Genomic DNA, 61,495 nt, shown 5'->3' with positions numbered 1-61,495 from the left:
AGAAATGGAATATTGAAGAATTATTAGAAATTGTACGAATAATATTTAATATTATATTTAAAAGAAATTATGATATTCTCGATATATTAATTGTATGTGGTATAACTCATTATAGGATACAGGAGTGAAGTAAAAGGACTGACAATTAGCGATTGAGTAGAAAGAAACGTTGTAAGGTCGAGGTAAGTAAATAATTAGTATTATCTATATATGTCCCCTTTATTTGTGGTATTACTGTTATATGATTTTTAGTTCATGCTGACTTTAATTTATCTGAAAATATATGTGAGTGGTGAATGATGTAATTTGATTGACGATAAGGTGTACATAGAATGAGAAAGTACGTTGAAATATTATGTTTGTTGTTTGATGTTTGATGTGTTGTGAGTGTCTGAGAATGAGAATGTATTGATATATGGTTTTACGTTACTAGTTGCTTACATGAGAATGTATTGATATATGGTTTTACGTTACTAGTTGCTTACAAGAATGGTGATATGTGGAAATGAGGGTGTGGTGGAAATTGAATATAATTGTGGTGTGAATATCCCTTGATGTGTTGAAAAGCCTATAAAGCGATATGAAAAGTGCTATGTGCGAAAAGAAAGTGCTATGTGCGAAAAGAAAATGCTATGTGCGAAATGAAACAGCTATGTGCAAAAAGAAAATGCTATGTGCGAAATGAGATTGAGGAGCCGGCTGTCAAGGGGGTTCACTTAAATTTATATAACGGTGAGATTGAGTTGGCGGGAAAAAACACAATATCACCTTCTGGTAAGCAAACTAGGAAAAATGGAGTTTGATTGATTGTCTTGTTATGAGATAGTCATGTGGTGTAATAAAGCTGATTATGTTGGAATTAAATTGATTGTATTCCATGCATGTTGCCTGTTCCTCTTGTTTGGGCTGTGTTTGATATGCATATATAGATAGGGCTGGTTATTTACTTACTGAGTGGCAGGCTCATTTCCTTGCTGACATTTTCTTTTAGGAATAGACTTTGAGTGTCTGACTATTGAAGAATAGGTCCATGCGCTATACTCAGGCAGGTCGGGCCAGTATGCAGTTTTCTCCTCTTTGTCAATTAGAGTACAAAATACATTTTGTTGTATAGAGAGAACGTAAGCATGAAGATTACTTATGATGGACTACTTGTAGTGTTTGATGTGCAAATATGAAGATGTAGGTTCATTACGCTTGTTATGACGTTGGGGTTACGTATACATATGGGTTAAATTATTATGTGCATTTATATTTATAAACACAGGGATTACTATAAGTATGATGTTTAGCGTAGATATAGCCCTTGTAGCGAAGGGGGTGCTACAGCTCTTCTTTAGAAAGTAAACGATTCCTTTACTGAAAGGAGACACTAGCTTTAACTTTTTGGAAGAGAGGTAAGTTTCATGAATTAATCAAAATCCATTACAAGTTTTTATGCTAACTTTGTTAAAGGTTGAGGCGTCTTATGTGATTTATGTTTTCAAAATCCATTACAAGTTTTTATGCTAACTTTGTTAAAGGTTGAGGCGTCTTATGTGATTTATGTTTCTTATCGCTTGTGCTTTTGCTGAAATGCCTTAGTAAATACAAAGCTAACCCAGTGCTAATTGCTTTCGGTTAACCATCCCATGTATTCATAGCATTTTGGATTTTGGTTTACTTTTCGATGTCATGTTGCTTTTGAGCAGTATGGGTAGTTGGATTATCTTGAAGATACTTTTCTTTTTTTTTTTTTGTTTTTTCCTTTAAGGATTGAAGGTACATTACTGAATCAGGTAAATTGCAGCTATAAATTGCAGGAACTAAAGCGCATAAAAAGAAAGAGGAAGCGTAGGAAAGAGAGGAGGAAGAGTCACCATCATAGAGATGATGATTCTGCTGATCAGCTGCATAAGAGGAGGAGTAGGAAGGCATATTCAGACTCTGATTTCGATGTCAGTATTTCAGAGGATTCGCGAGTGGGTAGGGGCAAGAAGCGGTCTAAGAAGAAGAGCAGGAAACATCGCCATGACGAGGACTAGCTTCTACAGTAGGTGATATGTCTTGTGCTTTTAAGGTTCCTCTAAACTGCTGCTAAGTTTACTATTGAATCTTTAATCTGGTGGTTGATGAGTTTTTTTATCAAACCCACTTTAGCTTAGTGGACAATGCATTAGTTTGTTGTATTTGCTGTTTTTCAGTTTCATGTTAATGTATTATTTTAATTGCTTTATTCTTCTGGTTGTAAGAGTTTTGATATTTACGGAGTATGCTATGTATGATTCCGACGTGTGATTGGTCATGTTAGTTGAAATATTGCAGTAATGCTTTGAAATTTAATTAAGTTTAAAGTTGTGTTACTTATTGGTTGCTATTCGATGGTTTGGGAAAGCCTGCCTGTGGTCATCAAGAAGAGCTTAACTATTGCTGCTCTTTTGAACCCAGTGCTATTATTGGAGCAAAGAAGGTTGGAGCATTTCTCAATGTGTTTTATTTATATAATTGTATTAGGGCAATGATTTTGTGATTAATATTATCCATTTTCTGGATCAACCTCTCTGAAAATCATGATCTGGTGTAGCAGGTTTCTGTTGAGATCATGATATCAAGGATATAATTTTATATGTTCTAATTAGCTACTGCATTTTTTTTTATTTTTATCGACCACAAACTTGATAAGTTTTTTTGAATAATTACCCCTCCTTGTTCCGACTTTGCAATTTCCTTAGGGTGCATCTTTTTTTTTGTGTGTGTGTGTGGTGTGTGTGTGTGTGTGTTTGTGTGTGTGTGTGTATGTCTATGTGTGGGTATGGGGGTGTGTGTGTGTGTGTGTCTATGTGTGGGTGTGGGTGTGTGTGGGGTGGGTGTGGGTGTGTGAGTGTGTGTGTGTGTGTGGGTAGGTGGGGTGAGTGTGTGTGTGTGGGTGGGTGGGGTGAGTGTGTGTGTGTCACGGTATAACATGTTTTACTTCTATTTTGAACGTAGAAGAAGTGAGGTGTTGCTTTTATCTTCTGCGCCAACGAATGCCGTCAGCGTCTTGTTACATTTGTCATTCTCCTTCAATTTCTAAGTTTTCATTTCTACCTTCACAACTCTTTTTCTCGTGCAGGATGTCACCATAGTTTCGCAACATTTTATGCTCATTATCGGTATTGTTTGTCTTTGTGGTCTATTTATGTCCTCTATAATATTTTTGTGTGCTTGCATAGATTTGTATTCTCATTTTTGTTTACCTGATATAAAACAGCATTTATTGAAATGAAAAGCAATAACAAGACAGGAGAGAGTGCATTGTCCCTCTTTTTTTTTCCTTTCAATATATCTCGTTAGCAATAGTGATCTTGGATTGATTTACTTTACTAGAGGGGATATAGTGAGAGAAAATGAGTGGAGAATTGATAAAATCTGATAAATGACTTTGGTGGTTATGATCTGCTAACCAATTCTTGAATTGGTTGCCATCGACCACTACAAAATCTTATAGTTTTGAACCCTAACTTTGGTGTATTTAGCCATTTTGATTTTCTTTCTGCTAATAGCGGTCTCTATAATTTTCACCTTTGAATCACATGATAGTTTCTGTAGCATCACCTTGATCTTTAGGTACTCGCATGGAAGAGGGAGAATTAGTCCCTTTGCTCAGGAACAATTAATCAGTTATATATGATGTAGCTGATGCTTGACTCATGCTTGTGCCTACATGTGACTTACTGTTTATCAGGTAAAGAACTAATCATTCACATGTCCAAGTTTTTGTTATTTTTCTGCCTTCAGGTACTTATGGGCAGTTTCATACATATTTGGGTGGTAGCAGTTTCCTAGTAATGTGGTTTTGATATTGCAGAAATCAGGATATTAGGCCTATAAGTTGTTGAATCTGTGGTGTTGTTTGATAAATGGCACAGCTGTTCCTGTGGCTCTTCTTTAGAAAGTAAATGATACCTTTACTGGAAGGAGACACTATCTTTAACTTTTTGGAAGAGAGGTAAGTTTTGTGAAGTAATCAAAATCCATTACAAGTTTTTATACTAACTTTGTTAAAGGTTGAGGCGTCTTATGTGATTTATGTTTCTTATCGCTTGTGCTTTTACTGAAATGCCTTAGTAAATACAAAGCTAACACAATGCTAATTGCTTTCTGTTAACCATCCCATGTATTCATAGCATTTTGGATTTTGGTTTACTTTCTGATCTCATGTTGCTTTTGAGCAGTATGGGTAGTTGGATTATCTTGAAGGTACTTTTCTATTTTATTTTTTTTTGTTTTCTTTTTACGGATTGAAGGCACATTTCTGAATCAGGTAAATTGCAGCTATAAATTGCAGGAATTGAAGCGCATAGAAGAAAGAGGAAGTGTAGGAAGGAGAGGAGGAGGAGGAGGAAGAGTCACCATAATACAGATGATGATTCTGTTGATCTGTTGCATAAGAGGAGGAGCAGGAAGGCATATTCAGACTTTGATTCCGACGTCAGTGCTTTAGATGATTCGCGAGTGGGTAGGGGCAAGAAGAGGTCTAAGAAGAAGAGCAGGAAACATCGCCATGAAGAGGACTGGCTTCTACAGTAGGTGATATGTTTTGTGCTTTTAAGGTTCCTCTAAACCGCTGCTAAGTGTGCCCTATTGAATCTTTAATCTGATGGTTGATGAGCTTTTTGATGAAACCCACTTTAGCTTACTGGACAATGCATTAGTTTGTTGTATTTGTTGTTTTTCAGTTTGATGTTAATGTATCATTTTAATTGCTTTATTCTTCTGGTTGTAAGAATTTTGATATTTACAGAGTACGCTATGTGTGATTCCGACATTTATCGGTCTTTTTAGTTGAAATATTGCAGTAATGCTTTGGAACTTTATTGAGTTTAAAGGTTTGTTACTTATTGCTTGCTATTCAATGCAATGGGGGAAGTCTGCCTGTGGGCATCAAGAAGAGCTTAACTATTGCTGCTCTTTTGGACCCAGTACTATTATTGGAGCAAAGAAGGTTGCAGCATTTCCCAGTGTGTTTTATTTATGTTATTGTAATAGGGTAATGATTTTGTGATTAATATTATCCATTTTCCGGATCAACCTCTCTGAAAATCATGATATGGGGTAGCAGGTTTCTATTAAGATCATGATGCCAAGGACTATTATTTTATATGTTCTAATCAGCTACTGCATTTTTTTCAATTTATCGACCACAAACTTGATAAATTTTTCTGAATGATTCTCCCTCATTGTTCCGATTTTGCCATTTCCTTGTCTGTGCATCTTTTTTTTTTTTATATTTGTGTGGTGTATGTATGTGTGTGGGGGGGGGGGGGGGGGGGGGGGGGGTGTTTGTAGGTGGGTGTGGGGGTGTGTGTGTGCGTCTATGTGTGCGGGTGTCTGTGTCTACCGTTCTTTTCCCCATGCGACCATAATTAGTCTATTAAGTAAATATACATATATTGGATAAACATATTTTAATTTACTTAAAAAAGTACATAAGTAAATAATATGAGTTAGATTCTTCTGGATAAATACTAATATATTTTTTTATCTGAAAAATTATTAAACTTCATTTAACGGAATAGAGCTCATTGAGGCTATCCATCCATGTGCATATATGACGTTTAGGTGGATGATTTCAATCATTCTATTTTATTATATATAGAATGTCACTAATATGTTTCCTCCAAAAATTTAAATATTTAATTAGTTTACTTTTCTATGTCTCTAGTAAATTTATGTGAAAGATTTAATTGGTCACCAATATAGGCAATAGAATATATTTTCTTATCTTTTTACTGTGTTGGATTATTTTCCTATTCTTTTTCAATTATATATTTGAGCGCCAGTTTCCTCTTCTCTTCTGTGCCCTCTGTACATCAATAACTTTTTCTTCTCTTCTCTCGACCCTTGTGCAGAGAAGAAATCCGCCTCTCTCCAGTAAGGATTTGAAACCTCATTTTTATAATTTGATTGAAAGTAAAATTGATATCCTCCATCAAAATTGCACGATATAGTTACACGAATCCGTGATTTCTACGTGAAAAGGTGGGTTTTCTACTCCACACAAGCTGATTTTCCCGCGCTGGTGTGTGGACAATCTTGAAAGGTCCAGAGAGTTCAATCGATCGGAAGTAAGCCATGGCATCTACTTCAAATCCAGTTCATGAGAAGGACAAGGGAAAAGCACCAAGATCGCACTTTCAACCAACAGTAAGTTGCTTAATGTAGCACTGATATGTTTTATATGTTTCCTGTCTTTCATTGTTGAACTCTTCTCTGGGAAATTCAAGGTGTGTTTGGCGGATTGGTGGTTGGTTAAGGTTGAACATGACTTCCAAGGGTCGCGGCTCGGAGTTGCGGGGTTTACTTCTCGAGAGTAAGTTGCTTCTTTATGGTTTGTTAACAGCGGGTTGAATTTTGTATTTAGCCTTTGAAATGCCTTTAATTCGTAGCCAGGAAATAGTTGGGTTAAATTGGGAAATGTGCGAAGGCAAGAAGTACTCATTTCGGTAGAGTAAAAGAATTCTGCTTTGCTGTAGTTATTTTTTACCATCAATCTTCTAAAATATTTTCTGAACAACCCTTTTCCGAAACCTTTGGTTTGTTAAGTTGAGCTACTGGGGTTGATTTTTGGGGTATATATGGTCTTTCTATCTTCGTTCATCTCCATTACGGTTGTACCCTTGTAAACTTCATCACCCTGTGAAGAAATAGATCTGGGCAAAATATGAAGCTAGTAGTTTTGATTCTTGTAACAAATTGCGTATATGAAGTGGTCTTTTCAAGTCTAAACTTAGTTGCTTATGTCCTGGCAATGTATTTTTATTTATTTAATGTGAGAAAGGCAATCCCTTGGCTCATAATGGCTAAGATGCAAAACTGAGTTTATTCTCTGTACCTGTGTTTATGTTTGTGCATTTGTGTACGGGAGTATATTCATGTAGATTGGCTTTCTAGTTAATGGTGTAAATATCAAGATGGTTTTTGGATTGATAGTTCTATTAAAGCTTCTGTGATTATGAGTACATTGCGTAATCCATGTTTGATTAGTTTTGAGGCAATTGGCCATTTATCTGCAAATTCATCCTGTCTTTCCTTTTTTTGAGCTCAAAATTATAACAAATTGAGATGTAAATGTTTTTCTCTCACAAGGCTTCAATCTAATTTGTGCTGTAGGAAACAAGCCATGCGAGCCTTTTCATCTGCGCCGATCCTTAAGAGATATGGTTTCTCTACTCTTGAGACCACTGATGGAATATGTGTTATCCTCGATAGCCTCATAAACAAAGTCCGCACTCTAGAAAATGGGTTTTCATCTGATGTAAGTTCACAGACATGCTTCTCATGTCTTTTTAAGCGTTCTTATATCTCGTTGACTGATGGGATAAATAACTATGTTTCCTTGAGTTATTATTATTTCAATCTAAGTCTAGATTGTTTTCTTTCAATTGGCTAAAGAGTGAAGCTATTTTCCTCTTGAACTTGTGCTACTGTGATCATGCACCAGAGCTTTTATATGCTTCACAAGTGGGGAAGACCTATTCAACTGCAAATTTGCAGAAAAGTCCTATCATTGTGTTCGGATTATTTCTTGGTAGTTGGAATAGTTGTGTTTTAGATGGTTTGAGAGATGTCTTGTATATGTATTGTTGAATCTCATGAATGCTTGAATTGTTCAGATTTGTGTTGGGAACTAGTTTTAATTGGCTAGTGGTGTCACTCTAAGCTTTTATTGATTTGAAAATGTAAATATAAATATGTGTAATGATATTTATAAAAACATAATATTGGAATGTATAAATATGTGTACTACTACTGATAGAAGTTTTTATAATATTTTTGAGAAAGAGGTTTTGAATGGTGGAAGATGTTTGAAAAAATATAAGAAATGTTTTGTTTTATTTTGGATTATTTCCAAAACCAATTGAAAAGAAAGTGTCTAGCATGCAATTCCATAGAAATTATATTTGGAAAAGTGCTAATATGCAGTGGACCATAGAAATGATTTTTCATTCCATGAACATAATTGAACTTTGGTTTGGTCTTGGACTTTTGGTGAAAAATATAATAATTTCCAATCCAATAACTTTCAAAACTAAGTTATATTGTAACAGCTCTTTCTCCTACAAGATGTCATCATTGTCCTGTTTTTCTACTTCTTCACAGTTTTCTTGTAGGACGACCTCTAAGTCCTTTTTAGCATGCTATTACAAGTGCAAAATAGTATTTGATTCAAAGTTTTTGCTAATATGTCAGTTGTAACAACTTAGAATCAGAATCTCCCTGTAAGATTTTGCCATTTTACTAGGTTGCTCCTTGATTTTAACATTTAATGCTTGTTGAGTGTGTTTCAACCTTGTCAAGTTTATGAAACGATTGTATGCCATTACAATGGATCTAGTTTAAAAGGATTACTTGATGGAAAGGGTCTTGTTGGCTTTTCAAATTGAAGAAACTGGTTCGAGTTTTATTAGTATAAATAAGTAACTGAGACAATATTGTCTGAATGAGAAAAGCCTTTCATTAGGCTATGATTTGTGAGCCTTGAGCAGATTTAATACAAAATTATCAGGTCAGAAGTCTTTGCTGGATGTTTAATGCAAATTAATAAAGTAGAAATTGCTTCAAATCCTAATATTATAACTATGAAGTTGCCTAAGTTGACGAACTTAGATGTGGCAAAAGGATTACGAATAGGTTGGCTGCTATGCATAGAATAAGTTATCTTAATAGTTGAAGTAAGACATCTTTCCTTCTTCATGATAAACTTAAGCCCTAGTTCCTTCTAATAATTGTTCATTAAAGGAGATGCTTACACGACTAATATTAAGGTTGATAGCAAAACAAACAATTCGACACATAATGTTTCGTTAGATTCAGTTTGGAGAATCTACTGCACGCAGTAATCACCTCGCTCAGTAACTTGGTGATCTTTCCTTTTTTTTTTTTAAATGTTGTGTAGGCATAAGGAAGAATTTCAAATGCAAAGATGAATGTGAATTCAGGAATATTTTGCTACCACTGTAATGCTGCAGATATGTTAGATGCTAAAAGCTCAACATGGAATTAACAGTTGAAGCCCTTTCTCTCCATCTGTGAATGTTGAGTCATACTTCTCATTATGCTAATATTGGGACCAGGAACGCATTTCTAGCTTCTTAAACATTCTTATTCTGAATGACACTTCTTTTAACTAGTTGAGCATTGGTTGCATAATATTTATACGACGAGTTGTTATACTTCATTACTTGAACAGGTATGCAACCATTTCAATTGCGGGTTTCCAATATACTGGAAGGAGTATGATGAAATCTTCTTGCGTGAAGAATCTCCCTCTAGTGGAGTTAAACTTCTTAAGAAGAGCAAGAAAGCTAAATTTTTACCTGATCCATTGCCCCAAAAATCTGACAGTGAAATTAGTGGCTCTGTAGAGAATATAAATATGACCTGCATTGCCTCTAGGCTTCTTCAAAAGAAATCTTATTCTGCTGGACGCATTGTCGAAGAGCACATAGCCAGTGACATACCTCTGACCTGTGTGAAAAATGCCATGCAGTCAGTAACAGACTCATTTTCTGGACGAGATGTCAAAATTTCAGCTGTTAATGATAAGAATGATGATTTCCAAAGTCCTGATAACGGAGGAATCCTATCTGCATGTCATTTGTACAATAGGAGCAGGAGCAAACCAACGGCCAATAATTTGAGGAATGTGAAGGTGCACAGTAAAGACTCCACAAATGCCAATCCCGGCAAAAGTCTGAGCTTGTCAGAGGAAATTCTAACTCACACTGAGGGTAGAGTAACGACACGTTCAATGAGCAATTTGAAAATGAAAGAGAAGAACTATAAAGCATCAGCTAGAATATCAGGAGTTGAGAAGATCAGTTTAAATTCTGTTTCATCCACGGGTTCCGGAAAAGTAGATCTAGCGCCTGGATATTGTGAACCAGGAGGCAGAAGTAACATTTATTCTGAGGTCAGTGGACTCCATGGACATAAAGATCAAGCAAAATTGGGTAAGTTGGATGCTGGTTCTATAAAAGATGTGCTGGAGCAAATCTCTGAGACTTCAAGCCAAGATAAGGACCTGAGAAAGATTAAAACTAATGGCAAGTCACAGAAGGCAAAAAATAAAGCAACAACATCACCTAGTATGCTTGCTGCAGCAGATAACAAGAAGGAAAATGTAATTGCTGAAAATAAGCGTTTAGCTGAGATGAATAACTCGTCGGGTATGAAGACCAGAAGAAAATTGGTATGGTAATCTTTTCACCAGTGTCGTCTATATTGTAACATCCTCTTTGATTAGAGTGCTGACTATGTTCTAATTATTTATTCTGATCAATGACTTTTAGTCTATTCTATGCTTGAGTTTCCACCTACATTGAAATGGACACAGAGCTAGTTATTGAAGGAAAAAAGATGTTTTCATGTAGAGCTGCCACATTGTATAAAAAACAATATTGGGGAGACCTATATAGTTAGTTGCATAATACTTGATGGCATTGGGAAACCGTCTGTACTGTATGTAAAAACCAAACTACTTTTCATATACCACATTGTGGTGTTGCTTTCTGCCAGTGTGGAGCTGTAATGGGCCAAAAAATTATATAAGTAGTATATGAATCATTTGAATTCAACTTGTCAATTCAAGTGATGCTAATCACTTTGTTCACCTGCAGAGAGGGATGTCATTCGGGGAACAAGTTCAGATAATACTGATTTCAAGCTTCCACCTTTTTGCTGCTTTAAGTGGAAATGAGTTAGATTGTTTTACTGACTGCAAATGTGTGGAGTTATAGGTTTCACGTTTGAGAATTAGGGATAGAGGATATCATAATAAGGTGAAATTTAAGAAGATCAGGTAGTGAAGCTTAAAATGATGAAAGAAATGTAAAGATATCATGAGTAATTCACTTGACAGGTTTGGTTCTATTGTTTGTGGTCCAAATGACTTGTACATGCATGAATTATCTGCTAAAGTGAAGTGTTTTCATGGATATTTTATTCTACTCCTTGTGGCTTTCACCTTGAGTTTTAGTTCCATTATCTTTATATGCTCACTCCTGGAAGAAGGATACTAAATTGGGACCACTAGGCTATTAACCTTTTGTGTTCCGGATATATGATTTGGGCAATGATTGCTGACCTCTTTTCACGAGGCAACATGCTTGAAGTAGCTTTTTATTACTAAATAGATTTGGTTAGTTTCATTAGTTGAATCGCAGATTATCTATGCTTATATTCTGATTGTAACCCTTCTGTTTTTGGATTTCCACTGAATAATAGAACTCAGTTCATTTTATGCTGCTATAAATCACTGCCTTCCTCTGTCTGGTTTAGAGAACTCCTGATAAGGAAAAGGAGAAAGTTCCCAGTGCCTCTCCTCAATCTTTGAGTTGTAACAGATCTAGATCAGGTAAGTATGTTGCTTAAATCTTTAAGTTATCATTTGCCTCCAGTGCGAGTATGAGCAGTTTACTTGTTTCCCCAATATCTTACCCTTTCTTTTTATGAATTAGTTCATAATACTTTGTTCGTGCTTTCTCTATGCACGCTAAAAAAGCTGTTCCATCAACTAAACAAAATGGAATTCATAACATTATTCAGTTTTTTTTTTGCTGAAAATTTTTCAGGAAGATTGCTGATGCCTACCTTGGCATTTTGGTGCAATCAAAGGGCAATCTATGATGCGGTTTGTCCTGAACTTTTAATATTATGCTTTACAGTTTTGCTGATTTACCCTCTTTTACTATAAAGTGGTTAAATTGATTGTTCATGCAGTTGTATGTAACTGGAACATATTTACTATTTTCTTATGCATCAGCTCTCAGATATCTGAGCAATCCAGTAAAAATGTTATTTTTGTAGGTTCATAGAAAGAGTTGTCTTAAAATATTATAATAGAGGCTTCCTAGTACGAATTGCATTTTAATTTTTTGTTTTAGGAGATTTACATGCATGATCGAAGTGTACACATACCACTGTGATTACTTCACATAAGCAAGAGTTTGCATTACACTCTGTGAACAGTTTTTTCATTGAAGTAAACGTTTACATTCATGAACTCGGAAAACTTCTGACAACCAACATAGAACTGATAACTTTGCATCATCTTTTAATAGTCAGCTCCTTTTTCTTTCTTCTTCCGCCATTTGCTATTGTGCAATGGCTGCTGTGTGTTTCGCAAAGAATCATGTTGGTAGTTAGGATGTAGATACTGATCTAGAGCGGAGTTTCTTTCTTCTGGGGGTTTTTTACAAAACGCAACTTTGAAAGTGATAATTCAAAGTCACCTGCATTCAGGATCGAACGATTACTGGAATTGTGGATGGCATAAACATGGAGCAGCCAAGAAAAGGTATGTCAGGCAAAATCCATTTATATCGTCATGTATTATGAGCATTTCTAGCAATAATATTACAATCAACTATTCAAATTGAATATTCTCTTTACTTCTTTGGACATAGTTCTACAAATACTTTTTATCCTTGTACTCATATGACTTGAGAAACAAGTACTTCAAGTGTTCAATCTTTCAAATCCAAAAACTTAGCCTGTGGTACTTCAAATTAACTTCTTTTCTCCGGATACACAATTAAACTGTGATTAGTTCTCTGCCACTACTGTGTTTAAGTCCTTTCCGAACTTGAAACACAACTAATGGAGTATGATTCTGCCACTATTTTGTCGAAATCTCACAGTCGCTGCATTTTGTCAAGTTCCGCTAAATTTCTTAGCTTAATTTAGGGTCGCATTCAGCAACAATCATATCTATTTCAGCTCTTGATTTGAACTTTTGATAGGAAGTAGATCTACACCCCGAAAGAGAAGGCAACTGATGTGAAGAGTTTACAAGGACTTGCGGCTAAGTAGCAGTCACACGGTATGCAGTGCATGAACAGATGCTTATCAGCTGTAAAAGGAACTCAGGATTGCCATTCCCTTGGTGTTTGGAAGTTAGAATATTTCTTGATGGCAGAAATTTTTTGAGTAAAACCTGATACATCTTGGAAAAGAATAGTTAGTCATCTGTTTTTGGAATTTGGCATTTTGACGTTTCCGGCAATCTGCTCCAATGGGAATGCTTTGTGGATCCATCCGTAGGTTCTTATTGAATCTTGATACTTTTGATTACCTAGAAAGCATGACATGTGTGACATGCATCGTATTTAAAGTTAAATGTTGTGTTCCTAATTTTATTATGTACTAGGATGCATGACCAACAATGCACTTGTACAAATATATTTTTAAAGTTCAATATATTATTTATAGTTAGTTATAAAAAGTTCATGATATTATTTTTGTTTTTGTTGAAACATTAGTATTATACAATTATATTACCAAAACAAATTAATAATAATTATTTTAAGTGATACGGAAACTATTTACTTCTATTATTTGTAATTCACTTTCTAAATTTAATTGCTACTACTAAATAAAAAAAAAATTCAAAATTAAAATTTTGTATTTTGTATTTATTAATGATCATATTTTATTATCAAATCAATTAATATAAAAATAAAATAATAATATTTGAAAATTCAATAGTAAAATAAAAATAATTAGTCAAAGCTCTTTATTTTGGATTGTTTTAATAAGAAGTTTTATTTACTAAAAGATTAACAATATAACCGAGTAAAGGTACAATATGAAAATGTACTCAAGTACGGGTATGAATATTTTCTCATAATAGGGATAAACACTCAAGTAATTCTCATTGTTTTATATTTAATCATAAGTTACACTTATCAGTATTTTTAAAATAATATACTGATTATATTATGGAAAAAACTTACAATCTAAAAATAATTATCTAATATTAATATTAAAATAAAATTAATTAGTCGGAAGCCACTTGATTTAATTTTAACGATACTTTTAATTTAATAAAATTGAGGATATTTATTCTATATTATATTTTTATTTTTTGAAGTTTGGATTATTATATGTTACATATTATACTTGAGGGTAAAATGATAAGTTTAGATTTTTTTTATTCTCACTTTTGTCCCTAAATTTATAAGTTGTCGAAATGGAATTAGTGCCATTACAAATAGGAAAAATTAGATTTATAGAATAATTATTCATTCACATTTAAGAAATTCAAATTTGTATATATGTACATAAAAAAGGTTTTATTTAAATTAGGTTTGGTCAAAATATAATGAACCATACAATAAGCATGATATATTTGATAGGTTAATCTTCTTAAATTGTACGCCAATTACATGACGAATACATTATATTTGTTGTGTAATTAGTTCATGCTTGACCAAACTCAGCTAAAATTAAAATGTTTCTATGCACTACACTCCTCATGATACATTGTGATGAGGATATTCCTTGGAATGTATCTTCCAAGGGCAAAATAGTCAATTAATATTGTGCTTTTTTTCGTTGGCTGATTCTATTATATTTTTATTTTTGGGTTATTTAGTTTCTTGATAAAAAGTTAAAAATTAATATATCTTAATAATGAGTAAAATTTTGTAATGGTTGTAAATATATATTATGTGAAACGTTAATCTGACAAAATATTGATGCAGCTATGTGATCACTAATATATATATATATATATATATATATATATAATGAAAGTATCAAAATCCAAAGGAATATCCCATTAAGCGTAAAAAATGTTTTCTGGCAATTCATTTAAAGGTAAGTTGCACTTATTAGCATTATTTCTACCTTTAGTAATTATGATAAAAATCAAAAGTACAACCTCAAAATAAATTTCTACTATTCATATTAAAATAAAATCGAGGGAAAATTGTATTTTTTGGTCGCATATATTAGAGCTTTCTTCAATTTAATTCCACTTGTTAGATTTATGGAAAAATTGTATCTCTTAAGTTGAAAAATTCCTTAGTGTTAGTTCTCATGTGCAGTTTTTGTTCAATAATGTTAGTTTTTGTGACACCTCGTACGTAATTGCAATTCATCTTATAAGAAATAAGCATTTAACCTAATAAGATAATTCTTATTTTTACTAATATATTATATAACCCTCGTGCCAGGACATATGCCATCAAAATTTTATATTCAATCCTCAACCTTAATATGTATGAACATAAGAAAAAGAGAGAAGTGAAGTTTCTAGTTTTTTCAAAGTTTAAATATAAATTCACTGAAAATTTAAAACATAAATAATTATGTAGCTAAAGCTCCCAACTTTTTCATTGCGACCCACCTATTAATTCTGATAATTGTCTAGTCACTAGGGCCTATCCCCTGAAAAAAATATGTGGCAAGGGATAAGTTGTCAACTCAGTAAGTATAGTTAATTAATTTATATATATAGAGACACAGCAAGTAAAGTACAATACAAGCACACCAACCAATAAATATTTGTCATATCATAACAATGGATATAAGAGCAACATATACCTACTATCATATATTAGTCAACGACATCATTTTAGACGTTATCGTTTATATTCCCTGCTTACCTAATTCGGGGTACATCATTCAATGGTTTTACTGGCCATCAATATCTCAATCATCAGAATATCCATCAAACGTGATAGCCCATACCAGCCCAGTGTGTAGTAATATCAGCACAGAATATCACAATGAACATGACATCCCCACACCATCCTAGTGTGTATCTATCAGTACAGGATATTTCTCGCTATTGGATATACCCCGGTACCTTTGCGCCATGGTATCTAGCTTTATATCATCCTTTTCATATCACATATCATGTCATCAATCACATCGTCATTACAGCCACAGCTCGCCATCAATTAAATCATCATAAACCATTGAAAATGCTCCTAGTTAGGTAAGCTATCTTTTCATCTCAATTCACAATATTTCCATCATTTAATTCCATCCAACAATTATTTTTCCATATATAAGTTATCACCCAATATGTTCAACAATCAAATATAACATAATACAAGAATCCGTCACTCTTTATTTTACATATAATCGCAAATAATACATAATGACAACTTCAACTCAGCGTTAGGCCTGATCCATCAACCAAATAAATATCTCAACTGCCGCCCCCTACGACTTGTTAGACAGGGAAACAGGAGTATATTCCATTCTTTCACAATAATAGTGTAGCTTTATTCAATTCCAAAAGTGCCACGACTCGTGAGACCGCGAATGGGTAAAAGTAGCATCCACACCACATTGTTGTGGATGGAAGGCTTGGATTTAATCAAACAATTTGAATTTTAATCCATTATGGGCTTAATATTTAACTCGGGCCATCCAAGTGAGAATTAAGTTTGTTGTAAATGAGACCTCATCATTATAAAATTTTGTATGCATCAGTTTTAATCATTGAGCATAAACAGATGCATTCCAAACACATCATACACCAAATATTAACCACATGCAAAAAAAAGCCTAGCACGCCCCTATTGGATGATCACAAGCCCAATCCTATGTGACCCACTTTGACCGCAATGAGTCTATGGTCAATCTAAGGTGTGGCTTAACTATTACAAAATAGTAACCCATTATCATTCTAATGGGCCTTCCTCTTTGTTCTTCTTCTATCGTGAGCTCCGTCCAACGGGCTTAGGCCATCCTCTCCTTGGAAGCTTACATTTGTTCAAAATAAATGAACCTCACAATACTAACTGCACTCCTTACAACTGAAATTGGAAACCCCAATCAAAAGTTGGGGGAGTACAAAAGGAGGGAGAAAGCAAATCTTATTATTTCAAGGCTAAAAATGTAAGAAGGAATTAAAACAAAGAGGCATGCAAGCCTCACCCAACATAATATTAAACCATGCGTTCGGCTAATGGGCTTTGTGATCATCCTCATTGTTTATCCAATAAACAATAATTAACACATTTATATCAGATATAAACATATTATACAAATAAATCCATGTATTTAACAATAGTATCCAATATCTAATACAAAAATATAACTAAAATGGATATCAACTATACATTCAATGTACAATTTTGTTGTTTGTTTGGAAGCTATTTCCAAATTAATTTAAGGGACAATTTTAATTTTAGAAAAATTCAATTTAACTAAAACTAAAACTAAAACTAGTCAAAATTAATAATTTCAGAAAAATTACAGAAATCAGGAAAATCCAATTTTTTAAAAAAGGGGCACAAAACGGTCCAACCATTTGAAACAGTAGTAGGTCGCACGCGCCCCTTCCCGAATGTTGCGCGCTGCCGCTCTGCTGGCACGCACGGCTATTGCTTGCCCGCGCCCTGCTGGCCAATACCGGCCGACAGGTATTAACTGATCTAAATTAAAGGAATCTAAGCCCAAACTCGAATTAACTGATCCAATCAATTAATTAAGTCAAATCTAATAAATTAATCCAATTAATTTAAAGTTGTTTAAACTCAAAATTAATTAATCCAATTAATTAATTCTTCAACCATCCATCAAATGGATTATTAAATAAATGATCCAATCATTTATATATTCTCATTGAATTAATTTAATCCAATTAAATTATTTTATTTCTTGTCGAATTAATTCCAAATTAATTCCACCAATTCCATAGTGATTTGTGTGTGATTCTTTAGGTTCACCCTCATTTAGGTTTTGGCATTGTATCCAACACAAATAATCAACTAAATCTAATTTAATTAATCATTAATCGAAAACGCCCGTCACTATGGACGGTCGTCTTGCAATGGTACATGGCACTAGAGATTAGGTGAATTTTGGCGTGAACATTTAGGCTCTCGAGTTCCATACAGGTACGATCCTTCCATCGTCCATCTCTTGGCCTTAGTCTAGGACATGAAATTAGATGCCAGTTCCCATCCTGGACCAGACAACTATACTGAATACTTGAGATGCGTTTACTCTATTGATCAACAAAGGAAGGCATTTCCTATTCGACCAATCGCTATGGGCATAGACCTAGAAAGTCTAAATCATCTTAGAACGCATAGGAGATCTAATTTCACATTTTAAAAAAGGTCCAAGTATAATTAATCCTTTGATTAATTAGTTTTTTATTTTATATACATTTACTGTTAGTTCATTCTATTAGTTTTTGATCAATTATTCACTTTATCTTTCTTTTTTCTATTCAATTAGATAAATAAATCAAAATTTTAAATTATACACACTCAGTGCTTCAATTGCTAGCGAGAAGATTCATACAATATCTGTTCGTTGCAAGGAGTGGAAAATAAAAATCTTATGCCACCACAAAACCACTGGAAGCACCTGTAAAATGCTTAATTGACCCCAAAAGACTCTTTGCAGCGCCAAAATGCCTAATCCTGTATACACCTGAAGCAGCTGTTTGTGGTATTATCCATTGTATGGTTGCATGACTTCGGGTGCTAAGTTTAGCAGGTCTGGACCAAATGAAGCGGAGGCAGAAATCATCATCATCATATGCAGGCCGCCAAGAATCCTTGCCTTTGAGAATCTCCACCAGCGCAAATGTACCTTCAGTCATGAGGTCATTTCTGGGACATGCTGACCAGAAAACTACCGTTACATTGTCACCTCTCTTAAAGGTGGAGTTCTTGGGTACATCTAAGCTGACGTCCCCAAAATTTACACCAAGTGGAGTTGCATCCATCACAACAGGTGTAAGTAAGCTTATTTGCTTGTTTAGCAGATCTGGAGGTTGTGGCCCGGATTCCACTGATTGTCCACTGATAAGGGCTGCTGCAAGTTTCTTGAACTCCTGAATGTAGCCGCTAAGAGTGTGAGGTCCATACAGTGTTGAGGCACCCTGAAATGGATTAAGAGCGCTATGTTAGTTACAAACTTGAAGAGGAGATTTGGTTAGTTCCAGGTGGGACATTGTTAAGAATTACACCACCGATATGTAATTCCAGAGATTTGATTATACCAGTGATATGTATAAGGCTAACTGTTTTCAGAATACCACTGAAGCAGAAAAGGACTTTCTGCAGTCAAGAATTATGTACTAGATTAAGCATTGCCAATTTTATGAAGTCAAACATTTTCTGAAGCTTACCACCAGAAAACGTTAAGTGAACTAATATGGCAACTAAAGTAATCCTACGTAATATTGACTTAGAAGTGACTAACCTCATATCTCTGTATCTGGTATTCCTCAAATGTTGTCACATATTGTGAATATGTATTTGTCAAACCCGCTATCACTACATGGACATTGCTACCAAACTCTTTAGTATCTCCACTTGTCAGAACCGTTTTAACAGCATCACGGAGCCGTCTTCCAGCCATTGTGGTGAACTCTGGCAAATGAAGGTAGAAAACAATACTAGTAAAAAATGAGATCTATTCACAATGAAAAGTACTTGGTAATTTTTCTTAGTATAACTTAGTCAGCTCTTGGGTCCATAATGGCAGAGCTTGTACAGCAGTTCACAAGATCAAAACTTGGATTCTAAAGGCCAAAAGAAGGGTGCAGTTTTGACAAATATTCTATGATATGATATGTAGAGCAATTAAAAATACAACGCTCATTTGCTTCGAAGGAGCAGAATCCAATAAGTAGGTACATTTTGTGCAATACTGAACAGAAATAGGAACTAGTTTAAATTCTAGAAGAAATAACCACTTACATCCTATTTACAAAAATCAAAACAGAAAAGCCCAAGAAATTAGTGTTCAACAGTCCTCAACAAACACAAATTCCTTTGAGTCATACTGAAATCTGAATCAAGTCCAGGAACAGCCAACTGTAGCCAGTTCCTAGTTCACAGCAGTCTGCTTCAGCAAGCAATGAAAGAAAGGATGCTAAGAAGCATCGGCTGAAGCCAGAAGCCGATTTTATAAATCATTAGACTCAAAAGTGTTGCATTTTATTAATGCAATCATCTATACTAGTAATAGGCGTATCTGTGAGAAGTTAAACAGAAGGAAAAGAAGCCAAGCAGTACCTCCAGGCACACTAAGAATCACAAGCTGCCCTATCCTCAGAATCTGAACTGGAAGTATGGAAGGCTGCAATGGAGAGAAAAAGTTATCATAAATGAAATTTATAGGCTATATATAAGATAATGCTAACATATAATTCAAGCAAAAAGTAAGACAGTAGCACGTGGAACTGAGGGAGAACAATAAAACAGCATAAAGAAACATAACATTAAAACTAGAAGTTCAATTCATAAAAAGGTTAAAGAGTGTATCCACATGATTAATTAGAAATAAAGTCAACAAAAAAGTTAAGTGAGAAAACCGATGATGTTGTTTGAATAATGGAAAAAGCAACAAGAGGGGCTACTGTTGCTGTGCAACTGTCAATGTATCAATGAGCCTAGTCCTTTTACCATGCAAAATTAAATCCTCATTCAGTGCCTTGTGAACTAAGTTGAATGTGAACGTAAAAAGGAATTATATATTGCCACTTAATTTTAGAAATGACGTTGACTTAACAAAGTGGAGAAAAGGGTATAGCGAACCAGGCAAGCAGGATAATGCTTTGATCGGGGGAGCTAAAAATACATTCTTCAACTAAATTCGTTCAAACATTGAATGTAGCATCTGCCCTTCCTCCTATATTGATTCTTGACATGTATTATTTTGTCTAGTTAACAATGAACGCAATATAACAACATAAAAGAGAGATCCACATATAACCCTTGCATGCTCATGAATAACACTTGAGACAGTGACAATGGAATTTTAAACTTCAGAAGTGCATAATATATGTTCCCTGTAAATTCAGTTTGCTAAACTTCTCATAATATCAGGCAAGTACCAGGACCTAAATGGAAAACCATTCTAGTTTCTATCAAACAAGATAATTAGTTAAACTGGATTTTCTGAAGACTACTATTAAGGTCTGGAAGATATCAAGGTCCTTATGATACAAACTAACAAATTTTGGTAGGATTGCAACTGACCGCCCAATCGTAAGGCTGTTTCATTTCACCAGTATCAAGCAGAATGGGTTTAGGATGTTGACAGTCATTTTGTTCCTTGCCTGGAGTTTTAAGTACGTTGCGGACGAGTCTCCAAAATGCATTACCCTGAAGAAAGGGAGCATTAATATGTGGAACATGAAAGCACATACAAATATATACAATCTAACTGACATACACTGTCATCCCCTTGCTTAAAATCAAAAGCCCCAGGTCCATCAGTTGTACCAGCAGCAAATGCAAACCCCATTGCTGCAGGACAGGTTTTTACAACATTGGTACCTCCGCCTTCCTTTGGAATTGTCACATCAAGTTTGGAAAAATCAACAAAAGTATGACGATAATCGATCTTCCCATTTAATTGCTCAGATGCTGCATTAAAAAGTTCCACTGCTTTCCTGAATTGTCTCTCCCCGATAATACGTGTGCTTTCAAATTCATCAGGATACCTGCCAAGCAGTTCAGTTCAGAGATGGAATTTTTAACCTACAGTACACACAATCATTTTTATGTTTATCAAGTAAAAATCAGGGTTTTGTTACTTTTACTCAATGCAAGAATGTAGAAGTACACATACCCAGGTCCTCGGCCATAGCATAACTCATTCTTTCCACCACAGGTACTATGATTGAAATCACAAGGTAAGCCTGTATCTAAACAGAAGGCTCCAAGCACATTCGGACTGACATCACCGCAATTGGTTTGACAAAATGCAGATACAAATGCAGGCATTTCAGTCTGCCTGAGAGCACTTCTTACACGTTTTGCAAGGCTTGTAAACTTGATGGTTGATTTGCCTGATGAGGAATCAAAAGAAGCAGCAAGTTCTAGTAACTCATGATCTGCATTTGGACCACCAAAAAAATTGTTCATAACTAACAATTTCAGGACAGACAACGAGAAGACCCTCAATTTATCCCTCCTCTACATCCCTCCCTACATCTAATCAAGGTGTTCTCCTATAATTAATTGGCAAACAACATGTTCAAGCAGTGACCAAGCCGTATGCACTAGGAGGCACAAAAAGGAATAAAATCAATGGAATTTAGATAAATACAGGCTAAAATTCAACTAAACAAAAACAAACAACTTTCCTTCGAGAATCAGCATAATTTAGGAGGAAAGACAAAGTATCTAACATAATATACTGGAAAACATGAAAAAGCGCACTTGCAAGAAAACTGGTGATAGTGGATTTACACTTTTTTGTTAATTACAGATTAGTACGATTTATCAATTATACTAAACATAGAAAACAAGAGAAGATAACTAACATAACCTTTATAATCAAGCTCAGAATGTTTTATGCCTTACGTAAGCATCGTGAAGAAACTAATCCAATATAAAAATGACAAAACATTTTTTAACTCATAAGAGAACCTTCTTATGTAAAATTATTTAGTAGCCAACAGTACAATAAGCATATTTAAGAGTTTAAGGCCAAACAACTGGCGTGAAGCTCAAACATAGTTATCACGATTCCCTGTTGTTAAACTTCTACAACTGAAGCAAACATCCCCATGTAATTCAAAAGTGTTTCTATTTCCAACATTATGCTGAAAACTTAAATGGAGAAATACTCAAATACTTACGAGTGTCTTTAGCAAGAGGAATAATGCTTGAGATTCTTCTGGGGATTTTGTTAATCTTAGATACATCAGTTGATATGCTTCCACCATTAGTTTGCTCAAACCAGTCTTCCATAAAGCGAGCTGATGCTCCTTTATTGTCCCCACTTATCAATGAATTTGTCCGGCTCATAGAAGTTCCATGGGTTGCAAACCAATTGAAGCTGCCAACTGGGCCCCATTCATCATCAACAAACTTCAAGAGGGTCATGTCTTTATCAACATCATACTTATATTTACTGCGTTCAGCAGCTGGATTATTGAGATAAGCGCTTGGACTGCGATTAACACCAGCATCTAAAAGCTCCCCTATAATGAGGCCAAATTTGGTGAGAATAAATAAAGGTGCAGATTCCACTATAAACAATTTGCTTTAAAGCATTATCCATGAATTCTCAAGCACATTTCTCGTAGAAAGCAAAATATGGACAATGAAGCACAAAATTCAAAACAGGCACAACAAAGAGAGCTAAACCTCTCCGCTAGTGAGGAAACTAGATAGGTTTTAAGCAATCTAAGCAAATGTGAACTAGTTATTTAATATACGATCCCACAAAAAGAATCACGCATATTTTGTTAAACTAACTCCACTCCTAGCACCATAGACAGAGCCACCAAAACAAAAAACCAGGACATACGACAGAGAATTGGTTTTCTGAAAGGTATCAACCAGAGAAATACAGCTTTCTATTAGGAAAATGGAGTTCTAATACCTGAAATCTGTGGCCCCAGTAAGGAATACATATGGCAACATAAAACATCTAATACACAACCTATGATTATGTTGGGATACTGATTCTTTTCTCTGAGATGGCTTTTATCACTGGCAGGCTTCGACGCTACAGGAATTTTCAGCAATTGAAGTTTGTTCATTTGCTTCGAAATTTTTTCTTCCACAACAATAACTTGTACATTAAACATCAAAGGTGGCCTTTAGTAAAATTCTTCTTAAGCATGCGTAGAATTAAAGCCATGAACCCATTTCACCACTCCAATATAGTTGATACAGTCATACCCATATATCATAAGAAAATCTCTTTCAGTATACATGTCAACAGTATCTGCCAAACCGACTAGAAAGCTGAAATGCAGGTTCGAAAAGGTAAGCTTATATAAGAAGGGGGAAAACCTGAAAGACAGTTTGGAAGAAATAGTAGGCTGGTAAATGCAGTAGGAGCAAATGCACTGCTTCAACATACTTATGTAACTAATTGACATAGAACAACCATTCCATTCAGCCATACATTATTTTAGCATTGATAAACTCCAATGCTAATTATAACTCCATTACCTTTATTCACATATATTGATCCAGTTCGAAGGTTATCATGAGCTTGTATGATGCTCTGCTCAATTCCATCAACAAGGGCATCAAATGATTGGCGGACAAAACCAAGGGATGTTACAAGGTACACAACATATTGAAGATAACCTCCAGGGCCAGCATGGGTATGAATGCCACTAATGGCGACATTATTTTCTGTATAGAGATCACCATACCTGCAATAGCATCATGATGCCTCTCAAATGAAATTCTATAGCATCAAGCAAACAACTATAATTGCAGGTTTTAAAATCATCTTGGTTCAATTGTCTATGGAAAACTAAACTTCCATAAGAGTAGCACTTCTTATTAGGTAATAACTACCTTGCCTTCAATCTCTCAAGGACTTTTATCGTAACCAGTTGTGATGCCATACAAGCATCAAGATTTACAAACACAATCCGTTTGCCCTGAGGCTCTGCAACAACGAAGGCGCGAGCTCGCAACCTGAAGTGAATACCAGATGCCGTCTGATCCATGTTTGCATACCCCATCATGTTAACATCAGCTGCCGGCCCAGTGATGTCATAGCTTCCTAGCCCAATCAAGTAGTTGGAAGCTGATTTTACCCCTCTACCATTCTCTACTAAGAGTAACAAAAATATTGGTAACATTATTCTAATGGATCTTCCCATCATTCCTTTACCGGGTAGCCAGTTGAATTTGCTTAATGACTTCACTGCATTTCCATTCAGCAAAAGTGCAAAATTAGTGAATACTGTCAGAGAAGAACACAAGACAAACATATCAAGAAAGCCAAAACTAAGATAAGTACTATTCCCGACAACAAATTCTGTCGCAAATGCATAAACAAAAACTGAGTTTTACTAGAATTTTGTAATTACAATCTCTTTTAAGCAATATAAAGGTAAATACTACTATTTGACTGACAAGCTTTTCTATATAAGCTGATAATAAAACTATATAATTTGAGCTGAAAACCTTAAAACAGAAACGGCAATGGCAAAGAAATAGAAAAAGGAAAAGCATGTCGATCCGCTAACCATTTTAAGAGGTAAAACGGGAAAAAAGAGGAAAGAGATCGTTCAATTTCACCGTCACGATTAAGCAATTACCCAAATATCTCGGAGAAAAAAGATTAAGTTCGCAAATTCACTTTAACAAACACCAATTCAGAAATCATAAGAAGCCAAACAGCAACCATACGATGGATATCAGATACATAAAGTATCCTCTACACATATAAATACCGAAAGCTCAAAGATAACAGCATAGGCATACTGAAATTCAAGAAAAGATAGCTGAACCCATCACTTACAGAGAAAAGAAAATCAGAAAATCTGATTCAAGTTACTGCCAACAGGCAAGACCTTCTCCTTATAGAGAGAATAATGTGAAAGGAAAAGGAAAATGGCAACTTGGCGTAGCAGTCAAGATTGCGACTTCTATTTTGGGTTCAATTGTGTGCACAGTACTATACATTGCCACTACCATGTTGGCTCTTCCCAGCAATCAAAACAATGGTCCTCTACCATTTTCATTTTGTAGCGTTTATTAATTCTACATTTGATGGTAACTAGCATGATTGATAAAGGGTAGGGTTTATTAATTCTACATTTGATGGTAACTAGCATGATTAATAAAGGGTAAATTGCCTATAAGTACACTATGAAATACAAAATTTGTTAAAATTTAGCTGCGTCCGAGAAATAGTAAAAAAAAATTATGAAACTTAATACAGTAACAATGCAATAAACTCTCGAGTAATATTACAAATGAGCAAATTATGGTTTATAATATGCGTGGCGCAAGAACATTGGGCCCAAAAGAGATTATGAAACCCAAGCTAAGCCCATCAACCCAAAAGGAGGGTAGCCTACTAGAAGAACCAGACACGGCCCAAGAAGGAGGTCTGGTAAAATACTCTCCAAACCTTAGGCTCAGATGCAAGGGCGAACTAGGACAGTCTAGGAGAAGGGATGAGCCCTCAAGAACAGAAACTCCTAAACATAGAGGGATTCCCTGCAAAATAGAAGTCCTCGCACGAAACGAATCCTTCCCCAGGCAGAAACGTGCTGTTATGAGTTGATCAATTGAAGATAAGGTTGAGTCGGGTCTTATCCACATGCATTTTGACCTTTTTTCGAAGATAAATGAGCTGTGTAGAATCCCAGTGAAGGGCGACCCCCCCTCTATATATACAGGTCAGTCCCCAATGGAGACACCTTCCAAAATCTAAAAAATTGCTTTATACTCTTGCTTTGTCTATCAACTTACATTCTGATCATAATTCTCCTACGAATTTCTTATTTATATGTCAATTTCTGATTACAATTTATTTTTACAATAATTTATTCATAAATTCGAGACTAACTTGAACGTCAGAGTGCTAACGTGTTATTTTGTAAGTTTATTTTTCAAGTTCTTTTGCCTGATTAGCCCAAATCCATCATCGAAGTCCAAGTTCGTTAGATCGATGCTAAAATCGCACGCATCAAGTGGCGTCATCTGTGGAAACTTTGAGTTAAAGATGTGAGTTACCATGAAATCCCCTAGCAATCCTGCAAACAAACAAAAAGTTGTGGAGGCAATTGGCAACAATTAGACTTTACAGGTCGTTTCAAGAACTTCTCTAACCCCGATTGGTGGAGGATCCGCCCCAGCACTCCCTGCACCAATGCCACCCCCCAAAGTGGGTGATCCTATGGTTGACCCCCCCCCAAGGCAAAGTACCTCTTCGGATACACGGGAGAGATCTCTCCAGCTTTGCTAGGCGCAATCTGACAGATGGTTGCTGCAGCAATTCAGGAGTAGATGGCAGTATTTGTTCTGCCCGCACAGCTCCCGTAATGGAAGCAGGCATCCTTGAAGAAGGAGACGCCCCCGTATCCAGTGTCAACTGGTTGAGAGACAGGCGCCCCCTCTAGCGGGCCCTCAGGAGGTCTCCCGATAACGGCTGGCACAATTGGAATGCCTGCAGAAAAGTCTCTAAGACGTCCAATACCAGATTGTAGGGCCCCCCGAAACAGTAAGGTGTCCCTTTTTATAGAGGCAGTGATAACGAACTTCCAGCAAATTGCTGCACCCCGGCTATTGATGAATATGATAGGACGACCAATCCTCAAGAGCATCTCTCACATTTTGAGAATGTAGCTCTTTTACATAGGTAAGAGACAGGCGCCCCCTCTAGCGGCCCCTCAGGAGGTCTCCCGATAACGGCTGGCACAATTGGAATGCCTGCAGAAAAGTCTCTAAGACGTCCAATACCAGATTGTAGGGCCCCCCGAAACAGTAAGGTGTCCCTTTTTATAGAGGCAGTGATAACGAACTTCCAGCAAATTGCTGCACCCCGGCTATTGATGAATATGATAGGACGACCAATCCTCAAGAGCATCTCTCACATTTTGAGAATGTAGCTCTTTTACATAGGTACCCAAACGGAATCAAGTGTCGCATTTTTGTTACCACTTTCGCCAGGGCCACATAGCAATGGTTCAATCAGTTGCATGTGGGAGCAGCAGAAAGTTTCCAAGAATTCGGATCTCTCTTTTTACACCAATTCGCTAGCAACTAGAAGCTTTGAAAAATAGAGCTTAGCCTTTTTGTCGTATGCCACCAAGACAACAAACCATTGAATGTGTACTTGTAGAGATTCAATGTTGTAGCATTGGAGGTACCCTCCGCCTCTCAAGAAGTGAAGGACAGTGCTTTGTCACAAGGACTCTTGGACGGGGACTTCTTCAAGTCCCTGGCCAAGAAACCCGTCAGAAAATTCGATGCCCTCCTAGCTCGTGCAACAAAATATATCAACATGGAGGACGTGCAAGCTTCTAAGAAGGAGAGTCAAGAAGAAAAAAGGAAAGAAGCTAGGGAGGAGGCCCCCTCTAAGAAACCCTGAACTGATTTTCGGGATAAAAAACCACCCCTCCAGAGGGTTAATGCAGTATACACCCCCTTGACAGTACCTATCACTCACGCCCTTATGGCAGTTGAAGGGCTTTGCCTACTAACTCGTCCCAAGTCATGGAAAAAAGGCTCCCAATATCCTAAGTCCAACAAATTCTATCATTTCCCCAACGATTACAGTCATACCACTTAAGAGTGTCGGCATCTCAAGAATGAAATTGAAGACTTATACAAAATGGATATTTACGGGAATACGTTTGTTGGGAGAAAGCTCGAGCAATCGGGCCATACTGAAAGCAAGAAATTGACAAAGGAAAGAAAGTAAAAGTCCCTAGCCCCGGTCTCTCCCAAGTGAAGAGCATAAAAATGGATTTGGGGGAGGATTGAGGCTAATAATCCTCCCCGTAAAGGAGTTATCCGAATGATTACAAGAGGCCCAAGTGGAGACGACTCCCAATATGCTAGAAAGGTTCAAGTCAGAGAGGCGCACGGTATAACTATAAAAGAAATATGGGATGTCGGGGCGATGGAGGGCACCCCCCTCATCCAGTTCGAAAAAGCAGAACGGTCGGGTCCTAAAAGCTCTCGTAATGATGCTATAGTCATAACAACATTATTAGCCAACTATGAAGTATGACGCACCTTCATAGATTCGGGAAGTTCTGCGGACATATTGTGCGGAAAGGTATATGAGCAGATGTAGTTATGGGATACTCGCCTAGAAAAGGTGAACACCTCCCTGTACGGTTTCACAGGAGAAATGGTTCATCCTCGAGGCATGGTTTCGCTCCCATTAAGTCTAGATACTGGGATTACTCGAAATGCTTGCTTGTTAAAATTCTTAGTGGTGGATACACCCTCAGTATACAACATCATCTTGGGGAGGCCCACCCTCAACGCTTTTCAAGCGGTAATTTCCACTTATTAAGTTTCCCACATCTGGACACGTAGGAGAACTACAAAAAGACCTCCTCTAATCTCAAAAATATTACGTGGAAGTTGTATGCAAAGGGAAAAAAAGAAACAAGGATGAAATGGTTAAAGAGGCACCCCCAAACAAGCAAGGGCAAGGGACTGTAGAAGATAAAGAAAGTGTGGGGACGTCCCCCGAGGTTGTGCCAGCTGAGGAATTAATGAACGTTGAATTTTATACTCGGAGATCCGAAAAAATTTACGTGAATCAATTCTCAAATGGAGGATGCAGTACGTGAAGAAATAATTCAAGGTTTACTTTGCAATGTAGACATCTTTGCATAGACCTCTCAAGACTTAAAAGGGATTGATCCTAACATCAGAACCCACCATCTCAATATAGATCCCAGCATCAAGCTGGTAAAATAAAAGAAGAGACACTTTGGGCCTAAAAAAGATAAATAATCTAAGCTGATGCCGCCACACATCGAAGAAATACAATTCCAGAAATGGCTATCCAATGTCGTATTAGTAACTAAGCTAGGGGGAAAATGGAGATTGTGTATGACTTTAGTGATTTCAACCAGGTATGCCCTATCCTTTACCACGAATTGATCAACTGGTGTTCCACATCAGGATGTAGATTGTTAAGCATGATGGATACATCTAAAGGATACCACTAGATAATGTTGGTTGCAGAGGATCGTAAAAGAGTCAGTTTCATCACTTTCACTGGAACATTCTATTACGTAGCCATGCCATTTGGTCTAAAGAACGTAGGGGTTACCTACCAATATTTGGTAGATAAAATATTTTGCCTATAAATTGGAAAGAACATTGAAGTGTATGTGGACAATATGCTAGTAAAAAGTAAGGAGACCAAGGACCATGATGCAGACTTAGAAGAAACATTCTCTGTTCTGAGGAACTATAGACTAAAGCTCAACCCTGGAAAATGTGCCTTTAGAGTAAAAGGGGGATGCTTGTTGGATTTATGGTAACCCAAAGAGGAACCGAGGTTAACCTCCTCAAGATTAAAGCCATTCTAGAGATAAAGGCGCCCTCCAACATTAATAAAGAATAAAGACTAACTGGGAGGGTGGAAACACTCAGCCATTTTATCTCTAAGTCGGTAGAGAAATGCTTGCCCTTTTTCATAGTCCTATAGAAGGCGAAGAATTTTGAGTGGGACAGTGCGTGCCACCAAGCCTTTGAAGAATTCAAACGATATTTAGTGGGGCTCCCTCTACTGGTGAAACCATTCCCAAGGGATACCCTTTATGTGTATTTATCAGCCACCCCTCATTCGTGAAGATAACGGAAAACATATGTCGACTTATTACGTCAGTAAAGTACTCAAAGAGGCGGTAGATGTCAGAATAATGTAAAGTACTTAAAAAGTCAATTAGATTGGCTTAAATGTAATTTATTAAGACGATTAATTGATATCATATAATATTATTTTTAAGTGAATAAAATGAGTATTCGCTTATTTTGGCATCTACTTTGTTATGCTCATTATGTATGTTTGCATTTAATACAACACTACAACAAAGCTCACAAACCAATTGACAACCGTGCAGTTGGGCCGCGCATTGGATGGTGGTCATGAAACAACCGCCAAAAGGTTGGGTTTGAAACATTCTAAGTTAAGGACCTTGAGAATTTGCATCGAGAGTCCTATGGAGAATTCCACTAAGAGTTGCATTCAATTGGTGAATACTATGTTTCATCGGTGACAAACATGGGGCGTCTATGCGATCTTGGTGGGTTGATTGGTTAGGTGTCCAATCAACTAAACTAACTCGCGAGGATCGTCATATGGAAGCTTTGGACACTTGATCTATATGACTCGAGTCCCTGACTTCGATAGTACGAAAGTAGTCGTCGGACTTGAGGAATCACGGCAGTCATGTGCATACGATTATTGTATCTTGGTCTGCGCGAGAGGTGATTGTTTCATAGACACGATCATCATATACCTTATCCAATACAGTCGGAGTATGTAACAAGGACGATGAGTTTCCAGAAAGGATCCGTCCCCTATCAGTATGTGACAGAGGTATCTCCTATGTACTTGGAGATGCGTTCAAGCTCTATGTACCTGTGGGCTACAGTCGTTGATCGAATAGGAAAAAGTGGTTCCTATATGGAGAAACTTGGAGTAACGATCTCAAGTATTAAGCATAGACGCTTGGTCCAGGATGGGAACCGGCACTTAATTTCATGCCCTAGACTAAGGTTGGGAGATGGTAGATGGAAGGACCGTACCCGTATGGACTCGAGAACCTAAATGTTCACACAGAAATTCACCTAATCTCTAGTGCCATGAACCGTTGCTAGACGACCACCCATGGTGACGGGCTTTCTTGATTAAGGGTTAATCAAGAATTATTAATTAAATTAGATTTAATTAATAATAGCGTTATACACTGGCCAAAGTATAGCTGAAAGGTGAACCTAAAGAGTCACACATAAATCACAGGAAAGGGACAAGAAATTTTGGAATTAATTCCACAAGTGATTGGATTATTTAAAAAGAGAGATCCATTGGATGGCAAAGACCCAAAAATAAATTAATGGCATTAATTTATTTTAGGTTTGTCCTTATTATTTAATAAGTTGGATCTTATTTATTAATAAAGACAATTTGAGCTTATATATTTAATTAGATTAAATATAAGTTGGGCTCCATTAAATGGATTTTTATTAAAATTAAATTTAAATAAAAATTCATTGGGCTTGTATTTTTTTTTGTAAAAATTGGCCAACATGAATTATTTTGAGCCCATGAAAAATTCCATGGAAGGAAATGACTAGTGAATTGCAATTCTGAAAAGTGCAATTCTAGCCATTATTAGGGGTATCTTTTTATTTGGAATAGAGAGAAATATACCTTGGAGATAAAAAATGTCTTTAGAATTATCAATACAAGATATATATATATATATATATATTAAATTATTATTTGGAAATTAATTATGATCATTTACACAACAAAAAATTCCCCCTCTTCCAAGGAGCATTCTGCCACCCCTCTCTCTATCACGCTGATAGGATCGCATTTTGTGCTAATTTCATGTAATATTTTGACCTATTTTGTGATCAAATGCTTCTAATTAAATATTATTTTGCAGCATTAGGACAAATGAAATGGAAAATGAAGAAAAGCACCAAAATAGAAATTTGGACAAGACTCAAACTCAATTTTTGGCAAGAATTTGGAGCTGCTTGGACTACCTTTTGATGAATGAGAGTTTAACTAGGACTATAATTTTATTTCCATTAAGTCTTTTAGTTCAATTAGGAATCTACTCTTAATCCTAGTAGAATTATGTATCTAGTTATTATATATAGGGATGTAATTTACTTTATGGGACAACTTTTGAACTCTTCTATTTCTCTACTTTTTATAATATTTTCTTACTTTGCTTTTCATGCGTTCTTCCATCAGCATGTCTAGCTAGTTCTCTTATTCTGGTTGAAGATTTGGTGATTGCTTAAATCCAACGAGTTGTGAGATCTAATTTATGTTTTCTACTTTTATTCATATTGGTATCTGTGTTGTTCTCTGTGTTTTTATTACAAATACTCTGATTTATTGTCAAGAATATTTGCCTAGCCAATTGACTTACAAATCCGTAATTGTTTGTTTAGTTCAATAACTAGTGGTAACATAGCATAATTGATTATGTAGAATTTTTCGATTATGTTGTGGGGAATGCACAATCTAACTTAAATAAATCCTCGTATGAATTTATTGGTTAGAATTGGGCCTTTCTACTTCTTAATGTTGTCGGTAAATTAAATCTTGAGGACGTTCCCAAGGTTGTTTACTGATTAGGGATTTAGTAAACGGACGTTCCTTGACTATCCACAAGGTAAGGAAAGGTGAGGTCGTTAGGCCGTACCAATGGCCATAACTAATTTATCAATCATTAATAATTGTTATCTTTGCATCTATGATCGACCGTGGAATTCAGCATGATCCTATCTTTAACTGGAATACTTTTATCATATATTTATCTCTTCTTATTTTAGTTTTTTATTTTTATTCTTCACAATCATAAATCCCCCCCAATTATTTTTATTTTTATTTTTATTGAAGGAATTAATTTAAAATCAATCCCTGTGGATTCGACCCTACTAACACTTCTACAAAAATATTCGTAGGAATTATTTTTGGTGGATTCGACACCCATCACACGCTTGGTGTGTTTTCTTTCTCTTGTTCTCTTCTAGCAAAGAAGGCATAGAGATCCCTACTCCGGTGTGTTGTGGACAAATTAGAAGGTTCCTGCGTTGGACCGTCAAGTGAAGAGCATTTCAAGCGAACATTTGAAAAGAAGGTATTGTTTTCATCTCTTCTATTTCGGTTTTCTTGATTCTATATCAGCCCCATTTATACTTTATTTTATTATACATCAAATGCCCGAAAACTCCTAAATTACACCCCTTTGATTCGTTATTTATGCAATTTATTTTTATTATTATGCATTTTTACCTACCGCTTCTGCTAGCACGGTACCAGGCCATATCATGTGATCCCCTCCAGAAGGACGGTACACTCTTATGTGGAAAATGACCCTCACACTTGTCATCACAGCTAGGAGGTTGCATCCTTATTTTCTCTCACATTCTATTGGGGTAAAAACTACTTGGCTCTGCAGCAAACGTTGGCAAGCCAAATACATGAGGACGATTGCTAAAATGGGCGGTAGGGGTAAGTGAGTATGATATGCTAAGACTTTATTTCCGAGCCAGCAGGGGCGTCTAAAGAAAACACCCCCAAGCTGAAAAATCGCTATTACATGTAGATGGATCAGCTACAAGTCAGGATAGTGGTGTAGGCATAATCATTACTTCACCCCAAGGAGAGGATTTAGAATTTGCCGTCAAATTTGGGTTTAAAGACTCCAACAATGAGGTTGAATACGAATCACTTGTAATAGGTCTCAAAATGGCACAGAAGTGGAGTTAGACACTTGATAGCTTATTCAAATTCTCAGCTAATAGTCAAATAAGTGGAAGGCCCATACGAAGTTAAGGAAAAAAAAATGATACAATACCTAAAGTAGATAACAGAATTAAAGATAGAATTTGAGAGTTTCCAACTTATTCAAATCCTAAAGCATTGCGGGCTTGATACTTCTGGCCCTCCACGAAGCAAGACGCATGACAATTGGTGAGCAAATGTGAGAAGTGTCAAAAGCACTCCTCCCTCATACATCAATCTGCAGAACCCCTCACAACCATGCTGTTACCTTGTCATTTCGCACAATGGGGAATGGATATTGTGGGACCTTTCACCCTAGCACCCAGTCAATGAAAGTTTCTACAGTAGCCATCGACTACTTCACCAAATGGGTAGAGGCCGAGCCACTCGTCATTATCACATAACAGAGTTGATGAAATTTATGTGGAGGAATATCATCTGTCGTTTTGGACTCTCTCAAGAAATAATCTCAGACAATGGTCGATAATTTCAAAGCAATAGAATATATAAGATTGGTGTAAAAAACTACATATCAAGCAAAGATTCACATCAGTGGTACACCACCAGTCAAATGGGCAAGTCTAGGTCACTAACCGAACCCTAATACAAAAAATCAAAAGGAGACTAGAACCAGTTGGTGAAAACTAAACGGAAGAATTAACTAGTGTCCTATAAGCATACCGCACAACCTCCCCAGGGTCAACGGGAGAAAGCCCCTTTACAATGGTACTGAGGTGATCATCCCTGCAGAATTGGGCATACCCTCTCACATAATTTTGCACTTTTCTGAAGAAAACAATACAGAGTTGCTAAAAGAAAATCTAGATTTTGTTGAAGAATTGAGAGGGAAAGCTTTCATTCGCATTTAGAGATACAAGAACACTATGATTAATGCCCACAATAGAAAAGTAAAAATACGAAGTTTCCAAGTTGGACTTATTAATTAATAAATGCTTATTAGGCTCATGTATTTAATTGGATTAAATATATAATGGGCTTAATTAGGTGGATTTTAATTAAATTGAATTTGATTAAAATTAGTTGGACCTTGTATTTTATTTCTATAAAATCGGCCAAGCATAATTAAATACATTGGATAATTTTACGAAAAGAAATAATTGACTAGTAATTCTCACTTTTGAAAAGTGTTGTGTTTGTCATTCTTTATTTGGAATAAAGAATATATTAACTTATGGATAATGGAATAAACCTAGACACATTCTAGTATATCTATAAAAGGTATATGTATATATATTAGTTATTTGGAATAACTAATAACATTATACAACACAAAAGTTATTCCTAACCGAGAAACCCCAATTGGCCGCCCCCTCTCTCTAAATACTTGGTGTATTTTTTTCTCCCTTATTCTCTTTTAGCAAAGGGAATTAAGGATACCATATTCTGGTGTAGTGTGGATGTGTCTTTAGAAGATTTCTATGTTGAAGTCTCGTGTGGATGAATCAACAAAAGGAGGTTCGAAGTAAAACAAACCAAAAGAAAATCCTTGATTTACATTTCTTGTACTTTTCGTTTTAATTTCACCATAAGCCCTGATTTAATCTTTATTGCTTATTTTATTAACTACATCGAATACCCAAAAAATTCAAGGGTACATCCCTTGGAATCATGATTTTATTTAATTTGATTTTTAATTTATGAGTTTTTAATTACTTCTTCCGCTTGCGCGTTCCCGGACCGATACACTTACCCTTTTACTCTTGAGATTTTACCACGATTTGAAATAAACACATTTTCACTTTGGATTATTAATTAATTTATCCAATCAATATCAAATCTTTATTTAACTCTTGGACCTAAGATTAATTAATCTGAAAATCCTAATCATTTAATTAATTCAATTAATTAACACTTTGGGTTTCCTATCACATAGGACCTCAACTGCATAATTCATTTTCTCAAATTATTAATTTAAATCCTTTAAATTAATTATCTATCTCTTCTAGGATTTGTTCAATAATTAATTGTTAGAATATATGACGAGAAAACCAATTAAATTGATAATTTTTAAAACTATTTAGCAATCTTTATTAATGTAATATTAACATGATGTATATAATAAGCGTTCATCTGTAGCGCTATGTGTTTGTACTGCTTACTAATAATGTTAAAATGGTGTTTTAATGTCACAACAAATGCCCACAGACCAATTGTATAACTGATGTAATTGGTTACGAATTGGATGATAGTTATGAAACTAATCTCTGAGGGTTGGTTTGAAACGTTCAGTGTCAAGGACCTCGATTGAGAGTCCTATAGAGACTTGTACAAAGTCTTGTATTCATTAGATGAGTTCGTATTTCATCAGCGACAGACATAGGAAGTCTATGAAATCTTAATAGATTAGTTGACAAGGTTGTCAACTGACTGAACTAACTTGCTAGAATCGTCATATGGAAACCTTGGAGGCTTGGTCGATATGACTGAAATTCCAGGCTCAATAGTATGAGAATAGTCCTCGGACTTGAGAAAATCATGGTAATCACATGTATATGATGGTTATAGCTTGAATTTGGTGAAAGATGACCGTATCTTGAATGTGGTCATTATACTTGCCAGTGCAGTCAGAATATGTATTATGGATAGTGGCTTCCAAGATAGAATTCGTTTGAAACTTTCCAAGTCGAGAGCCTTGAAACTAGGCATTTAGAGTCCTATTGAGACTTGCATTGAATATTTCATTCATTGGATGAGTGTCATGTTTCATCGGCGACAGATGTTGGATGTCTATAAAGTTTCAGTAGGTTAGTTGACAAGGCAGTCAGTTGACTGAGCTAAATTGGGTTGGAATTGTCATATGGAAGCCTTGGAGGCTTGGTCGAGATGACTAGAATTCCCCGCCTCCGATAATACGGGAGTAGTCCTCTGACTTAAGGAACCATGGTAGTCACGTGCACATAATAGTTGTATCTTTAATCTGACGAGATGTAATTGTCTCACAAACATGATATTATAAGCCTTGTTCAGTGCAGTCAAAATGTGTAATGAGGACAATAGGTTTCAAGAAGAGGATCTGTACACTATCAATATATGACAGTGTTATCTTCTATACAATTGGAGACGCATTCATGCCTTGTAAATCTATAGCTACATTGGTTGGTCGAATAGGAAATAGTTTCCTATGTCGAGCAATTAAGCGAAACACGATCTCAAATATTAAAGATATATGCCTGGTCCAGATGGGAACCGACACCAAGTTCTACGCCCTATACTATGGTCGGAGATAGTAGACGGAAGAATTGTATCCGTATGAAATTTGGAAATCTAAATGTTCATGGGGATATTCACCTAGTCTGTAGTGTCATTGACCATTGCTAGATGGCTACCCATGGTTGCGGGCTTTCCTGATTAATACTTGATCAGAAATGATTAATTAGTTATGTTCGACACTAACTCAAGTCTAGTTGAATGTGAAATAAAAGAATCACACACAAATCGGCGAGAAAGGACAAGAAATTAATTTGGGATTAATTTCAGAAGATGTAAATAATTGAATTATTTAATTGAGTTTGTCTTAATTAATAAATTAGAATTGTTAATTAGAGAGATTGGGCTTATGCCTTTAACTGATTAAATAACCCTGGGCTTATTTAGTTTGATTTTTATTAAATTGAATTTAATTAAATTCATTGGACCTTGGAATTATTTCAAACCTAGTCCACTAAATTAAGGCCCATTAGCCAAATGGTTAACTTGAATTGATGGAAGGAAGATTGACCAAGTTGTAGTTTTGGAAAGTGCAAACTTACCAGTTTGTAGCACTTCTCTTTATGGCATGATTGGATCATATCATATAAGAAGGGGTTGCCTTGTAGGTAAGTGGAATGTATCCAGGCACATTTTTATCGTTCCATACAAGGCATATATATATATGTGAGTGTATGATCATGGTAATACACATGTAATATAGAAAACACAAAAACCCCACCTCCAAGAGAGCTCCCCCCCCCCACATCTCTTATCCCACCAATTCTCTAACTCATCTTGATCTAGTATCAAATATAAAATTGTAGAGAATTTTGATGAAGAGAATACACTAACTAATAGTGTAGTTCTCTTTGATCATCTTTTGATATCAATTTTGATTTCTTCTAGCAAGGAGATCAAAATCCTCCTCCTCTCGGTGTGGCATGGATCATCTTTAGAGGACTTCACTATCGGAGTCTAAGATGAATGGGTCGGATATGTATTGTCAGTTGAAATGCAAATAAAAGAGGAGAACTTTCATTTACATGTTGTATCCCTTTTGTTCGTTTATCTATAGCCTAGTATATTTGGATTTGTTGTTTCATTCATTTTTAATCCACATACTACATCCAATGCCCAAGAACACCAAGAATACAGCTTTTGGTTAGACCGGGTTTATTTTAATTATACCTACTTTTTTACTATATAATCTCTCTTGTGCTTCTGTAGAGCATTCCCGGGCCAACCACCCCCATCGGAAAGTTGGTTTCGTAATAGCCAAATGCACATCCAATTTCATTGGTTTAACTGATCTATAGTCTGAGAAATGCAGTGTTAACATATAATATGACATGACCAAGATGGCCAAAGAATAAATTATATTCATGATATTTAATATTATATTGAATAAGATTATTAATAGAGATTACAAAACAACCAACTAATTGGCTTTTTGGTCACTACACTAACAATCCATTGCCTCATAAACATTCTATTCAAACCACTAACATCCTACCATCTTTGGTAAACTGTATTTACATTTTTCTATCCCCAAATGTTGAACTCCCACACTTTCGCTCAACTACACATACAAATCAATGCTGGCACAAGCACCGATCAACCGAATAAAGAATCACACAACCACCACCGCGACACCAAACAAGAAAAGCGTACAATACAAATGCAAACATAGAAACGACAGGTGGAAAATACTGCCTAACGCTGGCAAGAGGGCGCAAATCAATGGACACAACCCAACTCCAGTATGTCCCCCTTTATTTTGGCGTCTTCCCGATAAATGTGCTTTCCCTGGAAGCAATTTATTCTTCTCTACTTTTTAGCCCTCTCTTCCTCCTGTCAATTTAATTTTGGAACGACATGAAACTTTTTTTAAAAAATGAATAAAAATAAGAGTGAACAACTTTAGATTAATGTAATACCTGCAACCTATCCAACCGGTGACACACAAACAACATTGTTTTGATTGGAAACACACTGATGCAGTGTTGCGTTAACTAAAATGACCTTATTTCAAGCTAGCAAATCTTAAAATGATGCCATATCATGTGCATGCAGAATTTAAAACGCATCGGACCGAAAGTAGTATTGTAAAAAGCAAATATATCAATAAGAGGCGAAACAATCAAGACGACCGCATTTCAAACCAACAAACCTCAAAACAATATCGTTTTATTTGCACGTGGAATTAAAAATAATTTGACCAAAAGAAGTATTATAGAAAACAAGCATTGCCACAATGGGCAAAACAACCAACCAAAATGACCTCAAACCACGAAACATCATCATTTCATGTGCATGCTAGAACAAAAATATAAAAGAAGTAAAACGTTGGACCAAAATTGGTAATGTTGACAACACGCCTCAACATTTATAATTAGTAGTATTATACGATTGGGTCGAGCCTAATGTAATCCTAGGCAGATTTTAATTCTGAGTCAGGGCTCAACTAGGTTAGTCCATGGGTCGGGTTTGGATTGGCAAAATGGAACCAATAAGGACTGATTATTAAAGTTTACGACTAGCCATGAAAAGTACTAGGTTTAAATTAGACCAATTCCAGTTGAGCCTTGGTAACGCAGACTAGTGGGCATCTTTGATTTTTCCTATTTTAAAAATATAATGTAAAATATCAATGAAACTTGTCTTTATTGATGTCAAGGTCACTACTCGAATAGTATAGATGCCATAATAGATATACAAAGCTAGTTTTATATACAATTATATTTTGTTTTAGAGTGAAAATATGAAATATACCTAAAGATGGATCATGTATCGCTTACATCTAGTATAAAAGAAGAATGACGAAAAGAACCTTAGAACCCAAGGATGCGAACCACTAAACTTAAACTTAAAGGAGTTAATGTGCCAACAACAAATTTTCCAAAATAAAAGATGTGAGGAGGATGATATATTAGCTAAGCAACTTTTGTTTCTAACTGAGAGAGAAGAAAAGATCATCACTAATGGAATTTGGCGAAACCTAAGTCTATTATTAGTTAATGCTTATTCATAATGTCTATATTATAGAAAATTAATAAAGCCATTATCTGATTTTTATAATCTTTGCTTATATTTTTCATGTAGTTTTCTCTACCCAATCATGCTAGACGATATAGAAGTAACTTCTAAATCTTGAGGTCTTAAGACATAATCTATTACCTAAATTTGTGATCCTCTTCTTGGAGGGAAGCTTGCAAGCCAAGTTGGAGCTTGGGATTAGGGGTATCAAACAAGCAATAGAGTGATAGTCCCTCGCTTGTTTGCACATACTTAATTTTTTTGTTTATATATATCTTCGACTTAATTGTCTTTTAGATTACTGAGTTATTTAAACCATTCTTGGTGTTATTTGTAGCAAAATCAAATCTTCCAAATCTTTATATTAGGAAGGTAGATGGACAAATTCATCCTTTATTCTTTACTTCAAATAAATATTTATTAATCCCCCATGCGAGTTCTTAAGGCATAACTATAGCTCAAAGTGGTAGCGATGACACCTTGAGCCTTCTCCATAGTAAGAACCTTTTCATCATCAGTTACACATGTTCACACTCCTTAGTTCACGGGAAAAAAAATCTAATTGTCCTAATTCTGAAATCACCATTTTCCTTACAACAATGTTATTATATATTTAATGATATTACTCTTCAAAATGAAACAAACCATAACATATAAATTATGTTCCGAAAATCTTATTTCACATTATTTCTATATATTTCTTTATTTGTGATTGCTATATCTTTTGGATCAGGGATGATATGACGGTAAAGAGTTGTGAATAAAAAAAATTACAATCTCTTTATCACTCATACATTTCACAGTCCACACAAAGACTTCCTCCCTACTCATATTTCTTTTACTAAAAATTATAATCAAACTCACCAAAAAATATCTAAACTCTCAATATATACAAAGGTAAAAATATATATACCAAATTATAATTTCAAATAAATTGATAAACCCACACATAAGTTTATAAATAACATGCCTCGTATATTCAATATATTATTTTCATGTTTAGGAAGTTATAGTCTAATTTTATAATAATTGAACTTTTAATACTCAAAGCTAAAGACAAAATAATTAGGTTCAATCCACTGGTGAGGTGTTGATGAGATATTGTGTCTATCAAAACTTTAGCTTGCTAGACCTCAAGCCTAAGAAATTTTCTTCGCACTCCATCAGTTGTCATTTCTCATTTCCCAACAAGTTTGTCGCCCTCGATCTTATACCAAAATCACAATTCCTATACTCACAGTAGCCTATATCGTCTGTCCTAAAGTGAACAATATTTTTTTATACTGTTAATATTCTATAAAAAATGAAGCAACTTGAATTTTTCTTATTTGTTAATAAAATCAAATTGTTCATAAATTTTAAATACAATTCTATAATAAATAAATTTGACTTAAAATCCAATTCTTTATTAAATCTTAGGTTTAAATAATATTAAGAAGGAAAAATGGGTTCTTAATGGACATAATGTAGTTAAAATTTTCTCTTCTGGAGTTTGACCGGACGTTTTATAATCTAGGATCTTTTAGCCATTCTTTTAACAAGAGGAGCTGTTTGCAATTTCGACAAATAAAGATGATTTTATGTAATTTCGAAATAGAATATCTCCTTATTTTTCCCCCGAAAATATATAATCAGTAACCCTAGCCATCACTGTTTCTGCTTTCACTCGCACATTTCTACTTGTCAATTGCACCGCCCCACTGTTTCTGGCAGTCCGTTCTTGAACGACATAGTACAACGACGACCACCGCGCTCACCGCGCTTCTCCCCGTCCTTTGTGGTCCAGGAAAAGAGCAGGTATACTTAAAAATTCTATTTCTACTCAAGGTTTTGGTACTTATACATGTATCTATGAGGTTTCCACCAAACAGGTCCGTATATCATGCACTCGTAAAAATTCTAACCATATTATTTATGCGTTTCCTGCGTGTTTGGTTCTTGATGTGAAGTCTTGGAAGATTTCCTTGGTTTTTTAGTAACAATAGATTTTTTACAGATGTGTGCAATGTTTCTAATAACGAGTTTGCTGGCCTAGAAAATGTTTTAAACATGCTGTATGTTTTTACTGGATATTGGTGATTTAGACCCTCTATTTGAATAATTATGTATCTTAAATTGGGTTGATTACTGAAAGAAGAAAAGAACTTCCGCGAAGTGCCCTAAACTGTTCAGATCTGGTTCTTTTTATTAGCAAAAAGTGGGCGGCATTTTTTGGATAAAGATGTTTCCATAGACAACTAAAGAAATTCTGTTATGATCCACCACCGGGTATAGATTGGTTGTATATTTAATGCTTGAAATGGACAGTACATAAATTGCCCGGATTCTGTTGCTGCCGTCTTAAAATGTGGTGTTTTAATGAATTTCCGTGTATAGAAAAACTAAATCATGCGATTCACAATTTTATTTGAGAATAGTCGGGACACCATCTACTTTATTAACCAACACGGGTCCACAACACGCCAGCATTCTTTTGTGTTCGTTCTTCACCCTCTACATCTCACTCAGTTTGTTGTCGATTAAAAGTTAGATCTGTGTAATTAATATAATCTTGTTCTGCTGGTTATATCTTGGATATAATGGTTCTTTCTTCCTGATGCAGCTACCTCTCTCTTAGTTGCTTTGCCAAGGCATCGGAACTTGTTGACGTTGAAGTGTATTATTGAGGCACAATGGGTTTTGATATTGAGTGCATAATTGACATTCACACTTATCCTGGGGAATACTTTTGTCCAGTTTGTCGAACACTTGTGTACCCGAGTGAAGCATTTCAGTCACAATGCACTCATCTATATTGCAAACCTTGCTTGGCACACATCGCAAATGGTAGCAGGGCCTGCCCTTATGATGGATACTTGGTGACAGAATCAGATTCTAAGGTTATTAGTCCTGATAACTGAGGCTGATGTATATAGTTATTTTCTGGTCTTTCTCTTTCTCTGACATTCTTAACATTGTTGGTAGCCGCTAATGGACTCGAATAAAGCACTGGCAGAAAATATTGGCAAAGTTAAGGTGCATTGTCTCTACTTCCGAAGTGGATGCTCATGGGAGGGTACGCTGTCTGATTGCTCCTCGCATTGTGCTGGGTGTTCCTTTGGAAATTCACCTGTTATATGCAACAGATGTGGAATCCAAATTGTGCATCGCCAAGTACATGATCATGCTCAAAGTTGTCCGGTGAGTGGATCAATGTTACTGACTTATTTAAGAGATAATGAAGATATATTTTGTTCTTAGAGATTGACTTAATCTCAGGGCGTATTCGACGGACAAAATGCTTTAGGGGGTGTCACAGCCTCTAGTGGATCGGGCACAACTTCATCCACAGCTACTGCAGAGGTCAACCGGTCTGCTGCTCAATCAGGAGCACCACTTCCTCAGACCCAGAATCCTCAAAGTGTTGCTGCTACTGTGCACCCTGGGCAAAATGCCATTCTTCAAGTGAATAGCAGCTCTCAGCTTCCAGTTGTTGCTCCTGTTACTGTGCCAACTCCGGAGCAGTGGTATCAACAACAACAATATCTGCAGTATTATCAGCAATATGTGGGCTATGATCCTTACCAACAGGCTAATCAGCAATATTACCCACTTCAGCAACAGCCCATTCAACAATATCAGCAGCAACCAATGCAAGTTCAGGTTCCGCAACAATCTCATGTTTACGCCCAGGCCCTGCCACAACCCCACCCACAGAGCCAACCACAGCTCCAACAGCATGCCCAGCTCCAGGCGCAAGCGCAGCCGCAGCCGCAGCCACAGTCTAATCCTGTTCCTCAACCGCCAACACATCTTCAGGTACAAGTCCAGGGGCAGGCTCAACCACAACCCCATCCCCAGCCGCAACTGGCACCTCAAGCTCAACCCCAAGCCCAAGTCCTGCCTCAGACTCAGGCCCATGTACATGCGCCTGGCCAAGCTTTAGCGCCGAACTATCAAGTCAATCCCCAGCAACAAACTCATCCTTCAATGCGGCCCCAGACACAGACGCAGGTTCCCCCGCAGGCACCACCACCACCACCTCCCAACAGTCAGTCTACTCAACCCCCACCGTTTGCCCAAGGAGTAGGAGTGCGCCCCCCTGCCCAACATCCTCAGGTGCCTCAATTCCCACAACCTCATGCGCAGATGCATCTACCTCAGGCATCCCAATCTCACGGGCATTCTCAAATGCATCCCCAGCCCCAGGCCCAATCCCAACCCCAACCCCAGCCCCAGCCCCAGCCCCAATCCCAACCCCAACCCCAACCCCAGAATCAATCTTCAAACCAATTGCATGTGAAAATTCATCCACAAGCACAACCTTATCATTCCCATTCCCAACCTCCTGTTTTCCCACCGCAAGCTAGCCAGTCCACAGCTCCTCCTGCCCTGCCGCAGGCACCACATCCACCAATCCCCCCTGTTAGCGGGCATCATTCCTATCAACAACCTCAGCAACCCCAGAAAATGCATTCAGGAGCATCACATCAACATCCAGTTCAACCACAAGCGGCAAGTGGGTCCTTACATGCAGTTCATGTACACGGTCAAGCCCCACAACAATCTGGAGTTATGCGACCGCCCCATTCTCACGGTTCAATTCCTCAGCAACAGGCATCAACGCTATTGCCACAACAAAATCAGGTCCCTGGTGTTCCTGCCGCACAGCATCAGCAGTTTCCACCTCATGTGCAACCACCATCTCATCCACATCCACATTCACATCCACATCGTCCTGTCATGCAGCCAGTTCAACAATCTGTGCCTCAGCAATATGCTCAGCAACAAAATTTTCTTGTTCCCTTTCAAGGTCAATGGCATCAGCAAGGTCATTTCCCACAGCAACAACCTATGCAACCCCAACTTCGCTCTTCGGGGCCCCCTCCACCCCAGCAGCCTCAAAATTATGTTGGGAGACCAATGATGATGAACCAGGGGATGCATCCACAAAACCATCCTTTGTCTACTGGTGTTTTCCCTCCTCATCCTGGACCTGTGCAACTCACATCAACTCAGGCAGCTTTAAATCAAAATTATGCCATGTCTACCGTGATGGAGCAGAATGCAAATGGCCAAGAAACTGGGTCACCTCCAAAGGAACTAGTTGAAAAGGGTTTTGAAGGGGATCCCCCGAAAGAGGAGATCGTCAAAGGACAAAGTAGAATAGTTACCAAGGATGCTGATAATTGTGAGGGGGGTGATTTAATTAATTCTGTCGTCAAGCAAGAAGACAATGTGCGGGGTTCTTTGGACCGAGCATCTGGGGGAAAATCTTTTGAAGCTGGAGCTGCAGAACATGAATTCTGTAAACAAGAGGGTCATCCACTGACAAATTCTGATTCATTGAAACCAGTGGAGCCGGAGAATGAGAAAATGATTGTATCAAATACAGTGGTTTCAGGTCCATCCTTGGCAAATTTTGAGAAGCAATCTCAAACTGCCTCTGCTACTGCTACAGAAGGGCATGTACTACCACCAAAATCTCATGGTTCTCATCAGCAAGGGCCTCAAGAACGAGTGCAGGGACCGCCTCCATCGTTACTAGGAGCTCAAGGACCTGTCAGTTTGCCTCATCCTGGGAAATGTCTCAACTCAAATGAAGGAAGGGGCACTGGTTATGTTGGCCCTCCTCCAAAAAGCTTTGATTCTCAATCTACTACTCAAGGACCGGGACCGAGTACTCTAGCTGATTCACGTGGGATAACGGGACGTGCTCCACCAGCCCGCTTTGAGGTTCAGTTTGGTACCCAGCATGTTGATAGGACGAATGAAGTTTCCATGCCAAAAGATCAGATGCCAGGCTCCTTGCACCTGTCAGGCCCTGTTGGGGACGACCCTCTCATGATAACTCGTGGAGAAGAGCCAAGTATTTTGAGGATGAATGGGGGAACAGCTCTTGACTCCTCCATGATCGGCTCTAGGGATGAAAAATTGAAGTCCTTTTCTAGGGAGCATTTGGATCCGTTTCCTGGAGAGCGAACTCGCCCTCTTGACCAAGGTAATGTTTTGATAAGATCTAAAGCTGTTTAGTTTTTCGTTTGTATTCCTTCGCCTCCCAAATACTGCATGATAAGAGTTCTTGATGACTTTGCTTCTGGTGAAAACAGCTCCGATTTATCTTGATAAAGGGCCTCATGGGCAAGGTTATGATGGTGGGTCAAAGTTGGATCCTGGTGCGTCAGCTTCATATTCAAGGTTCATACCTTCACATCATCCATCCGGCCCTGGTCGGCTGGACATGCATGGACCAGCCCATGAATTTGACCAGCATCACATGAAGCATTTTGCTCGCCGAAGTCCCAACAGGGAGTATGTTGGCTCTTCTCCACATGGATTTGGTGGCCCATCCAGTTATGCTCGTGTAACATCAGCTTTCGATGATGTTAATTCCAGGAGTGTGCATAGATATGGTGAAGGATCAAGGTCTTACAGTCTTTCTTCTGATCCAGTTGGGAATCCTTTTCGTGATGGCAGGTTCCCCCCCATGTCTCGTCATCCAAGAAGAGATGACATTGTTGGCCCTCGATATCCTAGATTTGGTGGGCATATGTCTCCTGGCCAGATCCAGAACCCTATTGGGAGTGATGATGTTTTTGGACCAGAAGGGGCTGGCCATTTTGTTGGTGGGAAGTTTTTGGATCCAGCATATTTGCCTGGTCATTTTGATATGGCTGATTCAGCATCTGGTGCCTTCCCTGGTCATGGTCGTCCTGGGGAAGTGGGTGGTCCTGGGAACTTCCCTCTTCCTTTTACTGAACCTGTTAGAGGCGATAGACAGAGTTTCCCGCATTTCGGGGAGCCTGCAATGAGGACCAGCTATTCAGTCCCTGGTTTCCCTGGTGCTGGAAATTTTGCTGTGAGTTTTAAATCACCTGGTTTTCTATGTTCAATTTAGTTTCCTCTCATTTTCAGTTATGTTTAAATTGCTGTTTTTGGTGTTAGTGATTTGTTGTGCATATCTAATAATATGCGTTGTTAGTGAATGTGCTTTTGCTTTTTGTAGGGTGGTATGGATTCCTTCAATCAATCTAGGAAGAGGAAGCCTGTAAGCACTGGATGGTGCCGGATTTGTGAGTTCGACTGTGAAACGGTTGAAGGTCTTGATATGCACTCACAAACCAGGGAGCACCAAAAGATGGCCATGGATATGGTCAAAACTATCAAGCTGCAGAACAACAAGAAGCAGAGGTAATGCCGTTCCACTGTATGTGCCATAATGAATTGATGGTGCTATCATCAATTTTTGTCATTGCCATACAGAAATGCTGCTGGCCATATGGTGCATGAAGGGGGGAGCAGAAGTAGGAAAGCGGGTATTGTTGGCCGTGGAGGCAAGCCTTGACTGGTAGATGTGATTATTGGGAATCGATTTCAGGTCAGGATTTGCGCTGGATCTTTCTTTTTCTTTATTAGCATGTGATTTTCCTCCAAATTTCACTCAGTTTTCTACACTCATTTTATCATTTCAGGTGGCTGCCCTGTTTCTGAAGATGTTTTTGGGATGAAGTATTGTTGGCAGTTAGGTTTGTTGATTTATTACTTTGACATGCTACATTCCAATATGGCTAGTTTTTATTGATTATCATGTTAGCTAAACTGTATTGCACTTCTATTTCTGTTAATGTTATTCAAGAATTTATTCTGGGTGCTCATTTCTTCCTTTCAGCTTTTTATTTGATTATTGGATCAGCATGGTTTCAAGAGCGAACTTGGTCTCAAGTTGAAAACTTTGTCATATCTTCTGGAACAATGCACTTGATGTAACATGAATGTTAGGCTCTTATTTTCCTTGCTAAAGGGACAATATCTTTTGTATTATGGAAATACCCGATCCGTCGACGGTGAATAACGTTGCACTTTATTGGCACATATGCGTTGTCAACTTGAATGATCAAAAAATGGTGACAATTTTATGTGAAATTTGATTTGATAAGTTCTCACCCTTGTGCAAAAATATTTTAGAGTGAATAAAAGCCATGCATTCTCCGGAACTGACAGTGTTGATGTATTTGCTTATACAGTACTTGTCTGATATGAATTTTAGCTCCTGTAATTGCATCACCAATGAAAGAGATGGTGACACTGTATAATAATTTAGGCTTTGTTTTGTTATTTTTAATAATCAATTTTGACCAATTTTGAGTGGTAAAAGATGATGTAACTTGAAGTTGACTGAAGAATTGAGTTGGATTTTGGATTTTAAATTTGAGTTTGGTGGAATGGTGAAGTTGAAAAGAAAGATATATTTGGTTCAAAGAGTTTGCAGCCTAAAAAACTCCATAGATGTCATATCAGGTCTTGTTGGTATTTTATTGGCATGTTGTAATGTTGTATGAGCTATGCATGCATACAAGAGTATATATATAGGTGATGGTTGAAGGTGATATGAAAGGAGTAAAGACATGTAAATTTTAATTTCGCTAAATTTTAAGCTACCCAAAATGAGTGTAACTAACCAAACATACGGTTTTCAACCAAGACTTCCAGTTGAGTCAAGAAGTAATCCAAACATTGTATTAGAATTGTGATTATTTTATTTTTGGTTGAAATGCATGCCACTCGTAGGATATGCACAGCTCTTAAATTTTTAATTTAATGGTAAGTTCTTATGCAGATGTGTATTGAATTTGGATCCTCAATCAAAATGTGGTGGACGATATGAAGTTGGCTGCTTAATTGAAAAATGTTTGCTCTATACTTCTGAAAATGTTAAAAGAATGCTAGGTCCAGTTTACTACCTGGGATAAGTAAGGAGAGAAATTTCTCATTCAAAATGACATCTGTAGTAAATTAATCTGTCATTTCACTCATCCAAGATTCAGTTCACGTCTCTATTTTACTCAGTTTATCTATAAGTTAAGAGTCATTGAGAGTTTGTCACAGTCCTTGAACACTATATTGTATATAGAACCCCTGACGATACAGCTTTTAGCTTGTATTGATCTTTGTATTGTTTTCTTTTTTTGAAACCAGAACAATATTTAAAGCAACTACATGAGTTAATTTATAGGTAACATGAGATCTGGACACTAGTGATAAACACGAGACAATGTGATATCAGTTGGCAGCTTATCTTACAAAAAGAACTGTCATTATGCATGACTAACTGTTGTTCAGACAATCATGAAATATGATCTACTCTAGAATCCTGTTTGGTTCTTGCTTCATTAGATTATAATTTCCATAAGTCTATTCTCGAAAGCAGAGGTTGAAACTATATAATTTATTGCTAGACCAAAGAAGAAAACCCTTGCAAGACTAATTAAAATAAAATGTTACATTAATCCAATAAAAGGGGAAAAAAAGAATTTGGTGCATATTTGGGTCGGATATGAGTTTGATTCTTCTAGATCGACAAATGGCTAGGACCTGAAAAATCTTTGTTAACTGCTTAGTGAGGTCTAGATTGTTTTAAGTTGCATATTGACATCTTTGATCCACTGTTCACGATCTCTTTTATTGCTAAACCAAATGGTTTTGGTTCCTGAGCTTCAGTGCACATTGTTGATTCAGTATGGCTAGATTGCCTTTCACCATCCTCTTCTTCTGGAGGCTATTTCTCGTGGCTGTGAAATAAGATAGTAGAATTCTTACTCAGGATTTCTTGTAGAGAGTTTTGACCTGGTAGTCAATCTAACATTATAAGCGATTTTGGATAGGTTATTTTCGTCTAGATACCACTACAAGCTTCTGAGGGGTCTGAACTAATTATCTTTTAGAAAATTGTGGGGCCATAGTTGGAATTTTAATGATGCTTTTGACTAACAGAAGCAATTTATTTGCAATTGGACATCTTAAACAAGATAGTTCAAGTTCTCACCAGCACCCGCTGGTAATTATTAAGTGTTGTGCCATAAACCGAGCTGCCCACGTTGGGATTTTGTTTGCAATAAGTCTACTCTGGAAATCTTAGCAGAGAATTAAATATGCCAGAAGTCTCATGATGTTTTAAGACGTATCAAACATATATATTGTATGCATGTACTACTGCTTTCTTTGAACTTATTATGCTTCTGTATCTGTGACTTCATTTTAATGATGCAATTTTGTCAGGTGTTGTACCTATGCAGTATCAAACCTTTCTGGTACAACTGTTTTGTCCTTATTCTGAAAAGTGGGTCAAGCATTTCGAATGTGTAGACACTAGTGAGGTGTACAGTTGTATAATCATGTGAGGATAAGAAGAGTTAATAATGACAAATTTAATGTTTGCATTTTTGGTTTGGTGAACCTCTTGTTCAGCTAAATTAACTTTCTAACTTCAATTTTCGCTTAAAACTACGCATTCCCCTGAAATGTTCTGTGAAAGCGGCTCTAATCTATTTTTGTTCACGTAGAGAAAAGGTGTTAAGGATCTCCACACATCCGCACTCACCTGAAATGTTTTATGAAAGGTGCTCTAATCTATTTTGTTTTCATAGAGGAGTAAAGGATCTCCAGACATCACTTAGAGCATGTGCAAGTTCCACATCCTTGTAACGGTACTAGTATTTGGATTCTTTGGCCCAGTTCCTAAGTGTTTCTAGAAGGGCATTTGGTTGTCTAGTATAAGAATTAAATATTTAGATTTTAGAATAAAGTTGACAGCTATAATAAATAATGTACTAAGTCTAAGGATGGTATTTAATGGAAAAGTGCAGGTAAAATGAATCTGACTACTTTCATGTAAAAGGGACTTTCTATTGGAAACAACTGCAACTGCAAGCAAAATTTTTGTTATAACTTATTTGTTTAGAAAAGTTCAACACGTCCATTTCTTGTGCTGCATGTATCCAATTCTTCTAAAAAGTCTACCTCACTCAATTTTAAAGCTCGTCACGCTCATTACGACTGAGTGAATTGGTATAGTTGCAACATGGTAAATCACTGACAATCTCTATGAAGAGACTGCAGCTAGATTGGTTTCTTGAGTTCCTCTACATCCTTTTCATGGAAGTACATTTTTAAGATTCTTATTGGATGGTTACCTGTGATCCTTTTGTCAGGAATAAAACTTTGATTTGGTCGATTCTCAACATCACAGAATGATAAAGTCGATAGTGATATTTTTTATTCACCAGGAAGACTTCATAGGCTTAGTAAGGAGGAAATCAATTTATTCTTGAGTGTTGTGAAGCAAAATAGCAATGACTGAATTGGACTGAATACTGGAAATGGAAATGTTCTACAGAAAACAGAGCCTAAGCAGATACTGGAAATTGTTGTTAGAGTTCTGGTTTAGGATTATCTGAAGATATATTTTTTCCCCCCTAAATTTTCCACTATTTTGTTAAACAAGTTTCTGTGGTTGTCAAATGTGGGTTAGGGTTGTACAGTTGGTTACTATTAGAAGTTAGAAGGATATCTTCGTTACACACTTTGAACTTTCTTTTTGTAGTTTAGGGATATTATTGACTGTAGGTTAGAGTTTAACAGCAGGTAGTTGCCAAAATTAGGAAGATACATCCGTTTCACACGTTGAACATTCTTTTTGTGGTTTAAGACAATTCCTAATCCTGATAATATTTTGTATTCTTGAGTTCCAAGTTTTGAAGTTGATTATTTTTCTGGTTGAAATTTCTCTATAATAGATCATTTCAATTCAACCTGTCTTTCTTCGGGAAGCAGAAGAGAAAAAAAGGCTGAATTAAGGATGGTTGCTCGCTTTCCAACAGGGTAAGGATATGGTTGGTGCACCGAGTTTGTTTGATAGCATTTTTGTCTTGATATATTGTGCTTATTATATACCTTAATCTTCTGTTACCTTACTCATCTCTTAATCCCTCAGGTTCTGGGTAGTTTCCTGTAGTGGTCTTTAAATACAGTCCCTACTTTTTAGTTGCATCTTCTATTTCTATTTTCTGTAAATCTGAAACCTCGTGAACAGATGTTTGTCTACAGAAAATGAACTTTTGAACTGAGATCAAGCTGAGCAAAGTGGAAATCTAGGGATTAGAGAGAACCCATCAGATTCAACTTGCAGAATGTAGTGTCATCTCTTAGGTTACAAACAATTTTATCTCTGAAAAACTAAAGAGAATTGGTTATTGGTAATTCAAGATTGAATTGTTCAACTAAGTTCTATGAAATGGAGAAACTTTGTCCAACAGAAATACATGGATGGATAACAAGGAGAACAATAATTGAAACCCATTTGACTTTGGTCATCAATTTGGAATTTTTTTTAGGAAATTATTATTTTCTTCAATTGATATTATACGGCCCAACCATTATTAGAGCTTTGACTTGAGCACTTGGTTTAATTGTATTTCTGGCCATTCAACAAGGCTGACAACTAGCCTTCCTATCACTATTCGAGTCTTATGCTTTGGCCCTTCAATTGTTTGAACATGAAATTCTCATGCATTTTGCTTTTTATGAACTGGGGGGTTGAAACACTTCTTTGAATGTGCCGTCGGTTATACAGTGGAAGGTTCGATTCTTGTAATGTGGCTGTAACAATGATTCTTGTGGCTGCCTTTTGATTACTGCTGCCTTCAATAAACTGGAATCAGTCACCACTAAATGTGGATCATCTGTAACACATTCAGTCTGGATATTTATCTTTGACCCTTTATTTAGTATTTATACAACCTAGGGAACCTATGTCTTGTATGGCCTGGGTGCCTACATCCTATATGTTTTTTGCTTTTCCATTAAGCTAGTGTTCACTTTAGAGGTTTTACGGCAAAGTTTTTATGTCAGAAAAATGTGGAAATGCTTTTTGTTTCTGCCCATCCCTGCTTCAATGGTTTTCCACATTCATATCGATAGTGTCTGATTTACAAGAGAAGGTTTCACTTTTGTGTTATTTCAACGAGGTAAGGATATGATTTCAGAATGATCTTTGACATTCAGAATCCAGAGAGATCGCAAACTTATTCTAGGCTCTTATTAATGAAGTGTTTTTGCTCCAAGCAGTTAATGGAGTTCTCGCGAGTTAAATTTAGATGGGCATGGACTACAGAGAAATTACATGCATCTTATTGTGTAATTTTTCAATTCATGGGGAGTTTGTGTCAATCTTTTTTTAGGCGTAACTACAGTCCCGTCTCCCGAGGTTTGTGTAATTTTTTAAACCACAAGGGTTCAGGGGTTCTACGTGTAATTACACCAAACCTCAGGGGAGGAAGGGAGGGGACTGTAGTTATCCCTTTTTCTATGATTTAGTTAGATGAATTGATAACATAAATAAATTAGTAAGAATTAAGAAGAAAAGGAAAAATCTGAAACATGTGGCCTTTTCGCCTTAAGTTAAGTCCTAAGGTTAATTTTGGAAATTACCGGGGTTCTTGGATTGTTGGTACAAACTCGCTACATCACTGGAAACTTATTCTTTCAGTTAACTGCTGTGTTATATCTGACATTGATAGGATTTCTGCTGTTGGATCTTTTTTATTTTGGGTGGGGTGGGGTGATTAGTTTTCTATTCTACTTTAGATTGACTTTTTGTTAATCTTTGGGGCTCAACTCTCACTTTATTTGGATTAACTTTGACACCATGAATGGATGACTTTGTCTAGGAGGTCTTACGTTGGGAAATTAATAAGTTGTGTTGTAATTTAGCTTCAGGTGGATCAATTTCATCGCTAGAGAATGAGGATGTCCACACAGTATGATAGGTGAATGGTAATTAAAGATCCGATTGTTTTGTTTGTGGGTGTCGTGTGGAGTTTACAATTTTTTAAATTACAATCTCAATGGGTTCTCGCAATCGTGTTCTATTGTACTTGCAACCTTCCTTGACATTTTGTATGTTTATGCTTTCAATATTGTGAAACAGTGTGCTATCACTATTCTAAGAATTTAGCCATGTGCAGGGTCTATAATCCAGAAAAACTTTATAGAGGATATGCCTAGTTACCAAAAATATTTTGACAGCATTTTTTTGGGTAGAAAAGATGTCGGACGCCTTTTTGTTTAGGCGATAATCAACCATGAGGGAATGAATGTGGATCCTTGTCTCTCAGTGCATGGATCCTTCATAATTTTATATTAGGTCCATTTACAGACCTGAAACTTACTAAGGGGAATTTGCTAAGTTTAGCTAAAACATACAAATAGCTTAGCGAGCATTTAAGCCACGACAGCCTTTCAGAAACATAGGAAATTCATTACATTGACATAGAGGACACCCAATGGGCTCAATGGCATGGTAAGAGTCCCGCCAAATGCAAGAGGTGCCGGAAATTCATAAGGAAATTAGATGAATATTATTTAGGATGGTTATTGTCACCAATCAAAGAAGTATCATCTTCAAAATGAAAGTATGGCGTTGGATGGATAAACATTGATTCGCGATGATTGGAAGAATGTTTATATTTAATGCTCTAATGTTCTGTCAAGTGGTTCGTTTTGTTTGGAATGGGCTTTGTAGGACTACTTTGCAGAGTCATTTCATTGTTGAACTTTTGGAGTCGCAGTTGGCAGACAAACCATTATGGCTGTGGACTTGATAGGGCTGTGTCCCTGGTTTTGATGAATAGGGTTTTTGTTAATCTTGTTGTGCTTATGTGATAAAGCTGTATTTATTTTATTATTCGGGTGCCTGGAGTTGTAAAATTGAAGCTAACTTTTATATCATTAAACGTACTTATTGGCTACTGTATTTATGATAATTGTTATGGATTTTGGCCACTTTTAAATTTCCGTTCAATTAATCCCCTGATCTATAATGTATACTTTGAATAAAAGAAGATTTATATTTTATGAATAAAAGATGTTGAGTATGTGAAAGCATGATCATTGGGAGTCGGTGTGATTGCGTAAGAATGATTTGAAGTGAACTTATAACGGAATAGAGCTAATGCTAAATTGCTAATCCCATCTATTTTTGCCCTTGTCCGAGTATGTTGAAGTCCCTTTTTCTAAACTTTGCATTGAGGTGTCTATTTTTCTCAATTTACTGCAGTCTTACCATCTCTAAACTCTTCATATTTTATATTCTTAGAAGTGGTATGCGCATTGCGCATAGAAATTTAATATTGACAGTACTTCTGTTAATTTTTTGAATATATTAAATAAATTATAAATACGTTACAAATTTTGAAATATTCTGAAAAATATAATTAATAATAATTGTTTTTTATGTAGCAGTGGAACATTTTCTATGTTTTACAATAACCTATTAAGATCTTTCATGAAATTCTCTCCAGCTCGTTTACCTTAGCTTATTAAATTGAATAAGACTATTTATACAGATTAGTGGCTTATTTACATTGTAGGATGGGGACACTGTTTAAAAGGCCAGCCCCTACCAATCACTGTTGTGGTTGAGTTATTCGATCTAAATAGTAAAAGTTGATAATTTATAAAATTAAAATTATGAAATACCCCGATAGTAAACTGACTTCACTCCCCCTACCTGTTTTACCTTTCCCAATACTTGCCCTCCTCCCAACCTTCTTCCTCCACCCAACGCGCAGCCTCTTTGCTATTCCCTCCCCGCACAGACAGCGCCCTCATTTTTTTCTTTCCCTCCTCCCCTCTGCTTTCTTTTGCACTCATTTTTTTCATTCCCTTCGCTCCCCTCTGCTTTCTTTCTCTCCATGCCGGCGCCCCTTCATCTTATTGTTCCCTGAGTTGGCATGTCCCTTCGTCTTCCTCTTCCACACTGCTGACCTGACGATGTTGTTACTGGCTTTACTATTAACATTCACTGAAAATGAGACTATAACCAAAACATGGGCTTTACTGTTTATTTCCTCACACAATGTTCAAGAGCAATGAAGCAATTGTTGTTATACGGCAAGGTTGAATTCTTTTTCGACCACTAAGCTCACTTCATACCTCTTGATTTTGGAAAGAAAGTTAGATTGAAACCAATCCCCCTTGTTGCTTGCTACTTCAATGACGAGAAATTTGCAACAATTTTGGGGGTGAAAAATCTGATAACACGTGTCAAGGGCATAAGGGTAAATTGAATTAGAAAAACTGAATATACCCAAAGTAAACAAAGGAATGAATTTTTGAATAGGTAAAAGATACAACAAAGTAAATCATTTATAATTATTTTTTGTTTGTGTGCGAAAATAGCACGGGTTCGGTGGATTTGCACTACCGTATGCGGATTTTGAAGTGGTAACCTACAAAAAAATACGTCAGCATTCTGATGCTGAAGTTAGTATTGAATTCGAGGTAAAATAAAGTAAAAAAGTAAGCAAATTTAATTAAACATTGAGAAATGGTGAAATAAAATTGGCGAAGAGTGCATGGATTCGTGATAATGTACTTAGTGAGAGCTTGAAACAGTGCTTAGCTAGTTAGAGAGTCGTCCCCGACCTGGAGGGACCAAACTTGTATTTATAGAGGAGTGCCCCCTTCTGCTGGGGGTTTATCTTTCTCCCGAGATTCTTGCAGAAATTGGTTTGTTGATTGGATAAGGGACAAGTTAGCCTTGTGCATTAGTAAGAGTCTCCTTCAAACTTGGGAGATTCTTCGCATGCAGAAAGTTCATTCTTGCTTACGCTGGCCTCCTAGAGCTGATGTGGCCTAAGGTAGCTGTTGGCGCTTGCGTTACTGGGATGTCACGTGGGAGAGTGGGCTGCCACGTGTGTGGGCCTTTTGGGTCGGATGTCTTATTGGGTTGTGACCCTGGATCGAATTTGGGGGTGTCTTGGTCCCCCATCCTCCTTCCTGCACTGCTTGGTTATTTGGGTTGTCTGGGCCTGCATGCTTTGGGTTAGGGGTTGGGCTATCCCAGGCATCCCTGTCGATTTTGGTTGGGCCGTCTTAGGCACACATAAAATGCTAGTCAATTTTTCTAGTACGAGAGGCATGATGATGGCCAATCGATGATGGCCAATCGATGATGCTCCGCATGAGCCAGATTTATGTAGTTCTGGACGGGCATTATATGCTACGACAAAAGCATTTTTTGTACCAAGATGATTAAAGGGTCTTCTGTACAAGAGCATGGGGTTAAGATACTGTCCTTTGTGAGAAGCTCAAGGACCTCAAGGGTGATCTTGAAAAAGAGACGTACATTGATGTGATCTTTCAATTTGTTCCTCCCTTCTTTAGCCCTTTTATCTTGGGGGAGGGACTATAGATAACAAAAGCCGGAGGGATGTAGTACTCCCTTATCAACTGTTATATTCCCATGACTTTGAGGACAGATGAGCCCTATTCCAAAGGCGAAGGAGAAGCCCCCTTTTCCTCTTCTCCAGGGGAAGCATCTTCTCACTCACTCCCTCATCTTCAAGATCAGTATCATCCTCGTCGATCAGCCGACAGACCGCCGTTGCCGCTTGGCAGAGACTCCTTCTCCGGCCTCGAGGGAAACTAGACGCAAACCGCTTGTCCCCCTTGAAGTAGCCTCTGAGGGATCATTGTCCGCGAACGTCTCGCCCATAAAATGGATCGACTCATCGTAAGAAGACATACTCTACACAACAAATACTTAGAAAAACTTTGAGGGAGGAATACAAGATACTTACAAAGCTCTTGATGGAAAACACTAGTGATGCCTCAAGAAAAAGGAAAGAAGAAGAAATAAGGAGGAGTTACATGTTTAAAGACGTGGGCGAAAAGTTGAAGGCACACTCCAATAATCGCCAGTGATAGGAGGGGCTCGTAACCATTCTTGCGCGTGGTGGAGGTAGTTGTCACCCCCTAGCAATCGAAAAGGCTAGGCCTAGGCCTAGCCATCATTACCTAACAAAGGCAGAAGCACGACACTTGAGTACATGCAATCAAAAGGACGCGTTAGGGCGGGAAAAAACAAACAGTGGAGGAAGTTGCTTTGAGGAACCCCCTCCAATTGACGGAAGGGCTTCTACTCTAAGGAGTGGGAGGCGTTCTTCCTCCTTAGAGTGGGGAAGATTGAATGATGGGTGTAACCCAGCGCATTTTGGCCCAAGAACAAGTTACAAAGCCCAAACACCACCCCCTTGGGCGAGACCACGACAATGGAGAAAGCCAACTGTGCACAGCCCAACGCGTTCAGCCCAAACACTCGTAGCTGGTCCACTCCTCATACTCGCATTAGTTCTTGAGGCCTGTGTGGCACACACCTGGATCCTCCACGTAGGCCCCTTTAGCTGACAAGGAGTGTGCGTGGCAAGAAGGTCCCCAAGAACTCGGACTCTAACACCCAGCAGACTCCATGCAGACTAGGAATCCCTCTCCGTCTCGGACTCTCGCCCTCACCTGCATCATGATCCTAACAGCATGATCCCTAAACAAACGGGATTTAATCAAGCTTTATCCTAACCAATTATGTCCGTTTCCCAAGAAGGTAGGGAGCCCCATTAGTTCCCTAGTTTAGGAAACCCTTCTATCAATAGGGATTCACCCCCAGACGGAGGGACACTTTCACGTTACAGAAAGTTGGCTAGTACCTTGCCACGCTTCTACTGCATTCATATACACGATTCATTCCTTTCTCCATCATCATATCTTATCATTTTAACGCCTTTCATTATTTCAAATTATTATTCTTTGAATCCAGTACTAACTTAAGCATCAGAGTGCTAATATTTTGTTTTGCAGGTTCTCTTTCTCAAAAGCTCTTGCTTTGTTAGCCCGAATTCGATATCAAGATCCAAGAACTTGGGCTTGTGCTGAAATTACACGCATCAATATCATAAATTAATAAATAATTAAATAATTAAAAAATATTCCATAATTTTTAATAAATATTTATAATTTTAAAATTTACAATTAAGTATACAGATCGAATGTGCAGAAGCATTTTAATGTATTTTGATATGATTTTAACTAAAATATATTTTCAATTTACATGAAAATGAACACCAATATTTCAAATTTTTTGAATTATAATGTTTATCTGGTATCTCATTGATAACTATAATAGCTAATATATAAAGTTAGAAGCTTAATAATTTCATGAAATACAATAATGTTAATGAATAGTTGTTCACGAATATATTATTATGATTAGAGACTTTGATATATATATATATAAATACATATATATATGTATTTTTAATTTTACACAGGCGCTTATTCTATCCAACTACGATTACATTACATAAATAAATAAGACCTTACTAAACAAACATTGATTTTATCCTATTACTATTACACTATATAAATAAATAATACCTTACTTAACAAAATAAATCCAAAAACGAAAGAAAATAAAAGGGATAATTTCACTTCATCTCAAATTTGATATAATTACACACAAATTTTATACGTTTTGAGAAATTATATCTAGCATCTTTGAAGTTTGCTTCCATTTAACAAATAAGTTCTCGATTAGTCAAAATTTACTGAATTTGCTGATATTAACAAAAAAATCAGAAAACAAATTTATATATACCTCTGATTGTCTTATTACTGATTTATTGCATGTTAAATAAATTTTTTTATGAAGAAGTTACACGTATACGTCTTTATGCGTTAATGCATGTAATGTGGTATATTTTCACTATTATAAGGGTAGTTTAGTCGGAAAAAAAGATTTGATGTACAATCAGTCCGTAATAAATCAATCGATGGTAAATATCAATTGTCATTTAGTTTTTTTGGTTACTATCAACAAATTCAATAAATTTTAATAAATGATTAAATTTATTTGTTAGATCAAAATGAATCTTAATTCAATGAATTTTAATAAATGAAAAAACGTATTTGTTAGATCAAAATAAACCTTCATAATACTAAATCTAATTTTTCAAATGATAAAGAGTTTATATTTAGTTATACTAAACTTATGACAGAGAATTTTAATTATCTCAAAATAATATGAGAGGGAATTGTAATTATTCAAAATAAAACGAAATTACTCATATAACAAAATTAGCCTCTCCCAAACCTCTTTTCATTTCTCCCTTGCTTGCAGCTGGCGCCTCCCAACAATTCACTATCCAAACAAACATCAATGGCTTGTAGAGTCCAATACTCGATACAGAACGGCCTCCGCCTCTTCTCGTCATCATCCCCCAACTTCCACACTTCTGTAAAATGCCAAAGAACAGGTTTAAGAAATTCAAAGTTTTTTCTTTCTAAAGGAAGCCTCAACTGCACTTGCAGGGCTTCATATGCTACGAATGCCGCGGACCCTTTTGTGCTGACCACTCCGCTTTACTACGTCAATGCCCCACCGCATATGGGCAGCGCCTACACCACCATTGCAGCTGATGCCATAGCCCGTTTTCAGGTATTACGAAACAAAGTTTGTTTCTAGGCAAGAAATTACAGATGGGTTTCGCGGAAATAAGAGACGTTAAAGGAAAATCGAGCGTGAGTGGAGGAGAATGCATCTCCTTAACGTTTTTGTGTATTTAATTTTTTCATATATTTACCCACACGTTGGGGGAGAACTGTTGTGTTCCCAGGAAATGTTTTTTTTGGAATTGCTTCCATTGCAATGCTATTGTGTTAGCTGATAATCCATAAAAATTAAACCAAGAAAGGACTTGATACGTTCTGAATTTTTGTCATTAGTTATGTTCAAACAATGGAGCGATGCAGAAGCAGTGGTGTTCAGGCATATCTTGACTACAGAGCAGACTTGTATGCTCGTGATATCTGCTTTCAGTCCTTGAGATTCTTCATGATTATTTTGTTATAGTTCCTACCATTTGCTGTAGTTCCCAACATGCAAACATTTATATTATTGCTCTTGTTACATATGTTGTTCTTAACTATGGTTTCCAGTTGCAGACATAGTGTTACGAGCACATTCTTAGTCAGGAGCTTGTTGGCATAATCTTGCTAAGTGGTTCTTTACTTAAAAAGGAAATGTCATTGTAGAATGTAATTGCATGCGCTTTATGTTTGGACTACAGAGGCTTCTGGGGAAAGAGGTTATATTTATAACAGGGACAGACGAGCATGGGGAGAAGATTGCTAGTGCTGCAGCTGCCAATGGTTCCAGTCCTAGTGAACATTGTGATATCATTTCTGAAGGTTACAGGGCTCTCTGGAAAGAGGTAGCCATTGTGTTTGTTTGATACTTTATAACATCTCTGGTTATATCTTTGGCATACCTTGTTGATTCATCTGGTTGGCAGTTAGACATATCGTATGACAAGTTCATTCGCACGACTGATCCCAATCATGAAGCCATTGTCAAGGAATTTTACTCTAAGGTTCTTGCCAAAGGTGATATTTACCGTGCTGACTATGAGGGACTATATTGTGTGAATTGTGAGGAATATAAGGTATTTCCTAGTCTATAGCAAGTTCTCATGGCTGTATTCCATTTTATCATTTATATTACCTATCTAATTTTACTGAAAAAGTTTTTCTCTGAAGAGAGCAAAAGGATATGCGCTGCATGCATGCTAAAGGAGATAATACAAACTAAGATACTTAAAAAGACATAAAATCATGTATTATGATTCTTCGCTGTTGAACTCAATTCATGTGTGGATTTGCATATAGAGGTGTGAGTAGATTGTTATCTTTCAGTATTTCAAATCAAAGGGTATTGATGACTCGGGTGACCATGCGTGGTAGTCAAAGGTCCTCTTGCCATTGTTTGCTAGTCATTTTGTTCTATATATTTGACCACTTGATCAATTATAGGATTGCAATTACATTGGCTGGAGCTACTCTGTTTGTAGTTGGGTTTAGGTGAAATTCTTGCATCCTAAGGAGAGAGAAAAAGAGGGGAGGGATTGGGTGGAGAAATGAAAGGAATCAGTAAGGGCAGATGACCGGGACATTTCATTACTTTAAGAACATTTTTGAGATGATTTGATTGTATTACATATGCACTGGGATAACATAGACTGTAGGGCTATTGGACATGTATTATATGCATTTGTGATCTAAGGAAAGCTATATATATATATGTACG

General features: G+C 36.7%; 4 protein-coding genes across 14 annotated transcripts in view; 3 read left to right on the top strand and 1 right to left on the bottom strand.

The window, feature by feature from the left end:
• On the top strand, positions 5,809-13,212 carry LOC105164020. Of its 2 annotated transcripts, XM_011082566.2 has the most exons (9): positions 5,820-5,892; positions 6,001-6,165; positions 6,246-6,331; positions 7,132-7,276; positions 9,212-10,213; positions 11,302-11,377; positions 11,595-11,653; positions 12,265-12,319; positions 12,765-13,212. In XM_011082566.2, the coding sequence occupies exons 2-9, from the start codon at positions 6,094-6,096 to the stop codon at positions 12,803-12,805; spliced, it is 1,536 nt and encodes a 511-aa protein (XP_011080868.1). In that variant the 5' UTR covers positions 5,820-5,892; positions 6,001-6,093; the 3' UTR covers positions 12,806-13,212. The 2 variants fall into 2 exon arrangements, 1 of the variants encoding a protein (XP_011080868.1); XR_002287178.1 differs by lacking the exon at positions 12,765-13,212 and having other exon boundaries at positions 5,809-6,165; positions 11,248-11,377; positions 12,265-12,278.
• LOC105164019 (neutral ceramidase) lies at positions 18,017-25,220 on the bottom strand. 2 transcript variants are annotated; one of them, XM_011082564.2, is made up of 10 exons: positions 25,018-25,220; positions 24,063-24,417; positions 23,706-23,914; positions 22,379-22,723; positions 21,364-21,583; positions 20,965-21,235; positions 20,769-20,894; positions 19,803-19,866; positions 18,985-19,154; positions 18,017-18,661 (listed from the first exon to the last, which is right to left on the bottom strand). In XM_011082564.2, exons 2-10 carry the CDS (start codon positions 24,374-24,376, stop codon positions 18,113-18,115), a joined length of 2,268 nt encoding a protein of 755 aa, XP_011080866.1. In that variant the 5' UTR covers positions 24,377-24,417; positions 25,018-25,220; the 3' UTR covers positions 18,017-18,112. The 2 variants fall into 2 exon arrangements, with proteins under 2 accessions (XP_011080866.1, XP_011080865.1); XM_011082563.2 differs by having other exon boundaries at positions 21,364-21,628; positions 25,018-25,219.
• On the top strand, positions 41,375-54,328 carry LOC105164018 (trithorax group protein osa). Of its 8 annotated transcripts, none has more exons than XR_002287306.1 (10): positions 41,375-41,556; positions 42,362-42,638; positions 42,724-42,939; positions 43,018-45,739; positions 45,849-46,597; positions 46,745-46,929; positions 47,002-47,116; positions 47,211-47,259; positions 51,312-51,396; positions 53,287-54,328. XR_002287306.1 is itself a non-coding variant. In XM_011082562.2 (8 exons), exons 2-7 carry the CDS (start codon positions 42,432-42,434, stop codon positions 47,081-47,083), a joined length of 4,161 nt encoding a protein of 1,386 aa, XP_011080864.1. In that variant the 5' UTR covers positions 41,375-41,556; positions 42,362-42,431; the 3' UTR covers positions 47,084-47,116; positions 47,211-47,380. The 8 variants fall into 8 exon arrangements, 1 of the variants encoding a protein (XP_011080864.1); XR_002287305.1 differs by having other exon boundaries at positions 52,148-54,328; XR_847978.2 differs by having other exon boundaries at positions 47,211-47,264.
• Positions 59,504-61,495, top strand: part of LOC105164017 (methionine--tRNA ligase, chloroplastic/mitochondrial) — an 8,988-nt gene continuing 6,996 nt past the window's right edge. The window contains exons 1-3 of one of the 2 annotated variants that reach the window (XM_020694295.1): positions 59,504-59,848; positions 60,480-60,623; positions 60,705-60,854. In XM_020694295.1, coding sequence (XP_020549954.1) covers positions 59,570-59,848; positions 60,480-60,623; positions 60,705-60,854 — 573 coding nt within the window. In that variant the 5' untranslated portion in view covers positions 59,504-59,569. The remainder of the gene's footprint in view (positions 59,849-60,479; positions 60,624-60,704; positions 60,855-61,495) is intronic. The other variant, XM_011082560.2, reaches the window with a different exon arrangement.

This window comes from Sesamum indicum, linkage group LG6, assembly GCF_000512975.1.
Source record: "Sesamum indicum cultivar Zhongzhi No. 13 linkage group LG6, S_indicum_v1.0, whole genome shotgun sequence".
NCBI classification, from domain to species: Eukaryota; Viridiplantae; Streptophyta; class Magnoliopsida; order Lamiales; family Pedaliaceae; genus Sesamum; species Sesamum indicum.
Note: the sequence above shows the minus strand (reverse complement) of the source record. Positions and strands in the feature narration are given on the sequence as shown.

Excerpts from the sequence above, each read along its gene's own strand:
- LOC105164018 (XM_011082562.2), top strand. The coding sequence starts at position 42,432 with ATGGGTTTTGATATTGAGTGCATAATTGACATTCACACTTATCCTGGG. Across the intron at positions 42,639-42,723 it reads TGACAGAATCAGATTCTAAG|CCGCTAATGGACTCGAATAA; the intron begins GTTATTAGTCCT and ends CATTGTTGGTAG. Across the intron at positions 45,740-45,848 it reads AACTCGCCCTCTTGACCAAG|CTCCGATTTATCTTGATAAA; the intron begins GTAATGTTTTGA and ends TGGTGAAAACAG.
- LOC105164020 (XM_011082566.2), top strand. The coding sequence starts at position 6,094 with ATGGCATCTACTTCAAATCCAGTTCATGAGAAGGACAAGGGAAAAGCA. Across the intron at positions 6,166-6,245 it reads GATCGCACTTTCAACCAACA|GTGTGTTTGGCGGATTGGTG; the intron begins GTAAGTTGCTTA and ends GGGAAATTCAAG. Across the intron at positions 7,277-9,211 it reads AAAATGGGTTTTCATCTGAT|GTATGCAACCATTTCAATTG; the intron begins GTAAGTTCACAG and ends TTACTTGAACAG.
- LOC105164019 (XM_011082563.2), bottom strand. The coding sequence starts at position 24,376 with ATGATGGGAAGATCCATTAGAATAATGTTACCAATATTTTTGTTACTC. Across the intron at positions 21,629-22,378 it reads TCCTCTTGCTAAAGACACTC|ATCATGAGTTACTAGAACTT; the intron begins GTAAGTATTTGA and ends GTCCAAATGCAG. Across the intron at positions 21,236-21,363 it reads TGCTATGGCCGAGGACCTGG|GTATCCTGATGAATTTGAAA; the intron begins GTATGTGTACTT and ends ACTGCTTGGCAG.